Below are 72,089 nucleotides of genomic sequence, written 5' to 3'. Positions count from 1 at the left end.
TGGCCCTTGCATAGTTAATCCTTTTGTGCTGCTATAGGAAAGGGAACACGTGCTTGACACCAGCAGTGCAACCTTTGGGTACAATTAAACATCAGGAACTACTCAAACATTTGCAAGGTTTCCTTTTTATGCACATCTGTTTGTTGACCTTTGGGAGAGAGACTCTTTCATGGCCAGTTTTCAGTGATAAGAAGCTGCTGTCACAAAAAGCTGCTGTCACAGCTGGCACGATACCAAAGATGGACCTGGGAGACTGAATTGTTGCTGGAAGGGGTTTGTCCTAGTCCTCATGGGGTGATGTGGGGAAGTTTGCTCTGCTGTCATCCTTGTTTTATCTGTTCAGTGGGTAAATAGAGGGCTTCAATCTTCGCAGCTGCAAGCTCAGCAGCTTTCCCCACCACATCATTCACTTGAAGATAAAAACGATCGTGGGGAGTCCCAGATCTCTGGTGCAAGCTGTTATTTGATTTATTTATTGGCACAGGGTTCTAAAACGTGGTAGGTGCTTTTTTGCAGATAGGAGGAGACACAATTCTCTGGCTTTGAAGAGCTGACAGCAAAGATGTAACGTATATAAAGAACACTAATGCAGAAATAAAGAGACAGAAAGAAAGCATGCAACGTTAGATTAAGTGGTTACTTATGGTTGCTATACTAGTCTTAGTTGTTTGAACATAGAGATGCATATGTACACATATGTGTTCCTTATGCATGCACCTCTGTACCAAAGATGTCCTATGTATCAACAATAAAATGGAGGCTTGAAGATTTATCCAATGGGAATTATGAAAAATACAGCATTTCCTGGCCAAGGTACCTGATCTAACCATGGCTCTAAATTATTACAGTGCTCAAAATAGTACAAAGGGCTGCAATATAAACACTGCAGAAAGCAATTGGGGGGTGAGGGACAGAACAGGCACCACTCTAAAGAGCAAAAATGTCTTCTGTTGCCCCACAAATAGTGTCTGCATGTGAAAGAGCAGAGCCCTGACCAGCGAGCAGACCAGTGTGCAGTGGAAGGTGCACAGAGTATCAGCCGACTGCCGGCACTGATTACTGAGTAACCTCTGACGAAGCTCCCACTCTGCAGACGGTCCTTTTTTGCAATGGTGAGTTTACCATGACTGACTCACCTGCATGATCTTGACCATCTCCTCTACTAAGCCAATGAATAACTCAGTGCATTGATTGCCTTCTTTTCAACCCCTGCTACAGCCCCTCAAGAGCGAGGGGTGCCCTCCTGCCTCTTGCCCTTGAAGGGGTTGCTGTGGTGGATGTGAACTTTTCCTAATACCAGAGCATCTTGGCAAGAGTTTCTGATTGACTTTACTTTGTGTTTGTTGCCCCTTCAAGAAACCAGCTGAGACTTGTGTGTGCTCTTTGATTTAAGAAACGCACGAAATAATATTATATAGAGAGATGTAAAAATTAAACGGGTGCCCAATTTCTCATCTAAGCGGACTGGTGGTATATAAGAGGTGTTTGAGGGTATTTCTAGAGGACCTTGGCACTAGCTGCAATCACTGAGAAGGCCATCTGAGTTACAGGCTATTACAGAAGACTTTGAACCATGTAGTTGTTTCATGTCTTCCTGGGATTAAAGACAGAAAAAGCAATACTGTCTCTTTAGACAGGAGTAATGGACATTTAAAGCCTTTTCTATCACTCAGGCAGAAAATCCAGATGTTTAGTGACTAGATCCCGTAAGTGGGTGAGAAGAGATGCTGTGCTGCCCCATCAAAATGCCACAGTCAAGGCACGGCCACGTCCTCTGCCCGCCCTGTGGTGGGCAGCAGGCAGGACGCTGCTAGCCATTTGCAGCAGACAAAGTGACTGCAGAGGAGCTAATGGTGGCCAATCCTAATCTAAGATGGCAACCATACAAATTTTTCTGACCCTTTTTTGTGGTGTCTTCATGTGAAAGCCTTATAAAGGGCTCTGGGGTTTGTGGCTTTTGCCTAAGAGCAAATGCACGTTAGTCGCTCTGACTCAATAGTCAAGCGGCGTTTGCTTTTGCTCCCCCGCTGCCCCCCTCCTTGGCTGTAGGCTGAAGCCAGGCAGCGAGCAGTGACTCCCCGTGCCTGACACCAGCCAGCACCTCGCACTGACTCGGCCAGGGCCAGGAGCAGCTCCAGCTCCAGCTCCAGGGCAGGGAGGGGAGAGCGGCAGGGAGGGTGAGAGGCACTCCTCCAGCACCACCCACCACTTCTGTCTTTATTCAGCCAAGCACTCCCATTTCCTCCTCTTTTGAAGTAAACCCCTGGTTGCCAGTGAAGTCAGAGGGAGCTGTGCCTTTGGCCTCAGCGGGGAACAGGAGTTGGCCCAGGGCCCACCTGGACCCTCTGCTTTCTGGTTGCGCTCCTGAAGCTGCAGAGCTGACACCCTGAATTTAAACCAAAGGTAAATTTACCTGACCCCCCAGTAGCGTAGTTTCACTTTGACGTCTGACATTGTCTTGCTGTAACCAGCTGACACCCCACCTGGGCACCACCAGACCCCTGAACCTCCTCCTCCCCACCTCCCCACCTCCCCCCCCCCCCCATCCTTTCACAGCCCTCTGGCAAGCAGCAGAGCCCACACTGCCCACCAGATCCGTAGCCCAGGGCCAGCTGGGGTTCAGCCCTCGCAGTAGCACACCTGCCTGACTTCCAGGCCATTTTAAGGATTTAACCTTTCCTCTCTGCTCTTCTCCCAAGATTTTCCTCCAGGCCTTTGTCACCTGGAGCCTGGATTACTGCAGCGCACCTGGCCCCAGCAGCTGTAGCCTTGCCTCCTGCAAGTTCCCACAGAAAAGTCCTCATCCTGGTTTGCTAATGGGGCTGCCTCAGCCCCCTTTGGACCTCACACCACCGTATTGCCAAAGGCTGGTAACAACTTAGCTGTGTGTTGGTGCTCTGGTAATGCTGACCTCCATCTTTGCTGGGACAAAGGACCAAGTTTTTCTGTTGGTTCAGTAGTTTCTCTCACACTGACCATTTTACTTCCTCTCTTGCACCTCTTTCAGGGAAGGAGAAATGAAGGTGGAGAAGGAGTGCCAATGAGAAGATGGCCATGCCCTGCTGCAGAGCTCCCCGCACTGGAGGTCCTCCCTGCTGAACACAGGCAGACACAAGGCAAGCTGCATTTCAGTGCTCACAGTGCAAAACTCAGCAGTGCCCCACTCCTTCAGCTCTACATACATGAGTTCTGTATGGAACTGTATGCCCCTCTCTTTACAGCATGTCCTGGTGTGGTTTTTCAGGGACTGCGTTTTCTCCCTTGCCCCACATTCATCCTGCCCTGCATACAATGCATGCTCTCAACCTCTCATTACAGCCACCCAGCACAGCCCCCTCTCCCTTACCACACTGAGGCTGCTGCACCCACTCCTGGTTCCGACACAGTGTTCACAGAGACTACCAATTACTCCTGCCTCACCTCAGCACTGTTTCTAGTGCGGCAGAGTCACTAGCTTTGCAAACAAATCACTGAAATACATTACCAGCATGGAGTTGGTTTCCCCTTCTGGCAAATGAAGATTCAGGTGCCTGTTCTCCTAGACTTCCTGTTTTCCTCTTGCATTTTACCTTGCTGCCTCATATTCTCTTTATCTGTCGTCCATTTCTGTACTTTGCCCTTACCTCAGCTCCTCCAGCCACCTCCATCTATCCTGATCATGTAATGGCTGTATAACAACATTACTGAAGGATTTGTTTTCTTTTGCAGGTAATCTGTCCATAGTTCAGCTGAGCCAAATTTAAGCCTGACAGTGAGGACTTGGTGAAAACCTAGAGAAAAAGACCTAGAGGAAGAACAGGTCTCATGATCCGCAATCTACCATCAGGCCTCAGATATTTCTGTGAGTTTCAGTGGAGGTTAAATGCTCATTGCAGATGTGCCTTTCTATAAGAGTAGAAGACAGCATGGTTTACAAGTTATTAAATGCATCTCACTTTATATTACTTATTAACGTTAGAGTAATTTCTAATGGTTCCTACAGCTATTTTAGCAGTTGTGTAGGACTTTTCCATAAAGACTCAAGTAATAGTTAAAGGACAGGGTATAGTAAAAGAAGCTAATGAAGTAAATACAGACTCTACATTTTTTACAGTTTCTTACAGTACAATATTTTTACTTAAAAAAAAAAAAAAATTGCCCTGGAGAAAATAACCTTCCATTTGGCATGAAATATAATTCTGGTCAACAACCAGATCTGCATGTATTTGCTTTCTCTTGTACAATGTCTTATGCTACCTCCCTCCCTTTTCTAGAAAACACACAATGAAATACAAGTTAATATATGTGTTTTATTTTTGTTGTGAAACACTTCTTCTCATGAAAGAAAGGAAGCCTTGGGAGTATTTCAGACTGACTTTAATAGTTCCTGTAGCTATAACTAAAACACGTGTTTTCAACATAAATCAGTGATATAACTATTTACACATTTTGTACAGTACAGGAAAGTCCTATATGATTCAGTAGAAAATAACTCTTTTACATCCAGCTTCAAAGGCTATATTCTCATTTATAGCCAGAAAACAAAAACATGAGAGCAGATGATGGCGAAGGAAGCTGGAGGCTGCAGACCTGAGGCGTTTGGAAGTTCGCCCTCTGTGCAACGCACACATTTTGGTGAGGCTATGAAATCATTTCATCACAGGGTGCCAAAGGAAATGCATCTTCCAGTCAGGCCGCATTTACCCAGTTGGGTCACTGGAAGCCAGGGTGCAAATACCCAGGTTGTGCTGCATAGACTTTGACATGCAGCTGGTAGAGGCTGGCAGGTTTTCCACCCCTGTGGTGAGAGCGAGCTAGTGTCTCAGGTGTTGCAGAGAAGGAGAAGTAGACATTGTTAAATGGTCTCTCAGGTCAGCTTTGCTGTACTGTCCCACCCAGGCACCCCGTGCTCTCCAGCTGAGTGGTAAGGGAGGCATGTTTTGAGAAGGGTGGCTGTGGTGTTGCAAACATCCTCTGGCTGCTTCTCTCACTGCAGGGGTAAAGTCTAACCACAGCCAGACACAGTTGTGATGAGAAAGAGGAGCTCCAGGGCTGCACAGCCTGGGCTTGGGGTGCAGGATCTGCCCAGCTGGCTCCTCTAACAGGGACTTAGAGCATGACTGTCCCATGAAGCTAAAACATGGCACTGCCTGGAAATGTATGACCACAAGGTGAACTGAAAAGAGCTGTCAGCAGCAAGAATGGCAAGAGGAGGTGGGGCTGTTTGACTTGGCTCTGGGATACTGGTAAACTGAAGGAAATGTCAGTAAACATAAAAATGTCACTCTAATAATAGTAACCGAAATTGCTGCTCCCTCTTTCATCAGAAATCCCAAACACTCAGTGTGGTGATAAGAAGAGAAGATTGTTTAACCCCAGAGGGGCAGGTGGACACCTCTGAAACAGCAACGTGGAAAGTCTGGACACAGAAATACCTAAGACATGAATGCAGAGCCCGCAAGAAAACCCTAGAAACAGGAGGCTCACCTTCATTTTCAACAACCAGCAGCAGGACAATTTGAGCCATGGAAAAAGACACAATGCAGTTTTAGGTCTAGCCCAAAAGGTAGCTGTTACCTGTGCATCAGATTTTAGATCAGATTCACACAGGGTCTCTTTAGAGGAAAAGGATCAGGAATATTATTATTGCTTTCTGTGGGACAGTAAGAACATAACCTTCTCCTGCTGTGACGTGGAGCAGTATTGTGCTGCCGCTGGTTGGTGAAACTGCACTTCAGCAGAACAACAATCAGTTGTCCTAAAGGTTCATTTTCTTGCCTTTTAGACATTATTGATCCTCTTCCCAAAATCACAATCTCAGGCTTTACAGCTGCACAGAGTGAAAGCTACACCATGCAAATGCCAAAAGCAGCTCTGTGAAAGCCCTGTTCTGAAATGATGCCCATGCACCACTTTGCCCAGGAGTGCCACTGACACCCGCCGAGCTGCCAGGACGCCTGGGGGTGCTGAGAACCTTGCTGCTCCCGCTGGAGCTCACTCGCAGGAGCTCTGCCACAGTGACAGTGACACTGGCAAGGCCATGTGCTGTGGCACAGCCGTGGCTCCCTGTCTCCTGGCCTGCAGCACACACTGCATTCGACTGGTGCTCATATGGAAGGAAAAACCTTCTCAGCAACCCCCTTTGCTGTACCCTGAAGGGAAGCCTCCCTTAAGTGGTTGTTTAGTACTTTTAAAAAACAAATGCACAGCTGGGAAAGTACATACACAGATGTGCACTTTTTTCCTCAGACAAGGCCTATAGATGTTTCAGGTCCAATAGATGTGACACTTTGTTTGGTTTTGCTTGGAAAGAGCTTGAGGACCAGAATCATAAGGTTCAACTATCATGCACTTATTAGAGATGTCCATACTTCTTGCTATGTGTCACTGCTGAGATTCAGAGCTAATATCCTGGAAGCAAGCATAGAGACAGCTTGAACCTCGGAGAGATATTCTTAGACAGGGAGGAGTTTATATTCTGTTTACACTTGAAGGATTTTCTTTGCAACCACAAATACAAGCCTGCATGTGTATAAAGGGTTGGGAAGTTGCTGTATGATTCTTCAACGATGAAAGACACTAGGCCAGCATGCTCTGAAGTTTGCCAGCCAAATGCAGGCAGGGCTTTTTCTTCCTTTGTTCTTACTTCTCACATATCTTGCACTGTGTGTGATTTATTTATTAAGAACATTACATCTCATTCAGCTTAGTGAACCAACCAGAGAGTGCTGAAAAAGGGGAAGGCAATATATGAGTAACTTCTGGCTGCTGCTCTATGTTGTGTCTGCAGCTTCATATTAGGACAAATGCGTGTAAGCAGAAAAGCTGTGTGAGCAAGAAGGCAAACAATAATGTTCTATTAGAGAAAAAGCATCACCACTGTGTACTGCCAGGTACGTTGAAATCAATGCTAATAGCTTCGTGGGAAAGAGTTTACAAGGTAAATGTTCCTGAGAAGTGCCTAGCAGATAGATGCTCTGACTCACAAGAGGAGGCTGTAGTGTTCATGACTCCTAGCTACTTACTGATACCACTTGAATGAGACAAGCAGAGGTTTCTTAGTTACTGAGTTAGAGAAAGATGTCAGTTCCAATGTTTTCAGTGCTCCTAATTTAATTCTGAATCTTACAATACTCTTTTTTTTCCCTTAAAGCCCTTTCACTTGGAGTCTTGTGAATGGATCAGAATCACTTCTTTCAAGCATGAAGTTTGCAGTTCTTGTGTTTTATGGGGGAAATCTTTAAAATATGGCTCAAATGCTCAAAAAAAACCAAAAAACAAAACCACACACATATAATAAATCAAGTAAAACCCAACAAATACCTTGATCTAGTAAGGCTGAAGCTATATACACACATTTTTGTCTGTGTGAAGCAACAGATGGAGCTCTAATCTCTATATCACAGTCACTTTGGTTCAGAATAGCAAAACTATTTTGAATTTGTTGAAAAGATGACTCCAAACTTTTGATTTAGCCCATTGTCCCATTGAACATCTAGGCGCAATTTGAGGTTTTGTCTCCTGCACCTCCACTCCAACCTGCTGAGATTTCCCTGGTGCTGGCTTGTGACAGCCTGGTTCTCCCCCTTGCTGCACTGATATTGCTCCCACTGCTGCCTCCCAGCCAGCCACGCTGGCAGCCGCATCCAGGGATGGTCCTCTCCAAGGGAGGGAGGCTGAAAGAGGAGTGCCAAGCCTGGCAGAGCCACAGGCAAGGATAAAATGCCAAGGGGACCAAATTCCTCCCAGGCATCCAACACTAGCGCTCTGACTACCATCTTTTAAAAAGTCCTGCACTGTTGAACTCTTGGTAACCAAGGCACCTGATGGAGGAACAGACTTCACATTTTTATTATCTTACTTTCATGCAGCATTCAATTTGTGTAGAACAGGTGCTGGAAAGAAGTACAACAGCACCACTACATATAATGAAAAGATGTTTTTGTATGCTGGGAGCGGGCTTAGTACAACAAAACAGGCTCTGGTGTACAGCAGCCATGGCTCCTGGTGCTCTGAATGTTTGGGTATGCTAAAAAAATGCAGACGCTGAGACACTGGTCTGCACCATCCCAGCACAAAACTTGCTCTCCACTTAGGTCTTTCATGTCAAGGGGATTATGTTATCCTCAGGGACAATGAGAATGAGCCGAGCTCTGTCTGCCGGTGCTCTGTGCAGGGCTCAGTGACAGCTTCCCTGGCTAATCATCAACAACCTTTAATTTTCCCTCCTTGGTGGCACAACACATCATACCCCCCTGTTCGGAAGAAGATTGTTTATAATAGATTAAGGCAGTTAGACGTTGTACCTAATGGCAGAGGCCTGTGCTCTCTCCCTTCCCAGCACTGGCAGAACTTTGACTTGTGAGTTTGAAATATGTTTGCTATCAAGGACTAAAGAAGCAATTCTGTTATACCTGAAAAATTCAGGAGCCTGCACAGAATGCATCCACTGAGGGGTTAGCCTCCTCCCAGAGGGAGGTATGCCAAGACACATCACCTGCTGCTGGTGGACAGGCAGCAGTGACAAAAAGCAGTGGAGTCCAACTCCAGCCATTGGACTCTACAGTTTGGGAGCAGGGGTTGTAGTAACATCATTTACCCTTTAGCTGCTACCTGTTGAACTGCTGGCTGATGCCAAAGACTGTCGGCCAGAAGAAAACGTTTCCAGTGTATTACTCAGTGTTAACGAGCCTTGAATAATCTGAATTTTCAGGATAATTAGGCTGCCCCCATCTTTGGGCTTGTACCACAGCATCCTGCCTCTACAGCACTGAAATATAGTCTTGTTGTGCATTATCCCCAGGCTTCCCAGCTTATTCTGCAAAGCCATCAATAGTGCAGCACCAGAAGAAACCCTGTGACTCCCATTTAGATAGTGCGATTCCCCTAAATTATGGTCACCAAGACTGTATCCAGATCAGTAAATAGATCAAGGACTGCTCTCTGGCATTGAGGAAAACTGGTCCAATGCAGCCCACTCCTGCCTGGCTAAACTCTCCTTTCTAGGCTGCCTCCAAACTGTTTGCTGGAAATGACCTGAGACATCCATACCCTCAGTCACACCTTGGTTGGATCCATAATTCTAAGCAAGCTATTCACAGGAGCACTCAAATTATGCCTCCTTTTTTCTAACAGACCTCTTGGATGCAAATCTCCTTTCATAATGGTGTAAACCAATACTACAAGGCATGAACACAGGAAACAATGAATAAAGCCCTGTTCCCCTGCGGTACAAGCAAGTTCTCTTCTCTAGGCATCTAGGAAAAATAAGATTTTAATTTAATATTGTTTTCTTCTCCATTTTTCAGTTTTGCAATTAGTAAAATCATTAACATTATTCAAATGCAATTCACAGAATGCTTTCAGATGAGTGATGACTGATTGGATATGTATCTACCTTAACATCTTGGCCTTGCTTTCCTTTACATGCCAGCATAAATCAGTGAAATCACTATATAAAACCAGTGTGAGATCAGAATCAAGTCTACATGCAGTGACCGTTATTAAAGGAAAAAAAAAAAAAGTGCTTCCTTCCCATTCTATCACATAGCATCATTTGCCAAACAACATGCCATGTTGCTTTCAGGCACATGATTAATGCCAATGCAGTTCCAATAAAGCTTGAAAAGCGCACAGCCCTCGTCTCCCTGGAGAGTTAGCAACAACAACGAGCAAAGCCTAAACGATGCTGTTCTTCATCTTTCAGTCACCAGGGACTTCCAGCCTTTTCCTCATTTCTGAGTATTAATCTTTATTTCTTTTTCAGAGTAATGACATTTCTCAGCAGTGAATATTTTTATCAGCTGGCTACATCCACAAGACAGAGAGTGCTCATTTCAGTTGTCTTGTTGAAAAGATTTTGCCTTGGAGTGCCACTTCTATTTCCCTTCTGCCAATTTGCTTCTTCTCTTATTTGCATATTGTTTTCCAGTTTGTTGCCGTCTGGGTTTTCTCTACTGTAAATACCAAGCCCTAGTTCCTTTGCTGGGGAAAATAGCTTTCTTTCAAAGTTATCTAAGGTATTCTGTGTGCCTTTTATATGCAGCACCATGTGCAAGTCCCTTTGTGACCGGGATAGTGGCTAGTCAGGGCTAGAACCAGCCAGAACATTAGTTTTCAATACAGAGAGGAATAACAGTCAGCCTGAATTTATATTAGCACATGGGCTAAATCCAAATGCCTTTACCTAGGCAGAACTCCCAGGGCCCAAATTCTCATTTACAGGAAAACCTCTTTATACCAGTCTGGCAGTGGAAAGAGACCTTACAGTGCCTATAGATATTTAAGGGCCATTTCCAGTGCCAGAACATTGGAAATCCTTCACTGAAGGATCTGCTCACTACTCTCATGAGTTTGGCCTGACTCTGAAGTTATGGTTTTGACCCACTGTGGCTTTTATTCCTGGACAGTTTACAGTATCAACCGAGACACTTCACAAAGTAGGCATTTCACTGCCTGCTCAGAGGCAGCTATTTGCAGTGATTGTATGTGGGTTTAACAGAAATATCTCTAAAGTCTGAAGGCCAAGAAGCAAAAAATATCTTTTCCCTTTGATCCTTCAGGGGCAATTTTTGGTATGCAAAAAAATGTAGCTGCTCAGCCTAACATCTAACAGCACTCTAGGATTTCAGGAACTGCAGTCTCCCCAGTGGCCATACATGGCCCTTCCCAGCAGTGGGGGGAAGGCAGGCATGGAGGCATGGGGTGCGTGCTGCTGGCACGCTGTGGGATCCAACCCAGACCTCCAGCCTCAGGCTGCCTGCATGGATAGAGCTGATGGGCTCACAGCACAGAGGCAGGGCTGCAGCGTGACAGACAGAATATGTATGTTTATTTTATTCATGTGTGCCTCGTTCTATATTCTGATTGATAGATAAATAGATAGATAGAGAGACAGACAGACAGATAGCTAGCTAAACACTGTGTGTGTGTGAGTGCATTAATAGCATGTTTTCTCTGAGTGAATGAAATATGCTTTCATTAACAATTGACTAAATCAAGTGTGTCTATTATTTCTTTTACCCATTCTTGAACACGCTTATTAGAAAGCCCTTGCTGATCAGGCCTGAAGTGATTTTTATAAAGGCTTCTAATAAAAACTCCTAGCTACAGTTTCCTGGGGAACCCTGCATACACAATGGAAAGGGAATCAGGCACCTAAATCTTTGGTGGTAAAGCTCTGTGGAACAAATAAAAGTTCAGGATGTTTTGTACCGTCAGCAAGATCCGACATGATGCGAGACACTAAAAGGGTAGTCAAGTCTAATGCATCAGGGCATTAGTTGAGCATTTTCACGTGGCAAGACAAACAGGTAGCATTGTTTTACTGCATAAATGAATTTTAAAGGAGTGAGTGGAGAGAACCACTGGTTTTTACAGCACCATCCATTGTCCGTTCCTGGAGGCAGAAAACAAGATGTGATGAGCCAAGAGTCTGATCTGGGGTGGCAGATCCATCTTTACCATGGGAAAAAACAGATACTTCACTATGAAATTACATCATCGTTAATAGCGTGGGATCTGTCACTGGCAGTTGTAAACAGAGATTGATTTACAAGCCAAGCAGCCTTCTTAGACAGCAAGACTTGATTCAGATTTGCAGTCCTAGACCTCTGTAGAAGAGATGTTGAAGTACCCTGACATTATATAACTTCTTCGTTTAAAGTTACCTGGCGAAGAATTTCTCCAGACTCGGCAAATCTGACCTTTTCACCAGGTGATTTTTACTTTAACCAGTTACTCATGAAAACCTTCCTGATTCTGGAGTCTTTAAAATGAAGGGTCACATCGCATGTGGGAGTCAGTTCTGCAGCACCTAAGGCTCCTGCTCATTTCATACTATGTCATATGTAGGCTCTAGCATGTCCCTGTAATGCATTGTGATTAACTCTGGACCCTGGGCACAGATCTGACTTCCAGCAGTTGAAGTCCATGCTGTGGACTCCAGCCTCACACCAACCTGGGGCTGGGGACGTGGCTCGTGTGTTCACAGCCCCCGTGACACAGCCTGTCTCCCACCCTAGGGCTTTGCCTGTCAGGCTGTGCTGATGTGATCTGCCAACCTCCGATCTCCCTCCTGTATAGTCATGAAGGGGAGAGTAACAGAGCTGCTGCCTTGCAATTGCAAGGGCTGTCCCACAAATCACCCTACGAGCTATCCTGAAAATCACCCTACAAACCAACCCTCTCCTTAGGGCCCACCAAGAGCCATGGTCCTTTGCACTGGAGATATCTGATGTGTCCTCCATTGTGACACCCAATACAATACAGTGCTATCTCACAGAGGACATAAGGTGATGCTTAAGATAAATATGTTACAGCATCTCTCTGCTAATGTGGTTCTGTCCAGATATGAGAAAACTGTCATCATAAGACCAGTTGCCCATTTTATCAATGCTTTATAGTACTGGAGCCTTACAACTGAGCAACTGTAATAGCGTAGGAGTGGCTTTATTTGTCTTGGCTTAAGTGCCTCCAAATTTGACTTCAGATAAAACAGCCTAGGTCTTCTCATATTAAAGTAACTTGTATTACTAGATTGCTATAAATTTACACCTGGAATTATAGTAAACATATTTATGTGCCAGTATCTTACTTCCAAAAAAGACAATAGCATTTCAAAGAGAGACTCAAAATCAGCTCCTGTAAATTTTAGAGGCTGTTCCCATGAAGTGGTCTATTAAATAAACCCTAAGAACAAACAGGATGCAGATGACCCTTTATGGAAGAGTATTACTGATGATCTTTACCCTGTAGGAGGATAACAGTGGAAAGCTTAAGCAGTGCTAGCGCTGCAATTGAATTTTGAAACACTGCCACCTCACGTCAGTTTAGCAAGGAGGCACAATCCAGGCCAGCCTCCCAGCGCCCTTGGTTGAGATTCCTCTGGTGTTTGCCTGGCAGCATATGGCACATCAGCCTCACTCCCAGAGGCAATGTTTTCCACATTATTGTTGTTATTTTTTAATTGAATATAATTAATAATGTCCATGCTGCTTTACAAACCCAGAAACAAAGCACGCTCTCCTTTTGCAGGTTAAGCATCCAGAAAACATGAGCTATAAAGCCAGATACTGGTATTTTCTATTTCATATCGGTATCTGTGTTGCGTTGGATATATTGACACCTCCTGAGAAGGTGTGAGGCACCCAAGGATCATTCCTCCTTCTTTCTGGCTCTGCAGAAAGGCTTCAGGGGAAAGCTGGGCACAGACAGACACTCCTGGTGTGCCAAGGCCATGACTCCAAAGGAGAGCTGCCCCTGCAGCTGGCTCCATTTTCACATCCTGCAGCAGGATTTGCTTCATTTCTCTGTTTTCCACTATTTCTGAGAAAGAACTGAAGTTTCTCTCTTCCGTATCAGGGAGACAACTGGCAAGTGACTTCTGGTATGATTGTTGGTTTTGATATAGAGCAAAGTGTTAAAATGAGTGCTGTGGTTTTGTAGTCAATAGGAATGCTTCTGTGTATGACGCTTCTGTTATCCAACTCTTCTGCAAAAGGACTTTGTTGTTGTCCCTGACCTCTGTTGAGCAGTGGCTACATTACAGGCTGAAGAGTGGGACTGCCACTCTTTGTGCCTCCATAGCTGGAGCTTGGGGATCTGTGTTCAGTGGGCCTGGGAGCTGGGTCTGTCCAGACTGCAGCAACGGGAGCATCAGCCCTACCAGAAAACTCCGTGCTGAGATTCCCCTCCCAGAAAGACCTGGAGACTGGCTTGAGATGCCCTATTCAAACACGTTCCTGCCTGAGAACAAACCACTTCTCGCTTTTTGGAGTTATTTTTCAGCCTGTTTAGCTTTCTGAGCCAGCTCACAAGAGTTACAATGCTGTCCTCAGGACCTGCCCTGAGGATGGAGAAGGCTATACAGTTGCGCAGTATGTGCTGCAGCGTTTGTGCGTGAGTGAGCTGAATTAGGTGGGCCCGTGGAAAGGACTAGAGCTCCCCTAGCATCCTCTCCTGCCATCCCGCCAGTCGGTCTATACCTGCTCATTTTATATGTGTATGAATTATTCACACACACAGGGGTTGCAGAATGAGGCCCTATTTCAATGCAGTAAGGTGCCCAGTTCGGCAAAAACACCTAAGCGTGTGTTTAACTTCATGCTCTTAAGACTAGGTGTAATGTGAGCTTATGTTCACTTTAGGAGGCATAATTCTCTTTCAACCTTGAGTAGCCACCTGCTTGATCCCCTCTTCCAGCCTCTCAGAGACAGTCTGGCACCTACAAAGCCTGCAAACACATTGTGCAAGGAGCGCACTGAGCCTTGAAGTGCTCCTCTGGCTCCTATAAGCACTCAGCGGGGACGACTCCTGCGGAGGGTCAGATCGCTCCCCAGGACCTGGGCACTGCAGCCAGCTGGAGGTCAGGGGTTTGTAGGACACAAGAGGGGAATCCAGAGTGAAACGGGACAAGTATCAGTAAATAAAACCTAGAGGAGCCATGAGATGGCACTGGGGAACTGCACGGCACACGACAGAGAGGGCAGACTAGGGAACTAATTAAAAAACCCTCCAGGCCCTGACCCAGACCTACCAGCCCCAGCTAGGCAACAAGCCCAGAATCAAAGCATATATAAACAGGACTGAAAGTTTTGTCAGCAGTCTGGATGTGTGGATTAAGGGCAAAGCAGCATCTCAGTGCTGAATAGAGAGGTGTTTAAAATCTGCATTAAATTAGAGGAATGCTTACATGCTACCCAAAGTGGGTAGCAAGGACAGCCTCAGCCCCTGGGACACTGTTTTCCAGTTACCACTCACACTTCAGAGGGTCTCCATGGACAAAAATCCCTCATTCTCAGTTTGATGGAGACTCCTGCATGGAAAAGTAGGAAGTGTTGAAGGTGGGAGCCCATCGCAACCCAGTCTCACACCAGTTTAAAATGTCAGGGAACCACATCCTCTAGTAGCAAATGTTTCAGAGCTAGACACGAGAATTTCTGCCATGGAAAACCAAGGAATAAGCTGCCTCTCTGTCCATGGGGCAAGTCTTTTCCAAACTCTAATATGTTAGTAGCTGCCTTAGGTCATGTAGCACAGTGATTTATATTTCCCATTACCCTATCGAATGTAACAGTTTCATTATCTACCTAAATGGTTAATCCTTCTTGGCATTCAGCCCCTATTGTGGGACAGATCCTGACATGTTGTAGCTGCTTGGAGCCATTCCATTCATCTCCAGTACCCATAAATCTGGATTATCCTGGTAGATGTGGAATTGCCAGGTGGAATAGATGCAACTGCCCTTCCCATCCCTCCACGCTAGGGTTGCTTGTGCCCTCTGTACAGCTTTCAGGGATTTCTTCAAGAAATAAACTTGTCTGATGTGGTTATTCTCTGCTGTCTTTTTGACAGTAGATTGTCAGAGAAAGCAGAACCAAAAAGAAGACCTAACTTCCAAAATGGTGGTTTGCAGACATCCATGCTTGAAATCATATGGTTGCATATGTAGGTGTAGCTAATACCTTTGCTTGAACAAACAGGTTTCCCTGCTGCAATGAGACAAGCCTCCCATGCAGGTATCTAGAAGTTCCTCTTGCACAGTGGAAACATCTGGTAGTAGGTGGATTAAATAAGGCAGAAACTGAGGTGGGAGGAGAGGAAGGAGACAAGGATAGGAAGGAAGCAAAGCTGGCTATTAGGTCCAGAGAGCTCTTACTGTGCAAACTGAAGCAGGACGAGAGGGAGTGAAACATTGTTTGTTTGTGTTGTCCCCAAGAAAAGAAAATAGAAGCCACAGCAAAGAGGGAAAAACAATAATATAGATAAGTTCAAGTACTCTTTGAATCTGCACACCAGTTTTCAATTTAAAAAATCTCACATCAGACCAGGACTTCTCTATCAACTCACTGCAGTGCCATCCTATTTTCTGAAGACAGGAGAAGAGTGACGATTGCCCCTTCAAGTCAAGATGAGTCTTGGCACCCCATAGTCTCCCCAACACAAACACAGAACACAAGCAAATGAGCACATATGTGCACACAGCATGACAGGAAAATGTTCAGAATTGCATTTAGCATCTCAAGAAACCTAGGGATTACAGACTGGACTGCAAAAATAAAACTGTGCAGCCTGCCCTGGTATTGAAAATCTATGCCCACCATCTGCTTGGTAGCCCTCTGTCCTTGCCACTGAATACCAAGCATGAGCACTCCATATATGCTTGCCCAACTGCAATTCTACTCACCTTAAGTTTGGAGAAGCAGTAAACACCATCAGAAAGACAAGCTGACAGCAACAATATGCTGTAGAAGAAGGCAAAGGAGAGAAAGAAAGGGCATTTCCAAAAGAGATCAAGACATGATGCTGACATTATCACACCTCAGGGAGAGGGCTGAAACCATCCAACTTATTTAATTTTAAAACCTTAGGTTCATTCAGATTTCCAGTCAATTTCCCTTCTCCACGAATAATTCAGCCTTGCTGTGTATTTACTTTCATATGTCATCTCCACCTTAGTGTGTAACAGTTCATTTTGAACAATATCTCCTCAACATTCTGGAATATATCTTTCTCTTTCCTATTACAAAACATTTGCAAATTTCTACAGTTTCTAGATCAAAGCTATTGGAGTGAGTCCAGAAAAAGTGGGAGCTTTTTAGCCTGTGGCTGTATATCAATCAGCAGGTCACCAAAGGTTTCTGGATCAAATGCTAACACTGCTTGGGAAGATATCCATAAGTTACTGAGCATTTCAGCACAGGAAGGAGGAAGCAAAGAGTGATTCAAATAGAATCCAGGATTTCTTGTTTTCAGCAAGAGAGAACCAAATCTCTTCACAACTTTGCCAAAAGCCATGATTCAAGGCACATGGAAACACATGTCATAGCTTAATGTAGCTGTCCCTGAAGTCCACGAAGACATCCTTGTAAGGTTTTTGTGATCTTTGGCTCAGACTTGAAATGCACACAAAGTACTGATCAGAAAAAGGACTATGCAGAACTCAGTAGAGAAATTACACCCTATTGGGGCAGGCTGATAGGTTAGAGATCAAGTTAAACTGGTTGTGAACTTTTCCAAAAGGTAGGTTGGAGGGAATTTTTTTATTCCTGGAGAAAAAGGCTCCAAAAATTTTGGATCCAGGTCCGAATTACCTCAAAATTTGGGAGACATTTGGGTTTGGGATTCTGTCTCACATTCATCCTAATAAATAAGGGGAATACTGACAGAAGGGGGTCCTTTCAGTAATCTAGTCACTGGCGCTGAGCACAAGCTAAAGCAAACTGCAAATCTGAACCAGATCCCAAACTTTGTGTTCAAGCTTGAAATTAAATTTCTCCCCCGCTAAGTTCTAGCATCTAACTCTTCTGAGTGTGAAATAAACCACATTAACTGAGCCAAGAAAATCAAAAGGAGACACCCTTCTCATGCCAGACTGGTGCTGATAGGATGAGAAGCTGCTTGCATAAGACATTTGCTTTATACTCCCTGCAACTAATAAAATAAAGGTCTAGCTATAACAGTATTTTAGATGGTAATGGAGGTATAATTTGCAAAGCTGTAGTCAAAGGGTGTCTCTTTCTCTCTTCTTATATCAGGACTAAGACAGCCTTAAAGAAACCGAGCTGGAATTTGTTGGAAACTCCATCTATGACCTGGACCAAAGTGCTTTCCCACTACCCAGTTCATAGAAGTTCAGATAAGGATCTGCTATTTCTGTCTTTAAGCTCAGAGCTGACTGCTGTCAGTCTCGTTAAATGTGCAACATGCTCGAGAACTTGTACAGGGCAGAATTTTCCCAGAGGACAAAATCTGGCCAAGGGTATAAAAGCTCCAAACACCCAGGGTGGAGGAAATCAGGCCTTGCAGCGAGGCATCCCTGAAAGCAGTAATAAAAAGGTAATCTTCCTTCCTCCCCATAAAATAAAGCAACAAATAGTATCTGCGGTGCTGACAGAACTTGCTGTTTGCTGAGGCTGAGCTATAACCATTGGCTGTTTATCTAATGCAGATAAATAAGCAGGTATCAGAGTAAAGGTAATTAAGTATTTGCCCTATCCCTAAATTATACAAGAGTGTGTCATCATGTGGATCGTAGCTCAGCATAGCTACCCTGGCTTGTGTTTTAGCCTGTTCCTTTCATCCCAGAAATAAGCATTCCTGATTTTGACATGTAAAGGGATAGTGAACAAAGTTTAGGAAGCACCCATCAGAGGGAGAGCTCCCTAATGTTGTCTTGGAAAAATGGGCTGCTGTCCAAAACAACACTGTGTCAGCAGCATGTGTACGTATTCAGAAAGTACATTTTATGAATCCCCAGTTTTGTAGTCAGAGAATGTCAGAAAGCAGACACAGAAAACCCCACCACACAGTTTACCCAAATATGTGGCCCAGCATAGTCCAGGAGAGAGGGAGTGGGGAGGGAGGAGAGTTATGTGACTAAAAGAGCTTTTTTTTTCAGTATGTGACCATACTAAATACAAAAAAATGTAAGAGCCATGGGAGAATGTGAGGAAATCCCTTTGGAGCAGTTAAAGGTCAAACCCTGTTTCCTTGGACATGAATCTAAATGCAGGGTGTGCACTGGTGAACCTGAGTGCAGATGTGGTCCACTGGCTCTGTACTGGCCAGGATGAACATGGCTAGATACAAATGCCAGTTGCATCACTCACACCCCTCTGAGAGAGTCCTCCTGGGCTCCTCTCTGGAACAATACATTCTTTTTTGTTTCCTCACATCACAGCAAAGTCTGTCTGGGGGATCACTATATTGAACAGGATGTGGAAAAAACGATTCTTACTTTTCATTTGACAACTGCTATAGTGCCCTGAGGCCCCAGCTGTGGCTGGAGCTCCTCCGTGCAAAGCATCATGCCACGTGGAACAAACACCCTTCCTGGCTTTTGGCATCGTTCTCTGCCCCTGAGAAAGAGTCACTCCTAGGGGATGCTCTGAAGGCCCACACTCCCCCTGCTCAAAGTGAGAGCCTTCAGGTGGGCTCAGGACACCAGCACAAGCTCTGCTCCAGGAGATATATCCGTGAGTCCATCTTCTGGCTTCACCTCAGCTCTGCTCATCATCTCTGACTTCCCAGGCCCTCAGCAAAAAAAGAAAAGTAGCTGCTTCATGCCTCTGTGACTTCACACAGTGAATTTCCTCCTGCAGCTGACTCTGTGCCCTGTATTACATCACACGAAGGTAGGATGACACAAGGCTGGGTCTATCTTCATATGTTGTCAAGGCATTTGGGACAGTAATGTTTTCCAAGCCTCCTCCACTCATCTTCAGGAACCACAAACCTTGGAAAACCAGATGCTCAGGTATATATAATTCAGGCACAAGACTGGTGAAGTGAATCAAAAACAATACAGGAAAGTATCTTGACCCTCATTACCATGAACGAGAGAAAGCTGAAACCTGTGGCTCAAGCCCCTCAAGAATTTAAGCTCTGATATAACTGAAACCTCCCAGGAGATCCTGGGTCAAGATAGAAGAAATAGACAATTTATGGCACTCCTAACATATCCATCTCCTCCTCCAGTATGTAGCTTCCATTTACGGTAGTTGTGGATTTTACTCAGACAAATGACTTTTCCTGCAAGCTACTATGATGATTCCTGTTTCTCTGCATGAAAAATAAGAACACACACAACAGGAAAGTCAGGTGGGAGGAAGGCAGGACTGGAAAGAATTTAATTTAAAATTATTATGTATCCACCGCAGCAAGTTATCACAGACTAATAACTTCAGTTAGGGTGAAAAATGGTAGAGCAATTATCTGGTGCCAGCTGAACAGAACAAAAATTTGCAAGACGTGCCAGAACTGTTAAAGAAACATCTTCTAAGGACCATCATTCTTCTCCCCTAAGAGAAGAGACATCACTTGCTACTTTCTTTTGTAAAAGGTCCTGCTACCGAAACATCCATATTTCAGAGGGCTGCTGGTGGCCTTATGCCAGCAAGATCTGCAGATGTCAGGTGATGTCTGTGTGGTGGATGCACTAAGGTGTTGGGTTCTTCTAGCAGGTAGGATGCTTTTCACGTGCTGTGGTTAAGAAAACACTACTTCCACCAGATTTTCAAAATGAGAAGCTTGCCCTTGAGGCTTGCCAGGCCCAAACCCAGACTTTGAAAGAGTTATCTGTCAAAAGCCACAGCGCTTCTTCCTCAGCTTTGGTGTAAATGATCTGCCCTCTGCCCCAGTTATCTGCTTGGCTTATTCAGATCACTTACAATGTCCAAGAGCAACCAGCATCCCAAAGTCAGCCTCGTTGTCCCCCATTGAGACCTCTTGCAGGCACACGTGGGAGCAAGTTGTTGGAGAATGGCTAAGGGAAAAGGGACATGGATCTAGAGATCCTCTTTGCGACGAGAGTCTCTTTTAAGTTAGCATGAGTAGGCCTCCGTCAGCAAGAGTGAACAACAGCAAGAGTGAATCCCGTGGGAAAGTACTGACTAAGGTTTTGAGATGAAACATTCTCTATCTCGTCAAGGTTGGGAAACATTCCTTGTTCTTTTTTAATCAGTGGAGGATGGAGAAATGAGCATTCTTTGTTTCTCTTAAACTAACTTATCTGGGTCTTTCCCAGGGCTTGGGCCAACAAGCCCTGGCACAGCTTGCTTGTATTTTATCCAATCAATGATTGACTAGTAGGCATAATTAAGCAGAAGGATTATAAAAGGCTGTAATGAAAATCAATAAATTGAAGCATGCTTTATCACTCATACTGAGTCGGCTGCGTTCTTCCTCCTTGGCCTGAGTCCTCGGCTCGCCCAGCCCGGCAATTGGCGCCCGAACAGGGACCCTCGAGAAAAAGGGTCAACCGGGAACAAAGGGTCTCTCGAGAAAAAGAGACCCTCATGAGGCGAGAACAAAGGGATCCTCGAGATGAAAGGACCCTCGTGAAAAAAGGACCTGGCTGAAGGAAAGGAGCAGTGCGCTGGGAGCAGCGACCGAAGGGCAAAAAGAGCCACCAGAACATCGCGTGCTGTGGTGTGTCGTCTCCGGCCTGAACTGATTGAAGTTCACCACTGCAGGTGCTACCAGCTGAGGTCTGCAAGGATATCGTAACAGGCATTAAGGTACATGGAATTTGAGGTAGCCCTAGATTTATTACAGAGCTTTTTAGAAAAGCGTGGAATTGATAGTAGTTGGATTAAACAGCTAGCTGGTCTACACCCCTTAAAACAAAGGGGTGTTTTAAGAACTCTGATTTGTTGTTTGATGAAGAGGAGTGGAGATATGGAGATATATTATGGGACATGGTAATAGATGAGGATAAACTTGCTAAGAAATTAATGAAACCTTGGAGGGAGGTAATCAATAACATTAAGCGTCATAAGGTTGAGAAGAACATGGGTGCTGTGGCTTCTCAGAAATTAGGACACTCAGAGCCATCTGCCCCACCGCTAAACGCGGGAGTATCTAGTTTTTTGAGCGAACCTGCCGCGCCAAAACCGGAGAATGATTTGTTGTTTAGTACAAGCAGGGTACCAGCGCCACCTTGCTGGCAGTCTGTACGTGTTACTGAGAATTTCGCGGAAGAAGTGAAAGGGACCGGTGAACAGACAGAAGCAGAAACTGTTAAGGAGCAAGTGATGTCGGAGGATGTCGGAGGGGAGCATAGCAAGAGTGTTGGGGGTAGACGAGTTACGAGAGTGAATTGGAGAAAGGTTATGGAAGATGCCGTTGATGCGGGGGATTTTTCTCCCTCTGCATTTCGAGTCATGTTTAACAGAGATGAACATGGTGATCTGCAGGGGCAGTATAATCCTATTAGTTGGAAATTGTTGTCGCAGTTAAGACAGACAGTATCGGAATCAGGCTTGCATGGAGAACGAGCAAAACAGTTTTTGAATTACATTTGGGGTAGTACGGTTCTATGTCCTGAGGATATTAAGGTCATTATGCGAACGATTATGACTCAGTCGCAGTTATTGTTGTGGCAAGCACATTGGCAACGGTTTTGTGAAGCGTCAGTTCAACAGCCAAGGAATCTGAATGACCCCTTACAGGGAGTCACGGTAGAGCAATTGATGGGATCAGGACCTTTTGTGGAAGTACAAGCACAGTTGCAATTAGGTCCTGAACGGTGCATAGAGGCAATGCGAACTGCTAGGGAAGCCTTAGAACATGTAAAAATGTCACAGCCGTCTCCATCTTATATGAGTATAAAACAAGGAAGGGAGGAGTCGTTTGCAAATTTTGTGGATCGCATTACGGCGGCCATAGAACAGTCAGATGTACAGCCTTGGATGAGGGCTGCTTTGTTAAGACAATGTGTAATTCAGAATTCCAATAGAGTTACGCGGGGAATTTTAATAACAGTACCCGCACATGCCACGATTGAATTGATGTTGGACAGAATGAGTCGAGTCCCTGTAGGACCTCAGGCTATGTTGGTAGAAGCAATGAATAAGTTAGGGAGAGATATCCTTCAGGCTCAGCAGCAAGCCTTTGCAGTGCAACAACGTGCACAACAGCAAGTTTTTGCCGCTTTGGCGTCTCTTCGAGCTGGCGTTGTAGAATCAGACGGACGAGCGAGGGCCAGTGACGGCAGAAGGAGCATCAAGTGTTACCGATGTGGCCGAGAGGGGCACTTGCGCCGCGACTGTTGTGTGAAACGAGTCTGGTGTGAGACCTGCAATTCCAGCAGCCATAACACTGAGGTTTGCCAAAAATCAGGAAACGGGAGAATGAGCGCGTCCAGCCGCCGCGCTCTGACAAAAGTAGCAGCCCCAGCCACCAAGGAGCACCCGTCTCCAGTGACAACGGCCTCCAACCTGCAACCGTCGGCAGCCTCGGATTGGATGTGGCAACAGCAATAAGTATTACCTTACTCGACCAAAAGCCACAAAAGGTCCCTACCAGGATAAGAGGGCCACTGATTATAAATGGACAATCACATGGAGCATTATTAATAGGAAGAGCCTCCAGCAGTATAAAAGGACTGAACATTATACCAGGACTTATTGATGCTGATTTCACAGGAATTGTCCAACTTATCCTGCAAACATTGTTTCCACCTTTGCATATTCCAGAAGGAAGTAAGGTTGCTCAGCTGGTGCCGTTGAATCAACTGACCTGTGGTATAACTCCGGCTACGTCCAGAACCAGAGACGACCGAGGTTTTGGTTCCACAGGACCAGCTGTAATGTTGACAATGTCAATGAATCGCAGGCCAATGGCAACTGTACGGCTTGAAGCAAGAGGACATTTTCTAACATTAGTCATGTTATTAGATACAGGAGCCGATCTGACACTTGTGGATGAAGCAGTATGGCCTACTGCCTGGCCGGTCAAACCAATGGCTAAAGGAGTCGAAGGAGTGGGAGGTCATTCTGCAGTGCAGTGTAGTATTGATCGTATTTGGCTGACCATAGATGGAAAAAGAGTATCTATTCATGTTACCGTTATGCGTCTGCCTTCAGGAGTGAATGGCCTTCTTGGTCGTGATGTGCTGGATCAGCTTGGGGTCGTACTTACAACGGACAAACCTTTTTAGGAACGGTCACTGCAGGATGGGCTTTCCCGATTCCACTTCGATGGACATCCAATGATCCGGTGTGGATCGAGCAGTGGCCGTTGAAACTGGAGAGCCTTACAGTCGCCCATCAGTTAGTACAGGAACAGCTCGACCAAGGACACCTGAAATTGTCCACGACTCCATGGAATACTCCTGTTTTTGTAATAAAAAAGAAGTCTGGTAAACATAGACTGTTGCATGACTTAAGGGCCGTAAATGCACAAATGCAGCCAATGGGAGCGTTGCAGCCAGGTCTACCTAATCCATCAATGCTACCTGAACATTGGAAGCTTCTAATAATTGATTTAAAGTTCTGCTTCTTCACTATAAAACTACATCACCAAGATACACAGAGATTTGCTTTCACTTTGCCTGCCATAAACAAAGAGGCACCAGCACAACGCTTTGAATGGGTGGTGCTACCGCAAGGAATGAAAAATAGTCCAACGTTGTGCCAGCTATTTGTAGACAGCGCTCTGCGCCCCTTGCGGACTGCATGGCAACAGGTGTTCATTTATCACTATATGGATGACATTCTCTTGGCACAAGAGCAGGACTTTACTAATCAACAGGTTCAACAACTGCACGATCAGCTACAGAGCGCAGGACTTATTATAGCCACAGAAAAGGTACAACAGCGCAGCCCTTGGTCGTACCTGGGATGGAAGACAACAGATTCCGTGATTCGTCCACAGAAGCCACAGATAACAACTGAAATAAAAACTCTGAATGATGCTCAGAAATTGATGGGGGACATTCAATGGCTCCGACCAGTGACAGGAATAACCAATGAACAGCTTGATGTGCTGCGACCATTACTACGAGGAACAGATCCAGCATTGCCCGTCTATCCTACAGCAGAGCAGCAAGAAATGATTCAGACCATAGCAAACCAGATCACCTCTCGCTACTGTGATCGACGGGATCCTGACCTCCCCATTGATCTTTCTATATTTCTTACAGGAGAACATTTATTAGAAGCATTGACTCAATGTAAAAAGAAAAAGGGGGAGAAGAGGGACCTCAAAATACTAGAGTGGATCTTTCCCAAAATTCAGCCAAAGAAATCAATACAACCCAGAATAGACACGTTAGCAGAATTAATACGAAAAGGTCGAAAAAGGGTTTGGCAGGTCACAGGGCAAGAGCTAAGTCAGATATATGTCCCTATGCAGAAAAACACAATAGATTGGTACCTTATGAATAGTCAAGAACTGTGTGAATGTTTGCTTTCTACAGACGTTAATATCTCTGTACTGCCACACAAGGCACCAATAATACAGTGGATAAGTCACAATGAATGGATCCGGAGGCCTCTGTACAGTGAAGTACCCCTGAAAGAAGCCCAAACAGTTTTCACTGACGCAGGCAAAAAGTCCAAACGAGCTGCGATCACATGGACTGCCAATGACGAATGGCACCACCATTTGCTAGAGGCAGTTCCGGGTGACTCGTTGCAAACGTTGGAATTACCTGCGGTCGTATGGGCTTTCGGTACTTGGAACGAGGAACGGATCAATGTAGTGACTGATTCCTTGTATGTGGCAGGAGTAGTTCAACGCATAGAAGGTGCCCAGATTAAAGATACCAGAAATCTTAGGCTAGGACAGCTGTTTAGACAGCTAAGGTCCTTACTACAGATGAGGCAACACCCTTATGCTATCATTCACATCAGAAGCCATATGTGGAATCATGGTTTGGGAGAAGGAAATCAAAGAGCAGATGAATTGGTAATGATGTCAGCCCCGGTCAGTGATTTTGTAAAGGCAAGGGAGTCTCACAGTAATTTTCATCAAAACGCTCGAGGGCTAAGAACGCAATTTAACCTGACTGCAGAAGAAGCGAAAGGTATAGTGAGGGCATGCCCTCAGTGCAGCCATCATGGGCCAGGACTGGGTGCCGGGGTAAATCCCAGAGGTTTAAGTTCAAATGAAATATGGCAGATGGATGTTACACATGTTCCTGCCCTGGATGACCAAAATGGATACCAGCGAAATGGACACGCGCAGCCCTCGGAGAGTGATTCTGCTTCTTTTCGGACTCGTGTCGACCTGCTGCGCTAATCCTCACCATTTGATGAAAGACACCAACATATGGCTCACCTGGGCAAATCAAACCGGTCACACCGATTTCTGTTTAAGCCTTGCATCCACTGCAGATCCATTCAAAACTTGCCTTGTTGGGATACCGTTGTCTGTACATGAAACGGTAGATAAGCTTGAAGGGTATTATAATGTTACTCAGTGGAAAAAATGTAACTGTTCTAATGTGTTTGAAGAGAAGAGAAGTAGTGGGGAACGTATAGCTAACTTGCCATTTGCATTTGAATCTTGCCGGCTTCAATGTCTAATCATTGTTCTAAATGCTTCTGCTATTGCTCCGATTCAAGAGTTAGATCTAATGGCTTCTATGGGACCAGCTAGCATTGCAAACGTCACTCATATAACCAACTGTTCTAACATGTCTTCCGCATATCAAGCAGAGAATGGGACAGGTGCAGTCTCTTTTGGGGATGATGGACATTACTTTAATATATCAAACAAAGAACCTCTATGGCAGCAGTTCATGAATGTTACAGCAAAAATGAACTGGTGGAATCTGACCGCGACAGGCGGAGGGGTATGGCCAGTAAATGTCACAGGGGAAAAAAGCCTGCCGCCAGGTTTCTTTCTGATTTGCGGGGATCGCGCCTGGCCAGGAATCCCCTGGAGACCAGTGGGAGGGCCATGTTATGTAGGTCAGCTAACCATCTTTGCACCAAGTAAAGAGCAGATGATCGGAAAGTTCAACCGAACAAGGCAAAAAAGAAGTATTTTAAATGAAAAATGTGATGATAATGTCCAGCTTCCTTCTAAAACAGAGGCTTTTTTCGCATCACTCCTTATACCTGGAGTCATGGCCGCATGGAATGCAGCCAATCTAAAGAAATTGGCATGCTGGGCAGCTAAGCAGTCTAATTTGACCTCAACCATTCTGTCAGAATTAACAACCGATGTTGATAGTATTCGCCATGCTGTTCTACAAAATCGTGCCGCGATCGATTTCCTGCTTTTAGCGCAGGGACATGGGTGTGATGAATTTGATGGTATGTGTTGCTTTAACCTTTCTGATCACAGCAATAGTGTCCACAAACAGCTTGAGCACTTGCGAGACAACCTTAACAAATTAAAAGTAGATAATGATCCTTTTGCAGAATGGTGGAAGTCCTTGGGATTCCCATCTTGGCTCTTAGGATTTATTAAGCCACTTCTGGTAGGATTTCTTTTTATAATAATATTGCTTGGCATTGTATTATGTTGCTTTTCATGTATTCAGCGCCTTTGTCTAAAAATTTTTGAAACTAGCATCAATAGGAGCATCATGTTGGCCCAAAAAGAAAAAGGGGGAATTGTTGGAGAATGGCTAAGGGAAAAGGGACATGGATCTAGAGATCCTCTTTGCGACGAGAGTCTCTTTTAAGTTAGCATGAGTAGGATGGAGAAATGAGCATTCTTTGTTTCTCTTAAACTAACTTATCTGGGTCTTTCCCAGGGCTTGGGCCAACAAGCCCTGGCACGGCTTGCTTGTATTTTATCCAATCAATGATTGACTAGTAGGCATAATTAAGCAGAAGGATTATAAAAGGCTGTAATGAAAATCAATAAACTGAAGCACGCTTTATCACTCATACTGAGTCGGCTGCGTTCTTCCTCCTTGGCCTGAGTCCTCGGCTCGCCCAGCCCAGCACAAGTCATCACTCAGTCCCCAAAGCGGAAGGCTGTGCCCCCTGGGCTGCTCAGAAACAGGTCCCTCGTACAGCAGAGCGAAAAACAACCCACTAGAAAAACACAGCCTTTTGTTTTACCAATTTACACTTCCCGATTTAGCTGCTCCAAGACAATTGCTGAGTTATTTGTGGGAGTTTTTTTCCCTCCTCCACTGTAGCAGCTGCTGCTGCGGTGCTTTTTCTGAGTCTGCTCTCTGGCTGCCAGTCGGCAGCTGGCCAGCCGGGGGGCAGGGGGACGCTGGAGTAGCAGGTTACACACGCTTTCCCACAGCCTCACTTCTGAGGAATTACTAACATTGACTAAACACAAACACTTCATGAATTTGACAGATATATATACTGTATACACTTTTAGAAAGGCTAGAAAAATTGTGACCCAGGAATTTTACAAATTTCTCTTAATTAGTAAAATTGCATGAAGTAAGAGGTAGATTCAATTTCAAGCTTTATCTCCATTTGCATATGAAGAAGTTATGTATTAGGTACAATCACAAACTGTGTTTACACTTGCTCAGTTTCTATCAACCTTTCAGAAAGCAAGAGCTAGCAGATTTGTGAAGGACATTCTGTTTAAGGCATTCATGTTTAATAAGACATAAATGTACCAGCATTTTTATTCTTAATAAATGTAATGTTATTAAAGGTTTTTCAGTTTAGTAGGATACTAATGAGTTTATTTGAATGTTGATATATTTATGATTTCTGTACTTGACTTGAAAATGAAGTGTTGGTTAGAAGAGATGTATAATTATGTGCATCCACATAGGGAGTTCCATATGTTTTATGCAGAGACGAGGCAAGCCTTGTCTTTAAAAGCAGCTTCTGGCCCCAGCCAGGGCATTGTTGGAACCAAAGTTTGGGAGCATTTTTAGGAGCAATTGAGGAACTTTCTTTTAGGGGTGACACTGAGTATTCTTGATTCCAACCATAGTGGAAGCCTGGTTTAAATTAACTGTTTTCTCTCAGCCTTAGTTTTTTGGAAGGATGGATCAAATTAATCATATTATTAAAACAATGGTGAGGAAACCAATGACTGCAAGCACAGGGCATTGGTCCAGGGAGAATTAGATAATTAATTGCAGTTGCTATAGACCAACTTGGGCACACCTGCTAAACTGGGGAAGCCAAAGCAATATTTATTTTGACACATTTTTGTGGGAGAATGCTTGGAAAGCTAAGGATATTGTAACATTACTAGTTTATGTAGTTTTAAGTCTGAATTGTCCACAAATGATTGAATTTCACTGAGCTGTTAATACAGGAGACTTATGTGTATCCAATTAGGGCTATTAAAAGGAAGAATGTTGTGGGTAATGTTTCCAATCTTAATTAATTGAAATAGTATCAGTTGGAGAATGTCTCCCCAGAAGCTGCCTCAACCAGCCCCTACCAGCTATGATTTATAGCCACTTGGCTTGGCAGTGTGGAAATCTTAAAGACTGAATTGCTGTTGCAAGCTTATTCTTTAGCAGTTAAATTAGGCTATAATTCTATACAATTTGTTAGGAATGAAATAAAGAAATATTTTTCTTTTAGTAATTATGTTGTTTTAGAATGTTGGAAGACTTTGCAAGTTGAAGCCCAAAGGATTTCTGCGATGATTACTTGGAAGCAAGCAGTGGGTAGCCTCTCTAACTTTAATTTCATAAAATCATAGAATATTTGGGGTTGTAGGGGACCTTTAAGGATCATCTAGTCCAACCCCCTTGTTCAATAGTTACTGTGAAAAAAAAGCCACCAAATGAAAAAAAAAAAAAAATCACAAATCTTGAATGTCCTTTTTTAGAATGAGCTGGGGCAGAGGTGGGGGTTCCTATGTTTTGCCAAATACAGAGAACATGTATTAACAGTCTATAAATTGGGAAATACTTGAAAAAGTGTGAAACAGGAAGAGATGCTCAATATAGGATGGTGTGATGAGGGGCAGGTTTCCTCTTAGCCCTATGAAAGGTTTGAGGCAAAACCCCCAAGACATCTAGTGGGTGTTCTCTGAATAAAATTCCCATTTTAGCTCAGTTTTGAGCTATAGGATTTGCTTATTTTTGAAGATTTTTAGATAGCAGAGCCTGTTGCATACATTTATGGTTAAAAAGAAATTTCCCTGAAAATGCAGATGAAAACTATTAGGCAAAATTTTGTGTGTAAAATGCATCAGTGACAAAAGACAAACATGTAATAGATTCAGTTTAGAATACGTCATCTGGCTAATGAAAGGGGATTAAAATAATTATTCAGCCAAATATAAATGGGTAGGGAAAGAAATAATTTACTTAGTTGATTCTAACTAAGATAACATGCTAAAGTTTTACGACCTAACAATGAAAGATCACTTTCTAATTTTATTCCTTATTTAAATAATTTAAAAATAATTATACTCATACAGTTTTATTACCTGCCATGGTATTGCAGCACATAATTTAAGAACTATTTGCATTTTGGCAACTCTTACACTTTATCCAAACACAGTTCTTGCTGTTGGGACAGGAATACCCTGTCTGTGTCATTCTGGAGTTTTTACCTGTACATGTGTGATTCATGAGATGCTAATATTTATGCACAATCATCCCTTTCTGGTCATTTTGAAACCAGCATCTATAAAACCAAGGATTAATTCAATGCCTCCTTTTTAAGCGTGTAGCAGGAAGATACAAACACTGTTATCCAGCTCCACTTTGTCCATAGGTGTGCTGGGTTTAGACTGACAACTAAAAGAAATGTAAGCAGTGCATGCTAAGAGAAAAACAAAGAAAAATTAATTAGAAAAATTCTGGTCAACTGTGTATGATGTAGCCCAAAAAAAATGGCAAACACCCAAGTAAAACACCCAAGGAAAGATACAATTAGCACATGGGTATTTACTGGTTAAAATTCAACAAAGCTCAACAGAAAGTTTCAGCAACTACTGTAAGATTTTATTTAAAAATTTAGTAAGCCTTAAGTGTATTGTGGCTGCATAGGTTATGTTATAACTTGCAATATTAACAACTGATTGAATATAAATAATTTTAGTAACAGAACTTAATAGTGACATGCCACTAGCAAATCTGATTACTATTGTAGGACCTAAGATGTTACCCACAAGATTAAACACGAAAGATGGATTAAAATTTCCTTCCAAAGAAAGGCTGCCTATAAGAGTGTAATTGTGTTATCAGGCCAGCCAGGAAGGTCTCTCCCAACCCTGAGGGAATCTAATTTTGCAGAAATACAGGTTGGAAATATTTAGAGGTGAAATGTTCACCCAATGTCAGTGAATTTCATTGTAGGCATGCAAGTATGTTACCCAGAAAGGTTATAGAAAACCTTTTTCCTGGTTAAGAAGGAAAATTTAAATGTGCTGGTTTTACAAATTTACTAGAATTCTTTTGTTTTAGTCATGAAGACAAGATAATATGAATATATAATTATGATGTATATTTTGTGGAAGCCATTTGTAGAGCAACAAGATATTAATTGCCTTGAATAAAAGTTAATTATAAAGGGAGAACATAAAATAGAGAAAGCAAGGCCTAAACAGCATGTTTAGGAGCGTGGCTCTTTTAAACCCTCCTAAGGGTGACACCTCTAGACTGCCCACCACAACAGTGCTGCCTGGCTGTGCTGGGGTAGCTCAGGTGAACAACTGTTTTGCTGATAGCAGTAAAGAAAATTACATCTATATTTCAGTTTTAATTAATCCCTGAGGTTTCTCTAATAGTTTTTAAATTATGGGTCAGAAATTAAGGTGGCAGGGCAAGAGGTGTTAATTGGATGATTTTTAATCTGAGGATTATCCAGTGCTATCTTTGCTAATGTCTCCAACAGAGAAAGTTTCAATCTCCTGCCTCTGAACTTCTGTGTGATTTGGGTCTGGAATTTTTAAAGTATCTACAAATTGTATACTCAGACCCAGGGACTTCTCCCATCAGTATGGACCATAAGCATCATCTGAGTTAACCTATTAGATCACGACTGGAAGCCCAGGCCCAAGACCTGAAATCTTGTTGTAAGTCTTTTACTATAATTTTAGTGTTGACAGGCTGTAGGGAAATCTCCCAAAATCTCTTTTTACAGTATCATATGGAGTGACATTTTTGTTACTACTAACAAAAATATTCTGAGCCATTGTGCAGAGGAAATGTACCCAAACAAGCATAAGGTGCAGAAGCTGAAAAAAGAACACAGTGTAAAGCATCCTGGGCTATGGAGTTTTCTCCCATGAGAAACAAGAGCGGGCTTGCACTGTGCACCCTCAGAACATGATGCAGACTATCTTTTTGAATGCATGAAGCAGAAACCACCTAGAAGATCATCTAAAACAACCTTGCATGAGTCCCCAAAGGACGGAGTAGAATCAGTCCTTTTCAGTCTTAATTAGTGTCAATCTCCTTGACGTACAAGGTGCCTAAACACTACTGTAAAAGATGCATTACACAATACAGAGTTATGTATGCTGGATGAATTGTAGCTTCTGCACAGCCAACTCTCACTAGTGCTTCAGGAAGTAAATACACTGGATTTATACTTTTATAGGATTGCCATTAAGTCCTGCACTGTTTACATTGGCTTTATATTTAAGGACCTTATGCAGACCTAAATCTGATTTCTAGAACTTAGAGAGGGATTGTGTGTCTCAGCTGTAGTAAAATTTAATCCTGAGCCAAAAGTTTGGGCACATGCAATGATCTGCAGAGTATGGGCATCACCCCATCAGTTAAATGATGTCAGAAAAATAACTTCTTCAGTCTACCAGAAGAAGTTGACCTACAGTGTTTCTGTTACATTGAATTGCTTTAATTGACTTTGCCCATCTAGACAACGTTGAAATCAACACACAAGCAGGGCTTTCATGGCTTGGTTGACAGAAGCCTGCAAATACATATTTCTATAACTTTAAAGGATCATGAGTTGTTCCTGTAGAGAATCGAATTTATCTGATATTTTCAGCTGTGACTAGGATTTTACTCCATTCCATTTCTTCTTCACTTTACTTTCCAGCACAGAAAACCTCCTCCGTTCTTTTGTTTGTACAGAAGAGCATCCTATATTCTCAGGCAACACTTCATCCACTCAGCAAGCGAAGTGATCAATTTATGCTTTTAGCTCAGCAGGATTTTGTTTTTGTTTTTTTAGACTCATTTTCTTCCTATTTCCACAGACTGACATTGGCATAACCTTCCATGAAACAGTCCAAGAACTTTGCTGGCATACGTTCCCCACCCCTTAAAAGGAGAAGCGGTGTGAGAGCTTCCGTGCTGCCTACTGCAAGACAACCCACATATCTGGCAAACGGCCCCTGAGCCCTCATTCCTCCTTTGTTGAAGGGGAGGTCAACAAGTATGGTCAATAGTGAAAAAACATTGCTCAGATACATATGTGCTAGCTGTCTGAGGAGGCCACCATGCCATTAGGAGGTCACCTGCCAGGTTATGGAGGTCAGGTACCAAACACCATGTCTGGCACAGCACCAGTGGCTATGAAGAGGACCCAACTGGCTTGGGCCCCGTGCCATCCTGACAGATGGGCACGCATGTGAGCGTCCAAGTATATGTAGGCAGGGTACCTGTTTTGGGATGCCTTAACGGGCATCTGCTCTGAATTTCTGTGCCCATGACTGGAGGGAGGCACTGCCCTCAATCCCAGTCAGCACGCAGCAGCAGAAAAGCTACAGGCTGAATTCTGGACTCTGAGTCCCTCATCTGTACCTGCTTCAAGGGCATTTACATTGCCAGAGTGATCCAAAAGGACTTTAATATGTGAGAATCAGGCTTAAACATGTGCTTTTAACCAGAAGGAATTGCTGCTGAGTGTACCTGCCCTCACAGCTGTGAAAGGGAATTTGCCTTTCTGGGGCACTTAAAACAGGCAGCAAGGTGCGTTGTGAAGAGCTGGTGTCTCTGATGTACCCAGTTGTAGGCACTGCTGTGGGTAAAATGTGCCTGAAAGACTAAAAGGAACAAAAACATTCAGCTGGCTTTGAAAGAGAAACATAGTGAGGGTCGAGACTTCTGAAAAGACTTAAAAATTCGGTAACATCTGCTGAAAAACCTATCTGCCTCATTTGTCTTCAACTTCTCTTCTAACTAGTGATAACAGATCTGTGTGGGTTTTGTGTGACAGCAACAGCTAGGAAGCCAGATAAGATCATCAAATACATTTTATATAAGCCATCAATAACAATATTCAGTCACTAGCACCATAGTCTGGGTGGAAATCCATGCCCATTAATTTCAATCAACATGTCAGTTTGATAATGTAATTTAAAAAAAAAAAAAATAGGAAGAAAGGAAGGAAGCTTCTTCATAGACCACAAGTATTTTCAAATTTTTTTATTTTCCAAAAAATACTTTGGAAAGTAATAGCTACCAGGCAAAACTACTACAAGGTTATCTACAAGTGAAGGTGAACCAAGGAGGAACACAGCCAAGAAAAATGATGTGCGTGGCCAGAGACAGAATTGCATTTTGGGAACTAAGACTCACTTGCTGCACAGATATTGTTATATTTAGGCACATATTCTTCCTTCAGACATGCTTGAACATGTCTAGTATTACACTCTGTAGCACCATGGAGCCTGCACACCTCATCCACATGGGGCAGCTCAGACATCTCTATCCCAGCAAATGCAAGGTGAATTCCTTGGCTTTTATAACAAAAATATTGTGTATAAAAAAGTGAATATAGACCTTAGATGTTCTGAATGTTATGTGTGTCTAAAAAAAAAATAATCTGAACTCTGATCCATTAATAGGTGATTGGTTACTAAGAGATTTTCTTTTGTGGAATGCCTCACGAGTATATGATAGCAAGTTGAAAAATGTTAATCTTGCAGCTTTTAAGACAGAAATATTCTGTGGCTTCAGAGAAATTCAGCACATATTTAGCAGTGAAATGCTTAACACTGCACTACAGACCCGCCTTCTCAAGCCATCTCAGCACAGATCACACCTCCAGGCTCATGCAAAGCCACAGCAAGATTTTAGCCCTAGAGACATCCCCTCATGCATGGCTGCCTTCTCTTCTCCCAGGCCTCTTCCAGCTGCTGAGCCCTCCTTGCAGCCATGACAGATGTGTAATGAGCCCTTCTTTGGCCTCTTTGCATTAAAGCAGGCCTGTCATAGCTTTCACGGCTGCATAATATCCCACGTTCAGGAGGAAGAGTAATATTGGGAAAGAGTTCCATATGGTTGCAGCTTATTTTAACAACACTGCAGCTGAAAACCACAGCATCATGACCAGAGGACTCTGTTGCCAGCCAGGGAGCTCTCTCAACTAAGCACAGTTTAGCACTGCCAGCCTGTGTCACACCAGGTTTCCCTCTACTCACATCTGTTCGCACAACAAAACAAATATATTTCAGGAGCTCCACAGTCTGTTTAGATTATTTAACAGAAGCAGCTTTTGGAGGCAAGGATGTCACTATAGACTGATGTTTAAAGGTGTGTAACAGTTCAGAGAGGAAGATAAGCATATTAAAATCTGGCTTTACTCACCAAACCTGAACAAAAGGTTGGCCATTATAATTCAAATGGCATGATGAAGTGCCAGTAGCAGGCCTAGAAGCTGCAAAATAATACACCATCAGCTGACTGCACGCACCTCCTGGCTGCTTCCAAAAGCAGCTGCCAGCAGAGCCTGCTGTGAGTATGCTGGCAGCAACGGGTCACCGGGGAGGCAGAAAGGCAGGGAGGGGACAGCTGATGGGCGCAGGCCCAGGCAATTCAGTGGTTTTCCCCACCAGCCTGGTGCCTCGTCACTGGCCCTCCTCCATCTGCACAAGCAAGGTCTGGAGAAAGGAAGATGAAGACAGACCCTGTGGGGCAGGGTTTGACAGTTCCTACTTTTAAGTATCTGTAAATTAGTTTTTCGAGGCCTACATCAGACTCCCTGTATAACAGAGCCAGTGGAGAGAAGGTGATCCGTTCTGTACTCAGACAGATGAAGACAATCCCTGGGCTCCTCCAGAGGTGTCTCTCATTCTGCACTGACACAGACGGTGCCCAGACAATCAGTGTGTGTTTAGGCTACACCTGAACAAGGGAGTACTTCCATGGGCCAGGGCCCAGCTGCAGCGCTACTTGCAGCTCCCACCACAGCAAGGCACATTTTGGGCAGGTCCCTGATTCAGCTGGCTGAGAGACGAGGTCCCTGAGAGCATGAGATCACGCATCCACCACCCGGTTATCCATAACAGGGGACATGACAAGACAAATTCCTCCTTGAGCATGCAGCTCCCACGCTGACCCAGACAGAGGCACTACTTGCTGAACCATCCAGGTGAACCATGCAAGCTCACACCCGTGTCCAAAGCCAGCCTCAGTTGCTTCCTGGTGCTGCATTCAGAGCAACTGGAGAGGCAGAATTGAATCAAGACTGCTATATTGCATCTTCGAGGATATTTACTTGTGAAACAGGACTCAAACGAACAACCTTTTCATTTTATGTGAGTTCTCCTGAGCAGTGAAAACCGCTTTGAGCTTGAAAGGAGGAACACTCACGTGGCCTTGAGCATCACTCGGTAATCTATCAACAGATCTTCTAGTTCAATTATGTGTTATTAAAAATATAACCCCCCTCAGCCATTCCCTATTGTTAAAAAAGAACAAATGCAGCCAATTACATCCCATTATCGCCATTTCACCAACAGAGCAGTTAATCGGTGACACCATGAGTCTAACTTCATAAAACACAGGTGTCACACAAACCTGTCTGTGTCCTAGGCACTACGAGTCATTACTTTTATAACATGTCCCAGATTTTTGTTGTCTTCATTTTCCTGTGTCCCTCTTGACACTCTGAAATAAGTCCTTAGTCCCCTTCACTCTATTTACATGATTCTTGCAAAATTAAACCACTGTTTTTGAAAGATATGGCCTGTAGTCTGATTTCCTTTAAAATATTTTTTCTCTATTCTGTGCATTTTTTTTTTTTTTAATATAGGGCTTCTATATACCCTTATTCTAGTAAAAGTACATTAGTATGTTTCCCTGGACAAAACACCTGAAAATATTATATAAGGTTCTTCAATACAAAAAGAGATGGTACTCAATCCCATATCAGGGCAAATTTGTACTTCTGCATTATAGCATAAAGCTATCCTAAAATGAGCTTATCCCAATTTTGGGTGATTCTTCATGCATACCAGGTTGCATAGTGTCTGCCTTCTTCCTACTACTGGTGAAGAGGGCATGATAAAAATAAAAGCAGTTAGCTAGCACAGAGCACTCCAGACTCTAGCCATCACCGGCTGCCCAGTACAGTAGCATAGCCTGGGGGCTTCATATTTATTCTTGGAAGACTTCACCTTGGTGTAACCCACACAAATGTTTCCTCATCAAATACAAGGACACATAGGCCATACAAATGTTTCTCATCAAATACAAGGATAGATAGAATGCTATTCTGTTCGTTAAACCATTAACAATGATTAGTAAGGAACTTATAAAAAGGAGCTACTGTCCTTGAAGAAGAGAAACATCCTGAAACATAGAAGTTCGTTAAAATTGTTTACCATAAATCAGATTAATTAGATATTAGAGTGTCCTTTGTAGGAACTATTCTAATAGTAAAAATCACACCCACCGCTTCAAAGATCCCTGCCTGAGTAAAGACCCTCACCCTTTGAGCTTGTGCAGAAAAATTAAAACCCACTATAACTTTAAATGAAGACGAGGCACGTTACTAACCAATGAGGGATAGAAGTGATAAGCAACTAATAGTCATTATAGTAAACATGTAATCCTGTAGTCTGAAGTGTATAAATACCTTGAAGTTCTTTTGTGTGGTGTGCTAGCTTTGTGGCATAACCCCCTAGCACTCATCTTTGCACAAATATAGAATAAACTGATATCTCGGATCTGTGTGCAAGACTGGCTTCTGCACACCAGGTAACAAACCCTGTTTGAGGCACAACAATGGGGCAAGGTAAAGGAGTTCAATTACAGCACCAGCATACCTTTGCAGTCACCTTCTTCACCAGCTCCCATCACTCTGGGCTAACAGATGAGGGATAAGCCCATGATTTTATAATTATCTGACCCATAAATTTACATGTATAACTGCAACTATATTAATGGACAACCATGTTCATGTGTTGAGGGCAGCTTCTGTGGAAGCTGAAGATGACAGTGTTCAAATGATGTCATCTGTTTTCAAATGAAGTCAGCTGGCCAATGTCACTGCATACAAGGATGTAATGGAAATCTCAGAGGTTTCTCAGAGCATCAACCACCTATCTTCATATTTCATTTGGGCTGCTGGAGCCAAATTCATTGCTGGGTTACCTTGGGTTGCCTTCCATATTCAGCACACAAGGAATGGGAAAGTGTGGCAGAATACATTATTCCCGATTCTACCTGAGTCTCAGACTGGACTGTGTGCCACACAGCCATAACTAATAGAGAAAACACACAGTGTCAGGCTGCTGTAGAGCCTTTCACACACGGCCTTGTATTGCCACCTTCAGACCAAACCAAGACATGCCCTGTCACTCTCTCTAGTATTAAGCAGCCCATCGCACCTTTAGCGGCACTCCAGCCCCAGCCAGAAGCACTCAGCCCCACAGTGAAGGTGAATCCCAACCACAGCTCAACTTCAGACCATGACTGAACTTTGCTTCCCTACAGTAACGGCAAAGGAAAGCAGAAGGCCACTTGCGATGCTAGGTCATTAAAAGACGTGTCCAAATTTGCAAAGTCCTAAATCAGGTTATTTTATTTTGGAAGGAAGAGCTGTCATGGAATACCCCATCCTGAGTCTGGCTCTGTGGAGATCTTGTGAGTCCTCTTCCACTCCTAAGGTGTCAGGCACTAATATTATGGTACACTGGTTAGTGCAAACTAGTGAAAAATGAGATTAGCATTTTTAGAGGAACCTTAACATGACCTTTTGAGCAGCAATTTTACAACCACAATTATAGACATAATAATTGTGGTGAAACTAATTTGAAGAACAAATGATAGCATTTAAATGCATGATCTACAGATACAATTTGACATAATATACGTTTTTATATGAGCCAGAAGTTTCTAGCAGATGTAAACAACAGAAACCATAAATTAGAGGACAAATTAAACACCTTTTGGTTTTTATCACCCTCATACTCAAGATGAACACCGATGAGGTCAATTCTAGCTATTTATATTTTTGATAAAAAAATAATTATTTTATTAGCATATAGGACCCTATATTCTCGAATTATTGAGGTATCAGCTATATATTTTCTAACCTAGTGCAATCTTTATTAATTATTTCTGAATTTTACTCTGTTCTAAATTCCTCTTCAAAGCAGAAATACTGAAACACCAAATCCTATTAATCTCTCATGCTCTACTGTCTTTGCTCTACCATTTATTCAACCTCCAGCCTCCAATTCAGTATTACTAACATCTTTTATAGAAAGCTTTATAGTTTTAATGTATTTGATTGGCATATGCATGTAAACTAACTGGGATTGGTTGGAGGCAGAGGACCATGGCATTAGCACAATGACGTATTTATCAAATATAACCTCCATATAGTCAAGCTCATCTCGCAAGATACACGTAACAAAAAATAAGATCTGACAAGACTAATTTGACTCTTAGCATAAAGTACTGTTTATACAGTGCAAGACGGCTAAACGTCCATGCTCTCTTATTGCTATAACATGATATATTTTTAGTAATCCAGTAAAATCTGTCTACTTCTGTGTTAACCAGTCTCTGGGGATTTTTTGTTAACACTTTTGGTTTGGTTTGTTGGGGGTCTTTAGAGCAAAAATAACCAACAGCCTATCACGGGTTCAGTGACGTTAGACCAGATTTCTTTAAGGCCCAACCTAAGCCTCAAAACGTACTGTTTTGGTGGACAGCTTTCAGCCACAAAGCTCTCGTTTGCGACATACTGTGATCCGTGCAGCTCATGGGAAGACCCCTCAGCTTCCTCCAGTGTTCTGGAGAGCCGATCCTCCAGAGAAATGATCATGTGTGACATTTTAGACCTCAATATCCTCTGTGCATCAGGGTTATGGTAACTTTGGGAACCTGTGTACATAACCTCTAACTACTGCTACTAGTATGAACTTATTAAGTAGTTGGTTCTTTGAAAACTGTAGCAAGTTCCTGTGTCTATATGTATCCACAGCGTCAAGAATAATCAGCAGATTCTCTGAGGGGTTCTTAGTGCTGTCTCAACACGTATTTTTTCACTGATTAGAGACAGGAATTTAAAAGCTGACCTTTGACCAGCAAAAGACTCAGTAAGGAGGTGGCTGGGACGCGCAGTGTCTCCTAGAGCTTGGGACGTGATGGAGAAGTGGAAAGAATGGGAAGTTGTGAGCAACAAGATTAAAAAGCCAGAAATAACAGAAGAGGAATTTTTAAAGGGACTGGCAGAAAGGAGAACATGGAGGACACTCAGGAAGCCCTGTCTGGGGAGGGAAAAGGTGGACAGGCTGTTGTGGTGGAGTCTTAGTGCCCTCCAACTTTCCTTGGCGTTTATCCTGGAGGTATGAAAAGCAATGGTGAAGTGTAGAGCACTGGAAAAAAAAAAAAAAAAATCCCTGTTAGCTTATATATACCATATCCCTCAGAGAGATTTGCAGCAAAAAGGCTCAAATGCTTTGGCTGAAATGCTGGCTGTTGTGGGGCAAGGCAACGGATGGTATTTCAAAAAATCTGGGGTAGATATTTTAGGACTACAGCTGGACAGCAGGATACAGTTTTCAGGGGGAACTGTCACAGGGGGGTTCTGCACCAGAGAAAAAAATGCTTGAAATCGCTGAGAAATTTGAAAAACAGTATGAAAAAGCTGGAATCGGCTCAGATTTGCGACAAATAGAATGTACCAGAAGGGACTCAGGGACTATTCCTCCCTAGGGGCAGCCAGACAGGAGCGCTCCGCTCCCCGCCGCAGCCTGCCCAGCTGCTACATTTTCCAGGAGGAGCGGAGGGGAACTTCTAAATCATACGAACACCATCCGCTTCCAAACGCAGGCACCGCAACAGCACTGAGCGCGCCCCGAAGAGGGAGATGTTTTTTGTGAACGCGGACGCGACCCGTGGGGCCGCCCCTGCCCCTCACGGGGAAGTGGGGGGGGTGTCAGGCAGGCGGCGCTCGCGGCCCCCCCCCCCCCCCCCCCCCCCATACATACACTCTCTCTCTTCCTGCCGCCGCCGCCGCCGCCGCCGGGCGAGGCGGGCTGGGCGCGCGTGCGCAGCCGCGGCAGTTGCTGGCGGCAGTGGCAGTTGCTGGCGGCAGTTGCTGGCGGCGCCGAGGCGGGCCGGGGCGCTGGAGGCTCCGATGGATTCTCCGCTTCCCTCCCAGCCTGCCCGCCCGGCTTCGCCGGGTAGCACCGACCCCGGGCAGGAGAGGCGGCAGGAGAGGCGGGGGCGGGGGCGGGGGCGGGGGCGGGGGCGGGGGCGGGGGCGGGGGCGGGGGCGGCAGGGGTATAATGTTGTGCGTGCGCGCTTCCCCGCTCCCGAAATACCGCAGACTGTCATGTCCGAGACCTACGGTAGGAACTGGGGGCGGGCGGGGTGGGGGGACCCTCCTCTTCCTCCTCCCCTCCTGGGGAGCGGGCCCGGGGCCGAGCAGTCGCCTCTTGAGGAGCGGGGCGGCGGGCGGTCCGCTGTGGAGGAAGGCGGCGGCGGCGTGAGGAAGATTTTGTCATCTAGTCCCTTCTTTTTGATGTAACAGCTACTAGAGAATAGCGGCTTGTGTACTTGGTCTTGTGACAAAAATGTGAGTGCATACTAAAATCTAGCTTTTTTTTTTTTCCGTCTTGCAATATTCAGATTTCCTGTTTAAGTTTTTGGTCATAGGAAACGCGGGAACTGGAAAAACCTGTTTGCTACACCAATTTATTGAAAAGGAATGTAAGTATATGAGCACAGTGAGATTTCTTCATTGCTTTGTGCTACAGATGAAGGCTCTGCCTACATGAACATCTATTCTTTGTGTTATAAATTGAGACCACAATGGATCATAATCCAATTATAATTTTATTAATTATAGCAAGTAGAATATGAGCAAAGACAGCGCTGGACGGCAGGGGAGTCTGCGCTCCGCCAACTGCCGCACTGATCAGTTCAAACAGTTCCTTTTTATACATTTTTACATCCGTGGTTGTCTTTGATCAGTACCCCTTCTGCTTGCACAAGTATCTGGTTTGTGTAAGCAATTGCTGTTATCTTATCTCACGCGGTCATCTTGTCTCACAGGTTATCTTGTCTCACACAAGCGGTGTCTGGCAGCTATTTGCATAAGCAGTTTTTTTGTCTTTTGCCGCCTAACCTTTACATTGAGCTTAACATAAATTTCAATAAACAATACCCTTAGTTCATAGTTTCTTACAATCCCCCCTTTTTCTTTTATCCTATTATTGTTTATTAGATGCTACTTTCATTTTCGTCACTGCAAACAAACCTTTTTCCACAATTCCAACATTTATCATAACACTCTCAAGATAATACCTTACAATTACAATCATAGTTTTCACGTGGCATAACGCATTCACAACAATCTTTTCCACCAGGAAGCTCCTAATAGATCATCCCACCATTCTGAGTCTAACATTGAGGGTGTTTTCAGAGCACCATAGGTAAAACAGCTCTTATTCTATCTGCTATGTGCAGTTGTCGCCTTAATGTTTTTGCCGTGTGTTATTTATTCCTTGCTTTGTTCAGTTAATCCAACAAGTTGTGACCAACATGCAATTTGCTACTACTGTTTCACCTGTTGGTGTTAAGCAAATTCGAGCTGTGTGCCGAACTGCACAGTCAACCGTACTATCAGACACTCTGTAAACAATAATCAACAATTTATTAGCAAACAAGAACCTGAAATAATTAACTGTATAACAATCCAGCAAAGTCCCACGCGACACAATCAGAAAGAGAAAAAGTAAGAACTAAAGATATGAGCACTGTCCTTTGGATGTTGTCCTTCGATGTCTTGTTACCCTTACTCACGGGGCGATAGCGACAGAAAGATAGAGTCCAAGAACAACAGTCACACGCCGCGTGGTAACTCCTCTGATCAATAACATTTTCTTCTTTGAACTATAAGTCTGTTTCCATCACCTCATCACGGTTTCGAGGGCGTCTTAGTTGTCTTCGTGATCTTGGAGGATTGGGGGGAGGAGGTGATCTCCGACACCAGCCACGAGACATTCCCTCGCATACCGCGATGGCAACGACAGTCACCACCAATATAATGAAAAATCCTAACAGCAGGGCGGCGCACACGGGATCGTCCCCTACTCCCATCTTCCCAAGATTGCAATCCAGCGGGATCAGTAAGATTAGTGGGATAGTCCAGCCCCAGGCTAGCGGCTTGACCGAGGAAGGTCCAAGTGCGCAATGAGCGGAAGTTTCTCTTCCACCCAGAATGCCTGTGCTGCCTAGATCTGGGCGGGCCTGGCAGTTGTTTTTGCCATCCGGGTATAGCCGAACTTTCGAGACCCTCCAGCAACACATGCGCTTTGGACTGGGGGCGTGGAAATCCATTTTCCTGCTGCGTATGTGGACCCTGACTCCTGATCCCTACAGACCAGGCAGGTTCGCCACTCGCGCTCTCACTCTTGTACCTCCGATACCGCGAAAACAATGGAGCGTGCTTATGCATGGGCAGCAATTTATTGTGCAGCCTTGATGTTGGTAGCCCTCACTTTGTTTGCCTTTTTACTACATATCTTTTGCCCTTGTAAATGTTCCTCTTTCAAGTACGCATGTAGTTGTATCTGCTTATGTAAACCACCATCTCCTTTGGTTAACCATGTTGAAAATTCTGTTATAGGTCTTTTCGGCGGTTTTGGTACTGACTGTTTTACTTCTGTCACATCTTTTACTTGGGTTCTCTTCTTCCCACTAAAATATCTCCATCCACCCTTCTGTCTTTGGGAAAGCAAAGCCACTTTGATGTTGGACATAACAGTAAAGCACTTGCTGCACAAATTTGCCACTATTAAAGCAAACCATACCAGGATGATTAGCAGAGGTCCGGTATAACATATACTCCCACCTCTCATGCCTATGGGGTTGCAGCCCACAGCTGAGAAAAAGGTCTTCTTGGTGGCGAGCACAGAGGTTAACCCGGTCTTGCCCTCTACTGTTTAACAAATCCGTGTGTTAAGAGTTAGTCAATTCAAGTGCAGCTCCTTTGTAGCCACTTCCTTTGTTTCTAAGCAAAGCAAAATTTTGGCACTTTCCGATAGTGTCCTCCCATCAACTCTCAGGGACATCACAAATTCTGGGGACTAACCTCTTTTTCCCCGTAAATCAAGGTTACAGTTCATGCCCCTTCCCTATACAGTTATAAGACAATTTTCTCCATCTGCAAGAAATACCACATCCGGTAACACATTTCACATTCACACAAAACCCACGCTTCATGACATCCATGCATACACTCGAGACAAGGTATTACTCAATTAGGTTGATTTTCTAGCAATGCCTAATTGACTCCAAAATGCTCATAATCTCACATGTCTGTCAGTTAATGCTCGGTAAACGCCAGCTTTTCCCTGACAGTTTTTTTTGTTTGGTTTTGTCTGTTTTTTTGTTTTTGTTTCCTTATACAGCAAGTAAGTAAATGAATAAGTAAATTTTCACAGTGTTACCTCTGAACCCAGTCAAAAACCCAGTCAAACCACTGGTTAAGAGTCATTCAATCCCCTCCTGATGAATTTACTTAGTCCTTTGAGGGTGACTTGTAGTTGGTCAGTTGATGGTACCACAGTCCACTCCTGAGGCTTTTCCACCGGTCCTTTTCCTCAGGAGGCAAGAGTCCACCCCTTTTCTTTTGTTCGGATCGCTGTCTCGGTGGTCAGCAGCACCTGAAATGGACCTTCCCACTCGGGAGTTAATGATTAATCTTTCCACACTTTTATCAATACCCAATCACCTGGTTTTACATTGTGGATATTAAAAGCCAATGGTGATATTTGAGGCAGAAGTCCTTTCTTTCTCAGTTTCATTAAAGTGTTACCAATGTTTCATTAAAGTGTTACCAATTCTTATTACATACTTTCTTACATACTGATCTCCTACTTCAGGGATGACAATATCCCTGTCATTACTCATACATAGTAATCCAAACATCATTTCATAGGGAGAAATACCCAGGTCTGTTCGTGGCTGAGTATTGATCCTTAATAAGGCCAACGGCAGGCATTTAATCCAAGACATCTGAGTCTCAATCATTAACTTAGTCAAGGTTTGTTTTGAAGTTTGATTCATTCTTTCTCCTCTTCCAGAACTCCGAGGATGCCATGGGGTGTGCCATGCCCATTCGATCCCTAAGGCTTCAGATAGCTGTTGTATATAATTTTTAAAATTAAATGTGTTCCTCCGCCCAAGTCTATTCTTTCTATTAATCCATATCTGGGGATAATGTTTTCCAGTAACACCTTGGATACCATGCTTGCCATTGCCCTTGGTGTAGGGATTGCTTCCACCCAATGAGTTAAGTGAGCCACTAATACCAACAAATACTTCCACCTTTGTATTTAAGGTAGCTCTGTTAAGTCTACCTGGAGGCTTTGTATGGCTAGCTCCTATTCCCCAGCCACCTTTTTTTTTTTTTTTTTTTTTTTTTTTTTTTTTTTTTTTTTTTTTTTCCATAATCCAATTATAATTTTATTAATTATAGCAAGTAGAATATGAGCAAAGACAGCGCTGGACGACAGGGGAGTCTGCGCTCCGCCAACTGCCGTACTGATCAGTTCAAACAGTTCCTTTTTATACATTTTTACATTCGTGGTTGTCTTTGATCAGTACCCCTTCTGCTTGCACAAGTATCTGGTTTGTGTAAGCAATTGCGGTTATCTTGTCTCACGCGGTCATCTTGTCTCACAGGTTATCTTGTCTCACACAAGCGGTGTCTGGCAGCTATTTGCATAAGCAGTTTTTTTGTCTTTTGCCGCCTAACCTTTACATTGAGCTTAACATAAATTTCAATAAACAATACCCTTAGTTCATAGTTTCTTACATTTGTATGGAAGTTCCTGTAATTCTCCTACTTGTCTGTATGAGGATTTTGACTGAGAATTATGTTCAGAACCATGCTATAAGTCTTTATTGCTCACTGTGTTTGCCTCTAAGCACAAGCATGATATTGAGCAGTATTCTCCATTGCTCTCAAATATAGCAGGATATTGATGAAAATAGACTATTTTTTTTGTGAGAATTACATCTTGCAGCTACAAGCTTCCCTAGACATACAGTAGAGACTCGGATCTTTTAGAAAAAAATACTGAGCAGATGAAAGAAAAGTTGAATTGTTTTGACGTGCGGAAATAGACTCCACAATCTGATAGATTGTAAAGTAGGTATGTTTATTCAGCGCTGAGGTACACAGGGGATAACTCCTCCTATTGTGTACCCCACGTATGGTGCTGTTACCTAAGATTTATAGAGCAAATGATTACATATTCATAATATTTCGCAATACGCCTATACATATGCAACACCTATCCCCGCTTCGTATTATAATTAGCATTTCCATAATCTCCTCCTAGTTGAGTCTGCGCAGTGTCTTCTGGTGGTGGTCGTGGGGGTCTTTGGGGATGAAGTCAAGCTCCTCTTCCTCCTGTCCGCTCTGTGACCCCAGGTTTTGCGCAGACTCAGTTTCTTACTGGCTGTTGTCCAAACCGCGGGTCTAGTTCCAACCGGCTTAATACTGATAAAGCCTAGAGAGCTCACCGTGTTTTACAAACTGTCTGTTCACTAAGCAGAACTGTTAACCGTTATCTAAACTATTTCCCTTGAACTATTTTCTTTTGTTATCCCCTTCTTGCTATTATCCCCCTTCTTGCTATTCTCATGTTAACCCTTACATCCCCTGTTCCTATCTTGGCCCTGTATCAATCCCCCCTTTTCTTATTATACTGAGTAAATTCTTTTACTTCAGCAATCCCCCAAATAATATAAAGCCTCATGCATCGCTGTTATTCTTTTAAACATTCTCCAGACCCATAAATACAAAATGATGGTTAGTACTAATAAAATTCCTAAACTACCTAGTAGAATCACAATGGGGTGTATTATAATGTTAAGAATCCCTGTTGCAGAAGGCGACCAGCCGAAAAGAGTATCCCACCAGTTGTGACTTGCATCTTGTTTTGTTCTTTGCAAAACCCTGTTTATTTCTTTTGTATCATGGTGTATAGTAACTAAAGTTTTCTCTCCGTTTCTCTGAATTTCTCTCAAGATCCCTAACAAATCTTGATGTTTAATCAATTGCCTTACTAATGTAAGGTTCATTCCAATAGGTGTAGGTGATAATTCGAGATAATTTATGATTTTAGATTTTATCAACTGGTGGGAAACCACTGGTGCCTAATATACAAAGTCACACCCAGTAATCTTAACAAAGTTACAAATACAGAAATTAGAATGATTCCCAGTAAACAAAGTTACATTGTCAGGATCTATCTCTACGAATACACAAGCGGTTCTTAAACATATACAGCCTTGACCAGCATATATAATCACAGTTTTCTTACTATTATCTGGGTGAATTTCGAAGTGACAGATACTTTGCTCAGTGTCAAGGCATATGTCTCTGGTGTCAATTGTATTACTTTCACAGATGAACCCCTGTTGTTCTCGAGTAATACAAGATTCCACGTTTACAGTCTGCCATTTCTCATTCTCCTTCCGGGCCCATGCTCTATGCTCTGAAGGATAGAGCACTGTATCCTCATGATTCAACCCTAATGCGATGATGGAATGGATTACATAAACTGTGGCATTACGTATGGTGAGCACAAAGGCAGTAGCCATATTAGTAGTGGAGTCATAGGTAAAATTCACCATAGTCCACCAAGATTGGAATCTTCTTTCAAAATTGGTAGCTTCGTCCCAAACAGCCTTTCGGATTTCAACTGGAAAAATTCCTTCATTCCCTTCCCTTATGATCAAGGCAGCGGTTGCCTGCAGCCATAACTGTGCCTGTATACAACTAAAAGCTAAAGACACATTATTCTGGGCCATATTAAGTGCATCTAGTATTAGTCTGTGATCTTGGTCCTCATTCTTTTCCCATATTGGCAATATTTTTGAGACTTGCCATTGACTAGTTCCCAATGCCAACAAAGATGACTGCAGAGGCTGCTTTAGCCTTGTTAAATCACTTGTTGCAGTGGCCAACTTGTTCATTAATACTTCTGAATCGATTCTATTCAAGACTCCCAACCCCGTTCCTAATACTCCAGTTAAATCTCTTTTTGTTCTGCTTCCAAGGTGCATTTGTTTTTGTGTCCATCTCGTCCAGCCCTTAAAAGATGTTTCTACGAAAGGAAGACAGGCTGGTTGGATTTCGGAGATATTAGTCTGTATTATCAATTCAACACGCTTAGGAGACCAATCTGGGTTAAATAATAATTGTTGTTGGCCCACATTCCTAATCATATATGGGCCAACTTCATAAATCTTAGGCCCTGGTTTTGTTTGGGGTTGAGTTGTTTGAGTTGTGTCTGGCGCTGTTGTTGTTGTGCTGGTTGTCTTCTCAGTTGTTGGTGTTGTTGTTGCGTTGTTTATTATTATATGAAATCTGAAGGATAATCCCAATATCGGCTGCCACTTGACCCAGAGACATACTACGGAAATTGATTGGTTAAGAGTAGAGTTATACCAACAATCTGATTTTGTTGTATCACAGACTTGGTTTGCTAAAAGGGCGCCCGGTTCCCCAGTTTCCATACGTGTTCTTACTGTGATCTGTTTTGCTGCCCAGTGAGTAGACTCATTAATTGCTCTGCATCCTGTTTTAATTTCTTGTCCCAATGTTCCCTGCAATTGTTGTACTCCTTGATAGGTGTGATTCTTTTGAGTTTACATTTATCCCCTGTATAACTGTAGTAGCCAAATTTAGAGTCGTGTGTGTGCTGCCTATCCCCATACTTCCAGTATACCCAATGTGGGCCTGGGACCATGGCCATTCACTGAACCTTTGACTATACATTAAAGGAAAAATGATTATCAGACTTATCGTGAGAAGCGTAATCTTCCTGGTCGAACTTGGGTAACTTTCCATGGAGATTTATGGGCTTTCTTCACTCGGGTGTGATGTATCCAGGCCGAGTATTCCTTAATCTTGATGGCTGTGAACGTCGTGAGCAGCACCTGGAATGGCCCTTCCCACCGTGGCTCCAAGGTTTTTTTTTTCTGTAAAAGACTTAACATATACATAGTCCCCAGGTTGTATATCATGTACGGGTCCATCCAACCCTCTACCTCGAATACCAATTACATGTTTTCTGATCTTATTGAGTTGCTTCCCTAACGCCACCATGTAGGAGCTCATAATTTCATCTCCAATTTGTGTGGATATTCCTTTTTGTACCCCGTATGGTTGTCCATATAAAATTTCAAAGGGGCTCAGCCCTTCCCTTGCCCTTGGCCTTGTCCGTATGCGTAAAAGGGCCAAGGGCAAGGACTGAGGCCATGTCAGGTTTGCTTCTTGCCCCAATTTTACAATTTGCTGTTTGATTAAGTGGTTCATCTTTTCCACTTGACCGCTTGACTGAGGGCGGTACGGGGTGTGAAGCTGCCAATCTATACCCAAATGGTGGCTAATTTGTTGTACTACTTTTGAGACAAAGTGTGGTCCTCTATCTGAGGATATGATTGCCGGAACCCCAAATCGTGGTATTATTTCTTGTATCAGTACTTTAGTTACTTCCCGAGCCTTAGCGGTTCTAGTAGGGAATGCTTCTGGCCAGCCTGAAAAGGTATCAGTCAGTACCAACAAATATCGATACCCCCCTTTTCTTGGTAATTCTGTAAAATCTACTTGCCATTGTTGCCCAGGCCCGTTGCCCTTCCCAATCTGACCCATTTCTAGTTTGGGGGCGTTTTTGGGATTAGTCCGGAGGCAGATGTCGCATTGTCGAGTCACCTGCCTTACCGTGGTATACAAATTTCTGGCTACAATCTCTTTTATCAAATGACTATACAAAGCTTCTGCTCCCCAGTGTCTCTTTCTATGCTCCTCTCGTGTGAAATGCCATAGTAAACGAGAGGGGATAATTAACTTCCCCTGTGGGGTATAAGCCCACCCTTCCTTGTTATATGTCCCTTCCAGATCTGCAATAAGTTTCTGATCCTCCCTGGTATATTCTGGTTTACTTTCCAGGGAAATTTGCCTATCGGGAATAAGTGCTCCTTCAGTCTTTATCTCTATTTTGGCAGCCCGTTTTGCCTCCCTATCCGCCAGCTCGTTTCCTTTTTCCAATTCAGAGCTCACCTTTTGGTGTGCTTTAATATGCATAATTGCCACCTTCTCAGGAAGTTGAACAGCTTCCAATAGCTTCAAAATTTCTTCCGCATGTTTAATGTTTTTCCCTTGGGAGTTCAATAGTCCCCTTTCTTTCCAGATTGCTCCATGTGCATGCACAACTCCAAAAGCATACTTGGAGTCCGTGTATATGTTTATGATCTTACCCTTAGCTAGTTCCAGGGCTCGGGTTAAAGCAATTATTTCTGCCTTTTGCGCAGACGTATTTGCAGGCAGAGGTCCTGATTCTATTACCTTTTGACTGGTGGTAACGGCATACCCCGCATGTCGATTACCGTTCAGGACGTAACTGCTTCCATCCGTGAACCAGCTCTCTTCATCCTTCATGGGGCTTTCTTTTAGGTCAGGGCGACTTGAGTATGTCGCCTCAATTGTTTCCAAGCAGTCATGGTGCACTGGTTCTCCCATGTTACCACTGAGGAAAGAAGCTGGGTTGATAATATTAGTGACTATTATCTGTACATCATCTTGTTTTACTAGTGCAGCTTGGTATCTCAGAAATCTTTGTGGGGAGAGCCAATGCCCTCCCTTTGCTTCCAGGACTGCCGACACTGTATGGGACACATAGACAGTCATTTTCTGGCCCAGAGTGAACTTCCGAGCTTCCTGTATGTTCAGTATCAGGGCAGCCACCACTCGCAGACACCCAGGCCACCCTTTTGCAGTCGCATCTAGTTGTTTAGAGAGGTAGGCGACAGCTCGTCGATATGGACCTAGGTCTTGTGCCAGTATTCCCAGGGCAATGCCCTGCTTCTCATGAAAAAAAGAGAAGAAACGGTTTACTCACATCTGGAAGTCCTAGAGCCGGGGCCGACATCAAAGCCTTCTTCAGTGAATCGAAGGCTCGCTCAGCCTCCTCATCCCATTCGAGGTGCGTCTGTTCGGTGTTTGTTAGCGCATACAGGGGCTTAACAAGCAGTCCATAATTATAGATCCATAGCCTGCACCACCCCGTCATTCCCAAGAAGGTTCTTAATTCTTTTACTGTCTGAGGTTTCGGGGTTTGACATATGGCCTCCTTACGGGACTGTCCCAAAGTTCTTTGCCCTGCAGTGATCTCATAGCCCAGGTAGTTTACTTTACGTTGTATCACCTGGGCTTTCTTCTTAGAGACTCGATACCCCCGTAGTCCCAAAAAATTTAACAAGCTCACCGTCCACGTTGCACAGTCCTCTTCTGTCTCAGTAGCGATCAAAATGTCGTCCACGTACTGCAATAATTTTCCTTTCTCGGATGGGGCTTCCCAGGATTCCAAGTCCTTTGCAAGCTGGTTGCCAAAAAGAGTAGGGCTATTCTTGAACCCTTGTGGCAACACCGTCCAGGTGAGTTGGGTCTTTCGACCAGTTTTAGGATTTTCCCACTCAAATGCAAACAACTTTTGGCTGGCTTTATGGAGAGGAAGGCAAAAGAAGGCGTCCTTCAAATCTAAGACAGTAAACCAAATCAACTCTGGTGTTAATACAGTTAACAGGGTATATGGGTTTGCTACCACTGGGTGGAGATCTTCAACTATTTTATTCACAGCCCGTAAGTCCTGAACCACCCTATACGACCCATCAGGTTTCCGAACGGGCAGTATAGGGGTATTGAACTCAGACTCACACTCTTCTAGTAACCCTAATTGCAAAAATTTTTCTATTACCGGTCGGATTCCTTCCCTATCCTCCCTTTTTAAAGGATACTGTTTAATTCTCACCGGTCATTGACCTTCCTTAATCTTGATCTCAATCGGTAGAGCGTTTTTCGCCCTTCCAGGTACATCGGTAGCCCAAACTCCCGGATATACTTGGTCTAAAATTTCCTCACTAATTTCTCCTCCTGACGAAGAACTAGTTAGAGTGAGACTCAGCACTTGAATGTACTGCTGATCTTTTACCTCCAAGGTGACTTCCCCTTTTTTCAAAGACAATTTTTGCTTCCAGTTGTTCCAGCAACTCCCTCCCCAGGAGAGCTTTTGGGGAGTTAGGCATATAAAGGAATTTATGAATTCCCCATTGCTTTCCCAATTTATACTCTAAAGGTTTACAAAAATACGCCTTTTCAGATTGGCCGGTCGCTCCCTTTACCATAACAGAGTCGTCCCCCAGTGGTATTAAAGCTTGATTCAAAACAGAGTACGTTGCTCCTGTGTCTACCAAAAGTTCTACTTCTTCTTGTTCTCTCCCCAGCTTAAGTTTAACCAGTGGATCCACCAGGGTAGATCCCCCAGGTCCCCGTCAGTCCTCTGTTACATTTGCTATTTTTACATTCATTGAAGCCTTCCCACTTTCCGTAGGGCGCAGCTTCTGAAGTTTTCCACCTTATCCACCTTTGTACATCTCTGTCCAATACTACATGATGAGCAACACCTCTTTAGCTTACCCCTACTTTCCTTACTTTCTCGTTCAAGTGCGAGCACCATAGGGTCCTGTGGGGGTACTAACCCACAGTCCCTTTGCCACTCTGGGTGGTTTCGCAAAGTGAAAAACATATCTGCATATGATACCTCATCCCATTTTCCTTCTCTCCTTAAAAAACAACATAAGTTGTAACAAAGTGTTATAGTCCAGTGTTCCATTAAGCGGCCATTTAGCACCATCCTCCAGCTTATACAGCGGCCACCACTGATTGCAATATTTTACAAGAGTCTTTCTGCTTTCCGTACCTCCGCTCCCTGCAATATCCCGCCAATGGGCGAGTATACAGCCGAGAGGGCTCTTTTTTTAATATCCCTCCCTGAGTATTACCCATCTTGTTTTTGTAAAACACTCACTCCAAACGCTCACACTTAACACAATCACCACACAGCATTCACTCACGATCTCACAATCTCACGGACGTCCACACACTTACAACACTTTCATCAGGAGTAAAAAAAAAAAAAAAAAAAAAAACAAAAAACACAACAGAACAAAGGCCTTTTCAATCACTCTTGCCTGTGGCCGCCCTCTTGGCCAACAGGTCCCCGATTGGAGCCAGCGACCGCTCTATCGGTCTGTGGCAAGGTATAATTGCCCCCTAGACTCCCCTAACCCGCACGAATTCGCGCCTTTTCGGTGCACCTACCCGGCTTAGCTGCACGCCAGACGTCTCTGTGCGATTTACCAGCTGCCCCAGCCACGCGTACGACTTACAGGCTCCTATCCTTAAACATACCGTTTGGTCCGCGGCTTCAGGAAGTCCTTGTCTGCCCCCCACGGTGAGCGGCTGGTAGCGGAGGCTCCTCCGAGGAAAGTGCTCGGGGCGCGCCTGGGAGAGTCCGCCCCGCACTCGATCCCGTAGTCGAGCAGAGAGTCTCCTGCCTGGCTCGCCAAAACTGACGTGCGGAAATAGACTCCACAATCTGATAGATTGTAAGGTAGGTATGTTTATTCAGCGCTGAGGTACACAGGGGATAACTCCTCCTATTGTGTACCCCACGTATGGTGCTGTTACCTAAGATTTATAGAGCAAATGATTACATATTCATAATATTTCGCAATACGCCTATACATATGCAACACCTATCCCCGCTTCGTATTATAATTAGCATTTCCATAATCTCCTCCTAGTTGAGTCTGCGCAGTGTCTTCTGGTGGTGGTCGTGGGGGTCTTTGGGGATGAAGTCAAGCTCCTCTTCCTCCTGTCCGCTCTGTGACCCCAGGTTTTGCGCAGACTCAGTTTCTTACTGGCTGTTGTCCAAACCGCGGGTCTAGTTCCAACCGGCTTAATACTGATAAAGCCTAGAGAGCTCACCGTGTTTTACAAACTGTCTGTTCACTAAGCAGAACTGTTAACCGTTATCTAAACTATTTCCCTTGAACTATTTTCTTTTGTTATCCCCTTCTTGCTATTATCCCCTTCTTGCTATTCTCATGTTAACCCTTACATCCCCTGTTCCTATCTTGGCCCTGTATCAGTTTGAGTAGATTTAGAAACCCTGTAGTCTTTCAACATAGACAATCCATGTTCTTTGTTAAGGACTGTGTTCTATAATAAACACTGGTAGAGACTCCATTGTAGATATTATTTAGAGATTAATAGATGATATAAAAGAAAATTTCCTATTGGGTGGTGCATTTAGCATCATGATTAAACAAAAATAATATGCATTTAGAAACCTTTGTAAAACTAAGATAACTACTATTTTTCTCAACCAAATGGTAATTTGCGTTATCTCCTAAGGATAATAGTGTGTAATCACTGAGGAACATGGCATGATCCTGTGATTGAACTTGAACTGTGGCCTTGCTTCCCGTATGGGCAGTTGTATATTGCTGAGAATCTGTGATATCAACAGTGTACATAGAGCAAATATCTTAACTTCAACCTTTAAAGAAGAAGTAGCTCTTGCTTATTTATGGGCAGGACTGTGTCTTTTTGTGTTCTGCTTTTCTGTGAATTTTAATTTTAAATTGCATCAAAGTATTAGAAAACACAGTTGGGAAAAAAAGTGTACAAAAGTTATCTCGCCATTTATTAATGTGAACAGGGAATGATTAGATTAAGGCAGGCCTTTCTAGCAGTAATTTTGAATTGAATAACCTGTTCAAAAATTGTAAGAATGTTTATTTCTGCACAGTGGCAATAGACTTCTGAGTGTCACTGAATTTGATGGTTCAGGAAGTAGTTTGTAATTTGAACACTGATGTGTTTTGATTATACCTAAATTGGTTTATGTAAAAAATAATTATTCACTCTATTTTCTAAATAAGTCTGGGGTTTTTTTCTTTTTTTTGTAGTCAAAGACGTCTCAAATGTTACTATAGGAGTGGAATTTGGTTCAAAGATCATAAATGTTGGTGGTAAATATGTAAAATTGCAGATATGGGATACAGCAGGACAAGAAAGATTCAGGTACTGTTTTCAGTCATTTTACTGTTTGTTATTAAATTGTTGGTGTGGGTGTTGGGTATTATTTCTCTCTGCTTGTAAATTTCTTGGTCAGCAGAAGTGTTTGTCTGCCTTCATGTTATTAACTGGGCCAGATCTTCCGACTTGGACATAACAACATAGATCCATTGATTCCAGTAAAGCAGTGCTGCCTTGCAGGACCTGAGGTTCTGCCCTTTCATTAGGTATTTTCTGTGATAGTTAATGTACACGAGTAGAATATGTATGTGGTTAAAATTTTGTTCACTAGGCAAACTCAGAATAGTTTTTTAACTAACCACGTGTGCTTAACTTTGTCTTTAGAAGATCTTCTGTTGATTGGAATAAATTGTAAATTGCTCAATCTGCATGAGAACAATTTCATAGTATTTTATTAGAGGGAAAGAAATCAGTTGTCAGGTTCACTTGGCTAAATACGCTTCCAGAAAGACTGAAATTTCTTAAGTTTCTTAAGGAAAAAGCAATGCACTTGTCAGATTAAAACCACTTTTAATGTTGTCTTTTAATTGTGTCATATCAGAGGCATAGGTGAAACTCAGTAAAGATCTCATGTATTCCTGAGTACATTCACCATCACACGGGACATCAGTTTTTCATATCTTTGGGAGGTGGGGTTTGTGTGGGAAGTTTCTCTGGTTTTAGAGGCAGGGACAGTGGTTAACAAAGGTGAGTGTGGTGGTAGAACCTGAGTAATAGGCAGCAATCCAAGTAATCTGTAGATTTGCCTAGTCACAGATGTATCCAAAGGACTTGTCTAATAGAAGAGTAGGCAAAGCTGGGCAGTGCTGTGTAGTCTCTATTAATGAGATCTCTTCAGTGTGTTGGCCAGATATCCTGGGATTCTGAGGAGTTTGGAAATTGTACTTTCAGAGACTTGTGCAAATTCTGCTCTTTCAAGTTCAGAGTATTCACAGATTTGCAGGTTGTTCTTGTTTTTGTTTTTGTTTTTGTTTTTTTTTCTTCATATTGATTTTTATAATCTATCCAATTCTTTTGTTCTTAAGGCTTGTCACACCTCTGTGTGCTGATCAGGTTTCTTCTTCTCCCTCTACCTTTTGAAGGATGCTTTGCTTTGCTTTCATTGCCTCCTTCTCTTCAACTTAAGGAGTGTTAAATTGTTCAATTAAAACAACTTTGCTCAATCTTTCCTCAATGCTGAGAGTTCAAACATAAGTTAATTATGCTTTTTTTGTGCCAGAGATACCACCATCAGCTTCTAGTTCTATATCAGGCCATACAGTATGATGCTGTGTAGCTTCAGCAGCACACAGGTCATAAAGGACTTTGAGAATCCTTGGACAGCTATATTTAGTGAAAGTGCTTTGTCAAAAGTCTAGTTGTAAATAGTCTGCTGCTGCACAGCTGATAATATCTAAAATATAAATTTTATTTTAAATACGTAAAGTAGAATTCTGTCTCATAACAGAGATTGCATTATATTAGCCATTATATTGAAACAATGATGATGATACAGAAATGTGCATCTGTAATTTTATTTCAGTTCTGTAACAAAAAATTACTATAGAGGAGCTGCAGGTGCTTTGCTTGTCTATGATATAACCAGGTAAGAAAGCTAGCAACTCTTTTCCTTATAGACAGTTGGGGTTTTTTGCTTATAGACAATCAGATACAATTAATGCATAATGATTCCTCCCCAAGTACCTAATCCTCTAATGGAGAATGGGCAGGAAGAAAGGAAAATAAGTGTAAAAAGTACTTCTGGTTTTGTGCATATTTAAGTTTTAGAACTTGCTTACATGAGATACTGTGAGTGTCATAAATGTAAACAGTCTCAAAAGGGTTAGACACAAGGGAATTGGCCTACCAGTAGCTGTTTTGATTGTGGTGGGCTACATGCAACCACTGGCCCAGGAAGCCGTGCAATAGCAACTAAAAGCAGACTTAGCCACTTTTAATCAAGGTGGTTCACCCCTATTTGTGGAAACTATGTATTAGTATGCTGATATAACAGGTCATCTTCTGGAGAAGCTAGCTCTACCTACACATTCCATAACTGTAGCCCAAAATTCTGTTCATCTCTGCATCTTTTAACATTTGAGTATTATAGGCAGCCAAGAGAATACCTTACCGTACACATTTCCACACTTTTCCTGGCCGCCACTGACTGATAATTGTCAGATAAGTTTTATGTTGGTTAATGATGTTTGCTAGATTTGTTGCCTTTTTTTTTTTTGTCCTGAGTGGACTGTTCTCCTCTGAGCAGTCTTGAAAGTCTTTTTTGGTCTTGGCACAAGTGTAGAATTGAGTGCCTGAACTTTCACAGAAGTAGTAAGTTCTTAAAATCTTACCTGAACTCAAGTATCAGTTGAATTCCATGTTAAACAATAACTCATTGTGTCATTTCAAAATTTCATGTATAAAAGGCTGAAACTAGTGCTTAGAATTTTAGCTTTTCACATTAACAAGGTATTTTATAATTGTGTGTATTTGTATATTGTGGTTGATTTAATTTTGCTTTTTAAAAACTTTTCAATAGTTTCATGAAAGAACTCGATACTCTTCCCAGTTCATAGCTGGTATATTGAGATGTATAGGTGACTTGCCTGGCTAGCAGGAATTTGTTGTGTGTTACAAATACAGATTTGCCTTCTGGGTTTTAGTTCAATGATCTGTTCACAAGAAATCAGTATAGTCTAATGAAGGATGTCATTTTCTACATAGCCGGGAAACCTACAATGCGCTTACGAATTGGTTGACGGATGCTAGAATGTTAGCAAGTCAAAATATTGTGATAATACTATGTGGAAACAAAAAGGATCTTGATGCAGATCGTGAAGTTACTTTTTTAGAAGCGTCCCAGTTTGCACAAGAAAATGGTAAGTAGTACAAAATCTTCATGTAGCATTCAAGGATGCTTAATACTTAAAACAATTTTTTTTTTTGTGCAGTTAGGGAGTACTTTGCCCAGTGTACCTTAAAATATCTACAGAAGAGAGAGTTCTGTCAGTACATGGGCCATAGAGAGAGGACAGTGCCTGCAGTGAAAACTGCATGTACTATTTAAGTCGTCTTACCAGTGATTCTTCCAGTCACAGCTGCTACTCAAAGAATAGCTGCTATGAGGAGATATGTTCCCAAAGGAATGTAATACAACTTCAGGTCTTGCCTTACCTCCAAAGGGCTGAGAAGGAAATGGAGAGCATGATTTCCTGTTTTTTAGCATCTTACAGATTCTATAGATCATAGACAAGGTTGGATGGGGTGCGCCGCAAATGGAAGCAATGAGTTTTACTCATAGGAAACAGAGTTTAGTGTGTGGCATGGATCCCAGAGGACCTTTACCTGGTCTGTAGTGTTCAGAATTTCCAGTGTGAGGACACATTTCTGTGGCAGCTAAAGCCAGTCTCAGTCTGAGCTTCTGTGCTGCAGTCCTGCCATCAGTAAAATCTGGGGGGTTTTTTTATAAATCAATTGCTAGTAGTGTTTTATACCAACTGTGGCTACTGGCTGTCCTTTTGCATATAACTTTCTACTAATGTGAAACCATATCAAGTTCTTTGGTTTCATGTGCTATTTCGTATGCACAGCCCAGGTTATTATCTTTGGATTCCAACTTCTTAGAATTAATATATAAATTTCAGAGGAAGTTTTTTGTGATTTTTCCTGTCAAAAGCTACTTTTCTAGACCATACTATTTGACAATAGTTCTCCTTAAGAAAATTTAAATCTATTGTTCCCAGCTGTCATGCTTTGAATTACTATATCAGATATTCCTGACTTGTTTTGAGATTTTTTTTCTGGTCTCAAATGCAGAGCTGATGTTCTTGGAAACAAGTGCACTAACGGGGGAAAATGTTGAAGAGGCCTTTGTACAGTGTGCAAGAGAAATACTCTATAAAATTGAATTAGGTAAACTGAGATTTATATTCTTTTAATGTGTTTTTTTCCCCTGAAAATTAAGAGTACGTGTGTAACTATCATCATTCAAAGTTCCGTAATAAAATTACCCCAGAGAATCAGAATTTCATCGTGCTAAAATAACCCATTTAGTTTATAGCTGCTTCCCATATGTTTTAATAGGAAAGGACATCCAAGTCAGATCTGTGTATCTAAAAGGGGTGGTGGTGTGAATTATGGATGTTTTTACATGGTGTTTACCTTAAGTATCAGCTCTGAGTGTAGGCTGTGCATTCTGTGGGTTGCTATGTCCCTACAAACATCAAGCCTGACATCAGTTTTAGCAATGCAGACTAAAAACCTAGTATTCAGGGCAGACGTAACTTTTCTGCTTCTCATGCAGCAGGAAATACAGTCAAGAGAATTTAAACAGTAATACTGAAAATTTCAGGGATGTTTCCTAGCAACTGTGTTTCTCAGAAATGACCTTCCTGCCTCTTGGTTGAAACCATTTTTACTTTTGCAGATTTAGAAATATACCAGAAGCTTCTCAGTACAAGTGGGCAGATTTCTATCAGAGACAGGCTCCTAAGTGTTAGGTGGCATTACAGCTAATTTGCATTCCAGTTTTCCTCTCTTACATTCTAGCTGTTCGATCTCTTCAAAGTTTTAAGTATTGGCCAGATCGAAAAGTCTGTTCCAGACACTTATTTTTCAGTGCCAAACACAAATTTTTAGATGAAAAAATGTTTTCTCATGTTTTCTTTGTGCCGACACACATGCATTGAATCATGGAAAAGTTGAGACTGGAAAGAGCCTATGGAGGTCTCTAGTCCAGCCTCCTGTTTAAAGCATGTTCAGGTTCAAAAGGAGAGCAAGTTGCCCAGGGCTTGTCGAGGCACATCCTGAGGTGTTCCAGGAGCGGAGATTCCACAGCCCCTCTGGACACTGTGTCCCAGTGCTAACCCATAGCTGCTATCTACCTAGTTGCTCCCCAGCTTGCACCAGTGCTTGGGCTTGTTCCATTGCTGGTGCAGAGCTCTGCATGTGTAGTTGAGGAATTTCATGAGGTTCCTGCTGGCCTGTTCCTCTAGCTTGGCCAGTGATGCTTTTCTGAAAGGAAGCCCTACCCTTGAGCTATCAACTGGACCCCTCAAGTGGTGTCAACTGCAATGAATCTGAAGAAGTGAACTAAATTATTCAGAGGGATTCTTTGGTTTGTTTCTGTTCTTTTTTTTTTTTTTTAGACTAAATGTTTCTAATCTTAGACAGTCCACGATACAGCCATAAGAACGTTTTTCTGAAGGCACAGAATATGGAGTAGGCAGAAACTGATACCAAAAGTAGGGAAGCTTGAGATAATTTCCTCTGGGGGCAGTGCTTTATGGAACCCTACTGTCAGATTGATCTATTTTTGTTTGGCTTGGTGTCTACAGTACTACTTTCTTTGCATGCCAGTCTCTGAAAGCAGCAGTTTTTAACAGTGTTTGCAGAAAACATTTTGGATGTTTCATTTGTTAGAAGTAGTTAGTGCCAATACATTTCTTGTTGCAGCCTAACTTAGAGACAAACCGCTTTGTCATTATCATAGAATGCCAGGTTGGTAGGGACCTCACGGACCACTTGGTCCAATCTTTCTTGGCAAAACATGCTCTAGACAAGATGCCCCAGCACCGTGTACAGCTGAATCTTAAAGGTGTCCCATGTTTGGGAATCCACCTCTTCCCCAGGGAGATTATTCCAATTATGATTAGGGGCACATGGTTGAAATTAGAGAAGAAAATGTTACAGGTTTGCAATTGCCTAAAAGTAAACAGAACTGCAATAGATCTCTCTGTAACTAGAGCAGAATATCGTTATGCATTTTTTATCTAGTGTTGTCAGTTAGATTGGAATGTATAATTTGCATGTGATCTATCTTCTTGTGACCATTTTGTTTCTCATCAGGAGAACTGGATCCAGAAGGAATGGGTTCAGGTATTCAGTATGGAGATGTTGCTTTGAGACAGCTGAGATCACTACATAGAGCACAAGCACAAAGTGCTCAACAATGTGGGTGTTAAACAAAACACAAAATCCCAAATACTTTAGACACAGAAGGTAAGGTTACAAAAATCTCAGGTTGTTGGGTAAATTGCCATATTTCATAAATGTGCTGTGTCAAGTGCTTGGCTTTTTCACAGTTAGCCTGTAAAGTAACATAGAATCTAGTGAAATAATGCACAGTAGAATGGATTATTGTTTTATACTTTGATTTTTCTTCTGCCACCTGCCCACTAAAGCAAGACTAGTGCTCTTACTGAACTATTTCTAGATCTTTGCTTACTCAGAGTAACGCTGTGGAAAACACTTTAGAATTCTGTATTCCTGGAATGCATTATAGCCCTAATAGTTATCTAATGCACTATAGAGAAGGTGAATTACTTCTGTTGTATTGTGGACAAATATTACTAGAATTGAGAATTCACAAAATATATGGTGCAATATCTTGTCCAAAGCTATTATATAGTCTTTTCTGAAAATACCAAGTTTAAAGACTGAGACTTGAAATTAAAGGTAATACTGGATTTCAAACTTCAACTGTTTACTTTTTTTCCTACATAAAAGCAGCTTAACGTTGTTCTGATTCCTGTCTGCTATGAGCAGAAATGTAAACAAGAGAATAGTAGTATTTGTTGTTTAAGCAGACCTAAAGTAGCTCTTCTAGGGCTGTTGCAGCCCATCGAATGATGCAGTCTCCTAAAAGTCTTCCAAAGACACTCTTCAGAGCAAGTGAGGAACAGATCTTTCCCTCTAGTAAAGTGGTAAGGGAAGAGACATAAGTCACGTGACCTAATCTGAAGAACAGCTTGGTGGTTAGTCTTTCTCAAACAGTTGTCCTTAAGACACCTCTCCATGGATTTTACTTAACTCTTTGTAGTATGTAAGTGGTTCATGGGGACAGCCCTTTCCCCCTGTGTAGTTAATTATTTTGTTATAATTAATCCTTATTTCTCTATTATGAGGACGGTGATATCAAATTAAACAAGTACTGCAGGCATAGTTACTGCATCACTTTTACTGTATTCATTTTTTTATCAATTTGAGCAGAAGCTTTACAGGATGTTAAATAAGGCAGCATACAAGTCTGCATTCTCATATATTGTTCTGTATCTGTATAGCTCCCAGTTAAAGCTCAGAATTTTAAATAATGGATAGGAATCCTCGAACTGCTTTCCTCCCTTACTTTCATCCTATAAAATATCATCCTTCAATAAGAGACTGCTGGAAAGGGCATTAATTTAGTTCGGCTTTGGTACAGCGCTACAGGAGTGAATATCTACTGATCTGATTTCAGGAATTGAGTTTTCACATTGATCAGATGTAGATAATTGATGGAGTTCTTGTGTATTTTACAGCTGTCCTTACAAATGGTGTTTGAAGAAATGGAAAAGCTTGAAGGCTATGCAGTTTTTAAAAATGTCTTTCCACTATCTACAAACAGAGCAAACCACTGCTGTCAGAAAGGTGGCCCGTGTGGTGTGGGGCAGGAGTGTCCACATGACACACAAGCCTGCAAAGTGAACTTGATGATTTGGTGGACAATGTTAAGACTCATACCTGTATGTAAACATTTTCCATTACCTGTTTTTGTTCTTTCGCCTCTAGTTTAAAGCATTGCTATATACTGTAAATAACGTAACAGTAAATTTACAAAGCATGGTATACTTACGTATGCTGATAGAATGTTGCACTACAAGCAGTTTAATATTTTATTTTTTTATCATATAAACAAATTTAACGGAGGTAGGCTTTGTCATGTTTGTTTGCTGCACAATAGTTTATGACCTGAATTATAAAACCACTGGCACTGTCAGTGAAGGGGTGGTTGGTTTATTTTTTTCCTACTTAGTTTGCCACATTCTAACAAGCTGTTGACATGACTGATTCTCAACATATGGTTAGGACCCATACTTACGTTTATTAATATGTCAAGCTGAAAAGGTAATTTTTATTGATGTTCACATATCCTGTTTTATCACAGTTCTTAAATAGCTTTTGAAGTTCTTTTATTAAACTTTATTAAGTCTGTCAAATGGCTGTTGACTTTTTTTTTTTTCCCCTTGGTCCTGATGTTTTGTGTAGCACTGGCATCATGAAGGTAGATTGTATATGTGAACAGAACTGTGCATTTTTGCGTATGTTGTAATTCTAGGGCAGGGGCACGGGCTTATGGAGAATTACCACAGTAGGAGCTCTCCTAACCTCCTACCACACCGAGCAATCAGCTGTGGAAATATGATCTCTGTTGAAGCCTACGTAGTGAGGTACAAACTGAACCCAAAGGGTGATTCTAAAGTATCCTGAATGTATGAAATTTAAAATACTCATTTCTTTCTCTTAAAACTTTCATGAAGTACAATTAAGAACTTGAATTTTAAAATTAGACTTTAAAATTAGGAACTTAATAGGCTGTCTTGCTGGAGCTCTACCCTTGAATTTCATGGAAGTGCCCTATGTGTAATGCTGGCCACAGTGCTCCCAGGAGACTGATGTCATGGAAGGGAAAAAACAAGTGTACTACTTCAGTAGTTTGTTCTTCCTGTGAAACTCATCAAGGGAAGTTTTGGCCTTGGTACTGAGTTTTTTTTTTTTTTCCTGTGTTAAAACACACAATTCAGACTTTCTTTCCTGACCTCTTTTTTTATTGTGGGGAGGAGGCATGGGGCAAGAGATTAGGAAACCTGTTCTCATTCCTCAGCTGGAGACAGAAGAGGAGAAGACTTGCAGAGGGTCCAAGAGGGAGGACAGAACCGCAAGTATTGTGTATCATTTTTAGTGTGACATGACAACTGATCAGGTAAGAGACCCGTGGCTTTTCCTTTGTCAGGTGAGGAGCTGCAGCACTAAGCTCGTGTTTCTGGAAGTAGCTGAATTCAACCAGTTCAGGGGGGGCAATTTCATGTGCACTGATAGAAATCAGTAGTGACATTTTTACTTAGTTACTTGTATAACTAGAAATGGGATGTGTCCTTGAAAGTGCAAAATAATTAATTTGATCAGAATTCAGTATTGAAATTCCAAGGTTAAACATGCTTTATTATTTTCTGTATATGAGTCTTTTCTATTTAGGTGTTTCTTGTCAAATGAATGTTTAAAAACTAAACCAGAAAACTTAACTGATACTGTAATTTAGAGGGCAATTAAAGCACAAGAGCGAAGCAAGAATGCTACACAGAGGTATGCCACCTTTCATGGAGTTAGAATTGTGTTTAAAACTATTCCCTTTGTCCTGACATTTTTGGCTCAAATGGATGCTTACCTGAAAACTATATGCCTTAGATCATCTCTGAATTGAAAGGAATTAAGTCTGCTTTATACTTGAAAAGCCTAGGTTTAGTTCTAGAAAGGCTGTTGGGTCCAAAGACCTTTATGTTATGAGTCTCTCAAGTATCCTGTTATATTTAGGGTTGGATTTGTTACATAACTGATAACAATTACGCCCAAGGAGTATTCACTTGTATGGTAAGAGCGTAAGTATTTTTGAAGCAGCTTAACTGTGCATTTACAATAATGTCAAAGAACTCCAAAGAAACTTACCTGTCTTAATCCTTACTCAACTTGCTTTGGCTTCTAGTACTCAGAACATTACCAAAAGCAAGTACTCTGCAGTAGATGGTGGATGTAGTTGTTCTCCACCAGTCCAAAGGGCATATTATTAACTGGGATGTGTTGTGTTTCTGCCAGGGTTGGGGAGGCTTTTGGTTCTGAAACCCCAGATTGTGGAATGCTGTGAAAAGATGAGGTAGTGGGTAGGCTGTCCCTGCCCTTACCACAGTCATTAGACTGTGTTTCTTGGTACACAGACAAAAGTGAAAGCTGAGGATGTACTTACCAGCTGGGACATAGCACAAGTAAAGCTAAAGGTGTCCCCTGTCACTTAAAATGGTTGAAATGGTGTTGGCTGTTGGATCAAAACTTCTTTCCATAAGTATAGTGACAGTTGAAAGGAGCTGGGGGACTGTTACTTAACTCGGTTGCTTTTAAATAAAAATTTTAGGGGATTGATAGGGATTCATGTACTTCTTCCTGTCCTTTTCCCTTTATGTACAAGACTGGCCTCTTTTGTATACTCTGTTCTTATGTTCATTTTGGTCAACTGTCTGTGGTTAAGAAGCTGTAAGCACAGTTTTATTCTTTCTGTAACCATATTAAGCTATCCCCTTCCTACCTGGAACGAAAGAATAGCGTTGCTGTAATGTGTTTGGACATGTTTTTACCTTTTTTTTTTTTTTTATTGTATACTCTTACTGTATACACATTAACCAGGTTAATGTGCTTGTTTTGTAGAATCACAACCTTTTATGCTGCATATCTTACATTTAAAAACAAAAAACTTTCTAAAATGGCAACTCCTGAGGAGAATATTGTTGGAAGCAATAGCTCTCACCAGTGCAAACTATATTGTTTACTTTCTTCTCTGAGGGTTTTTTATTTCTGAAAATACCATGCCAATAGCAGCCCTGGAGTAGATTTTAAGCTTTAGCATTAGAGTTCACACAGCAAACCAAATCTAGCTCACCTAAACAGTAAATAAGTGATAAATAGGTTAAATTATGTATGTTTTCAGTGTAAAGTTCTTACTTTACCAAAGCAAGATGGCTTAGAGTTTTACATGAAATAATACCAGGTACCTATATCCTAGTGTAAGAAACTATGAACTAGGGTATTGTTTATTGAAATGTATGTTAAGCTCAATGTAAAGGTTAGGCGGCAAAAGACAGAAAACCACTTATGCAAACAGCTGCCAGACACCTCTTGTGTGAGACAAGATAACCGCAATTGCTTACACAAACCAGATAGATACCGCTTGTGCAAGCAGAAGGGGTACTGATCAAAGACAACCACGGATGTAAAAATGTATAAAAAGGAACTGTTTGAACTGATCAGTGCGGCAGTTGGCGGAGCGCAGACTCCCCTGCCGTCCAGCGCTGTCTTTGCTCATATTCTACTTGCTATAATTAATAAAATTATAATTGGATTATGATCCATTGTGGTCTCAATTTATAACACAATCATCCAAGGGAATCAGTTGCATCAGCAACAAGCACGAGGTGGCTGGCACTTTGTATCTGGCTACGACTGCACTTAAAACAGTATGAAGTATCACAAAAGGTTCCGCATACACAGTAGCTTCTGGGCACATTTTTGCCTGTTCCCAGGCCAAAAACAGCAATATAGAAATCTTCTTCACAACAGCTATCTTTGCCCCAGCCTTGGGTCTACAGATGGGGTACTTGTGGGCAAACTTGCTATGAAAAAATTCACCTTTGATTGGACTCAGCACCGATGAGAAGCTTTCAGATGCTGTAAGCATCTCACCCCGGGAGGTATTAACAGGACATATTTGGAACAGAAGTTAAACACAACTGCTTATAGTAGCAGCTCCTTGACTCCTTGCTGATTCTCTGAATCCTGGAAACATTGTTAAAAGAACATACTTGCCTATTCCTGCAGCAATGACAGGCAACACCAAGTCATACGTATATAGCAAATAAGACAGCATCAAAAAGTCTACATAGCTTCGGTGACTGGGCAGTAGAACAACTGGATGCTCCTGAATGGCGTGTTGCAACTGAAAAAACAAAAAACAAACAGCAAGAACAATATTGTTCCAATATTTACAGACTGACTGTTGAAATTTGCAAATACAGAACTTCACAGGGCTTAAGGCAAACAGAAGCTGATTTGTTCAGGGGTGGTTTCTCTGACCACATACTCCATACCTTTTTCAAAATGGAACCATAGGAAATTTGCAGCAGTTGTTTCCAGACTAGCAACTTGTGGTTCACAAGCATCACAGGACTCAAAAGCCAGGGCCACCCCATTACATGATAGTCTAACTCAAATCCCTTTTGATGGGGATGGGAAACCCAATAAAGGCTCTCAGGGCTGACTTTGCTGTCTTCCAGGGAATGTGCTGCACCCGTCAGAACAGCTGCATTCTACAGTGAAACAGGGAGACAACAGCTCCCTAGCAAACTGAGGCAAACTTAAAGCATCTCCTGCCTCAGAGGTGCACAATGTTTCACCACTCTTAGCTGTATGAATGTTTTGCAGAACAACCAACCCAGTCAGTCACATAACATTAGGTTTTCACCTCCAATTCAGCTAAATGCATTATTAAATGTATAGTGTCAGATAGAAAAACTCTCAGTGGCTGATCTAACAGAATTGCTGACACACGGTATTCCTCACCATAGGAAGCATTTGGAAAATGTACAAAGTCCTGCTGACTGTTTGCCTCTAAAATACTTATGTATAATTTTTTCTCCTACACTTATTAAGAAATGCAATAATAAACAGAAGTGCAGTCTTTTTTTTCAAAAGATATTTTTCATATTTGTTACCTGGAGTGAAGATTAGAGTCATTGGCCAAGTGACTGGTATGAAAATATAACTTTTTTTTTCCCCACCAGTACTCACTCTCTGCATTCCTTCTTCATTCACACAAACTCTCTGGAAAAGCTGTTTAAATATTTTGCTCAACGTAAACGCAAAAAATCTGACAGCTCCTAATTGCATACTGTGGCCCATCTCATCCAAGATTTCCATGGCTTCTTCTTGAATAATATCGGGTGATTCTCCCATCTCTCTTGCTAACTATAGAGAAACAAAACAAAATAGCAGTCAGATGGTTTTCCCTTCTCTTTACCCATGCACACCATTCTATGTGCCATAACAATTAAGGCAGAGCTATTGCAATAGTCAGCAAGATTTTACTTTATGTGATAGGTATGTATCTAATCATAGAGAATCTCTTCAGTTTCAGACAACAAGAGAAAGACAAGCTAGAGCTGTTCAAAATCAAGAATGAGCTTAGGTGCCAATGGCAGGGGAGAGAGTGTGCAACAATCCGCACACACCCCCCCCCCCCGCCCGAAAACACTATCTGAATGTTTTCCCTTGTAACATCTTCAGAGGAGATTTAAGTTCAAATAACATTTCCTGTATCATTGATCTGAAGAAGGCCGTCTGCAATTTTGACTAGTAAAATGAAACTTACGTTTGCAGAGATATTCACAATAAATCTCTGAAGTGCACTTGCATTAGATTTTAAGATTTGGCTGAAGAACCTTAGCCCTATCATGCTTCAATTTCTTTGTAATGTATTACTTTGGCAATGGCTAGCTGAAACGCATGCAAAGCACTGTTTCTACCAACTTTGCATCTCAATGATCTTTTTCCTGTTGCTATGCGCATTCGCTTTAGATGTTTCTTAAAAAACAGATTTAAACAATGGTCATCATTCCTATTTGATCCATTGAAGCTAGAAATACTTAATTGAAAAGTTAACTGTTACAAAATGACTAACATGCCTTGTACTGAACACAGAAGAGGAAAGAGGAGGAATGGCAGAAGAAAAAAAAAAAAGCAGCAGTTCAGAAAAAAACATCACACCAATTTCTTTCTGTCAAATCCTATGTAAAATACTTATTTTCAGTAAATGTTTTAGTGTTTCTGAAGTTGAAAGATTCATTTTTTTAAATTTCATATTACTTTGCAATTCATGATGGCAACAGCACTACTTGGTAGGACATGGTTTAATTTGTCACATCGTAACAGGTTTTGATATATCATGGGTAACATTGACCATTAAAAAAAAAAAAGAGAAAAATGTTATGGTAGCCACTCACTCAGGACTAATCAAGACATCTTATATAGTTCTACTGACCTGGAATTATTTTTCATGAATACTGAAAATAGTTACTCTGATAACTAACACACACTCTTATTTCAACACAATGTAAAATATGAGCCAGTTTGACTATAAAGTATTTTATTCATTACAAAGTAGTAGCTGCCCTTCATTTTAAAGCAAAAATACGGTTACATCTTAGACAATGTTTCTAACTCAAAGAATTCTCTGTGAAATTTAATGCTCATTTTAGAGAAAGTAGCATTTATAACTGATTCATAAATACATCATTAGCCTATAAAATTCCTACAAGACATCTTCAAAGCACAAAAAGTCTACTAAGAAGGAGAGTGCTTCCATCTTTCACAATCCTGATCTGTAGTGAGGACTATGGAGGAGAGGGAAAAAAAAAAAACAGTCAAACACATATGCACATTAAGTAAGTTAGATGGTGAAGTGTCATATATGCAAAATCAAAACATGATTTAATGAATGAGCTATCTAACAGCTTTAGTGGTAACTCCATGGTAAATCAGTATCTGTTTATCTGTTTTTGCTGCCAAAAGAGTATGGCTCTCGACTTACTGATTTATTGGACCATCTTTCTAAACTTCAGCTATCATGTTTGACAAGGTCAGCAATAATCTTTTTTTCCCTGCTGTCACACAAAGCTTGGCTGTGTTCAAAGTACCTCATCTTACAGCTCAATGTCCAGACTCACCTGCTTGATAACATATTGAACTTGCTCTGACTGGAGAACAGCATTTTTAATAGCATTTGGCTTGCAAGGTGAAAGTCCCTTGTAGATCACAGGAGTGTAACATTTCATTGCGTATCTCAAGTCGCTGGACAATCGCCTTTCCTCCAAGATATCTTCAAACTCATCTCTTTTCTTTGACATGAGCTCCTTCTGCTGGGAACACACAAATAAAGAATGAGACACTGTCTCGAGCCATTCAGTGGTCTGCTTGGCTACAGTACCAAAATAACGGCATGCAATAGTTTTGCAATGTTTGGGGTTTTTTTTTAGCTTTCTATAGTGTCTGCATTCCACACCCTGAATGCATGAACAAAATATTACCTGTGTAGAACAATGCTACAGAAAGAAACTAAAAAGAAAAGGAAAAAAACAAAACAAAACAAAACAAAACAACAAAAAACCCCAACCCTTTCGAAATCACAAAGATCCCCAAATCACCCTATGCCACGTTACTTAATTCTGCCCAAGAGGAAGAAGTTGAGAGAACACCTGGGCTTTGAAAGCTAAAGTGCCTTGCCTCAAGCCTCTCTATGATTAATAGGTATTAACTAAACCACCTTTGATTCCAACTCTCATAGCTGCATGAAGACAACGCCATAATGACATTATAAAAACACAATCATCAACACAAAAAAACAATCCCTGTTACTTCCAGTTGCATCCGGCACTGTAGTGATTTGTGCTGGCTTTCACCAGGCTTGGACATAAGGTACATAAACCACAGTCAGACAGGAACAAAAAACAAAAACAAAACAATTATCAGCCATGTGAAGATAAAAATGTTATATGCTGCACACGTAGGTAAAAAGAGAGCACAGCCTCTGAGTAACCAACACCACTGCTAGGCAGGAAAACAAACAGGTACATCAAGAACTAATTGGGGATTGTAAGAAACTATGAACTAAGGGTATTGTTTATTGAAATTTATGTTAAGCTCAATGTAAAGGTTAGGCGGCAAAAGACAAAAAAAACTGCTTATGCAAATAGCTGCCAGACACCGCTTGTGTGAGACAAGATAACCTGTGAGACAAGATGACTGCGTGAGATAAGATAACCGCAATTGCTTACACAAACCAGATACTTGTGCAAGCAGAAGGGGTACTGATCAAAGACAACCACGGATGTAAAAATGTATAAAAAGGAACTGTTTGAACTGATCAGTGCGGCAGTTGGCGGAGCGCAGACTCCCCTGCCGTCCAGCGCTGTCTTTGCTCATATTCTACTTGCTATAATTAATAAAATTATAATTGGATTATGATCCATTGTGGTCTCAATTTATAACAATTTTGGTGCCGTGACTCGGATAAGGAACGGTGGGCTTCTGTCCTCCGGGGAGGCGCCCCGCGGCAATCCGCGGCCCCGCGACTGATAGCCCACCCCATCCTTACCGACGAACCTAAATTCTAGAATAATGAGCAAAGGAGAAACCGGTAAAATCCCATAAAAATTCTGTGCACGGGAGTCCGGACGAAGACGCAGGACGCGTAAGTATATTGCGGATTTGTTCGCGGGTTTACCGTTCGGGCGGGATTGGGTTTCCTGCATTATAGCGAATGAGAGGTTCGATATACTGAACCAAGCGAGTGCGGACCCTTAAGTACTGCGTTTTCCATCTCCCGCGAGGGACTGGGCCAGGAACAAGGGGAGCAAGTGAGTGTGTGTTTGTGGATAATCCAGAAGATGGGGGCGAAGGGCAGCAAGCCTTCGACTCCCATGGGAAGGGTACCCACTGTACCTAAGAATACCCCTCTGGCATATGTCTTAGACAATTGGAGATATTTCCCTGGAACACTAGGGAAAGATAAGCAGAAAATGATAGAATATTGTACTAAGATATGGGGAGGGAAGAAGATTTCTAAAAATGTCTTTTGGCCAGTCTGCGGGTCAGAAGAAGATTGGATAAAGGCAACAATTAAATCTCTGGGTTATTAATAAAAAACCCCTTAACCCAGAAGAAAGTCAGTATGCGGAAGTGTGGCTAAAAAGACCGGGAGCTAGACTTTACCCGCTGAATGAAATAAAAACTAAACAAAAGAAAAAGAAGGAAGAGTTAGACGAAACCCTTCTAACCCCCCCTCCTTACATTTCCCCTCCTGCTCCCACAGCCCCTCCAGAGGTCCCCAGAGCGCCCACTCCCCCACCGGAGTCGGAACAAGAGTCTCCCCCTCCTCCTAGACGTGTAACTAGAAGCCAAAAAGGGGCAGCTCAGATGTACCCCCTAAGGGAAATACCCATGGGGGGACCTCAACCAGTGATCGGATATATTTCCGTACCCCTAAACTCGGCTGACCTACGAGATTTTAAAAGAACCGAGATGGGAAACTTAATTGAGGACCCACTCGGAGTGGCAGAAAGATTAAATCAATTTTTGGGACCAAACCTTTATACTTGGGATGAGATGCAATCTATCCTTGGTCAATTATTTACTACCGAGGAAAGAGATATGATTAGACGAGCAGGAATGAGACTGTGGGATGCTCAACATGCCCAGGGACCTCAAGCAGATATTAAATGGCCACTCCAAAGACCTAATTGGGATAATCAGGATCCGGTGCATAGAACTCATATGCAGGACCTGAGAACTATAGTAATTCAGGGAATTAGAGAAGCAGTACCCTGTGGCCAGAATATTAATAAAGCATTTAATGAAATGCAAAAGAAAGATGAGAGCCCTACTGAGTGGCTGAAACGACTGAGGAAAGCCCTTCAGCTGTATTCTGGGGTAAATCCAGACGACCCTTTAGGGCAAGCACTCCTCAAAACTCAGTTTGTGGCAAAATCATGGGAAGATATCAGAAAGAAGATTGAAAAGTTAGAAGACTGGCAGAATAGAGGGTTGGATGAATTATTGAGAGAAGCTCAGAAAGTCTATGTAAGGCGAGAGGAAGAGAGCAGCAAGCGACAAGTAAAAATGATGGTAGCAGCGGTCAGAGAGGATCGTAAAGGACGAACTGGTGAACACAGATCTGCTGGAACGAAACAAGGGAACGTAGTAGTAAAGAAGGAACAGAGATGTTGTTTTTACTGTGGAAAGAAGGGACATATAAAGAAGAATTGCAGAGAAAGGATCAGGGATGAGGAAATATTGAAAACGGAATAGGAGAGCCAGGGGCTCTATATCTTAGGGGACCGGAGTCATCATGAGCCCTTGATAAAATTAAAAATAGGTCCCCATAAACAAGAGTTCACCTTTTTAGTAGACACTGGGGCTGAAAAATCGACTATTAAACAAATACCTGAGGGATGTAAAATTTCCCCGGAAAAAGTACAAGTAATTGGGGCAAAAGGAGAACCATTTAAAGTAAACAAAATCAAAAATGTGGTATTCGAAACTGAAAATAAATTTGGAATGGGTGAACTCTTGCTCGTCCCTGAAGCAGAATTTAATCTGCTAGGACGAGATTTAATTGTTGAATTACAATTAGAAATTAAAGTGAAAAATCAAGAGCTAACAGTGTCTACTTATCCTTTG

At 42.5% G+C, this 72,089-nt stretch overlaps 2 protein-coding genes across 4 annotated transcripts; one reads left to right on the top strand and one right to left on the bottom strand.

Annotated features, from left to right (window-relative positions):
- Positions 1–40,597: 40,597 nt before the first annotated feature.
- LOC122153714 (ras-related protein Rab-4A) lies at positions 40,598–64,745 on the top strand. 3 transcript variants are annotated; one of them, XM_042795888.1, is made up of 8 exons: positions 40,598–40,683; positions 40,964–41,044; positions 54,170–54,284; positions 55,822–55,884; positions 57,003–57,157; positions 58,095–58,190; positions 60,126–60,278; positions 61,577–64,745. In XM_042795888.1, exons 1-7 carry the CDS (start codon positions 40,668–40,670, stop codon positions 60,239–60,241), a joined length of 642 nt encoding a protein of 213 aa, XP_042651822.1. In that variant the 5' UTR covers positions 40,598–40,667; the 3' UTR covers positions 60,242–60,278; positions 61,577–64,745. The 3 variants fall into 3 exon arrangements, with proteins under 3 accessions (XP_042651822.1, XP_042651823.1, XP_042651824.1); XM_042795889.1 differs by lacking the exon at positions 55,822–55,884; XM_042795890.1 differs by lacking the exon at positions 40,964–41,044 and having other exon boundaries at positions 40,644–40,683.
- A 408-nt stretch (positions 64,746–65,153) lies between these two features.
- Positions 65,154–68,802, bottom strand: LOC122153720 (dihydroxyacetone phosphate acyltransferase-like). The gene is made up of 3 exons (XM_042795937.1): positions 68,579–68,802; positions 66,645–66,821; positions 65,154–65,793 (listed from the first exon to the last, which is right to left on the bottom strand). Exons 1-3 carry the CDS (start codon positions 68,756–68,758, stop codon positions 65,578–65,580), a joined length of 573 nt encoding a protein of 190 aa, XP_042651871.1. The 5' UTR covers positions 68,759–68,802; the 3' UTR covers positions 65,154–65,577.
- Positions 68,803–72,089: the final 3,287 nt, after the last annotated feature.

Source organism: Tyto alba, unplaced genomic scaffold, assembly GCF_018691265.1.
Source record: "Tyto alba isolate M040663 unplaced genomic scaffold, T.alba_DEE_v4.0 Super-Scaffold_22, whole genome shotgun sequence".
NCBI lineage: Eukaryota > Metazoa > Chordata > Aves > Strigiformes > Tytonidae > Tyto > Tyto alba.
The sequence above is the reverse complement of the archived record's forward strand: the minus strand, read 5'-3'. Positions and strand labels throughout refer to the sequence as shown.

Excerpts from the sequence above, each read along its gene's own strand:
- LOC122153714 (XM_042795888.1), top strand. Across the intron at positions 41,045-54,169 it reads CCAATTTATTGAAAAGGAAT|TCAAAGACGTCTCAAATGTT; the intron begins GTAAGTATATGA and ends TTTTTTTTGTAG. Across the intron at positions 55,885-57,002 it reads CTTGTCTATGATATAACCAG|CCGGGAAACCTACAATGCGC; the intron begins GTAAGAAAGCTA and ends TTTTCTACATAG.
- LOC122153720 (XM_042795937.1), bottom strand. The coding sequence starts at position 68,758 with ATGTCAAAGAAAAGAGATGAGTTTGAAGATATCTTGGAGGAAAGGCGA. Across the intron at positions 66,822-68,578 it reads TTCAATATGTTATCAAGCAG|TTAGCAAGAGAGATGGGAGA; the intron begins GTGAGTCTGGAC and ends GTTTCTCTATAG. Across the intron at positions 65,794-66,644 it reads ATGAAGAAGGAATGCAGAGA|TTGCAACACGCCATTCAGGA; the intron begins GTGAGTACTGGT and ends TTGTTTTTTCAG.